The sequence below is a fragment of the Oryx dammah genome, unplaced genomic scaffold, assembly GCF_014754425.2.
Source record: "Oryx dammah isolate SB20612 unplaced genomic scaffold, SCBI_Odam_1.1 HiC_scaffold_19, whole genome shotgun sequence".
In the NCBI taxonomy this organism is placed as follows: domain Eukaryota; kingdom Metazoa; phylum Chordata; class Mammalia; order Artiodactyla; family Bovidae; genus Oryx; species Oryx dammah.
This window is the reverse complement of record NW_024070203.1, coordinates 85,520,650-85,592,738: the sequence shown is the minus strand read 5'-3', so window position 1 is coordinate 85,592,738 and position 72,089 is coordinate 85,520,650. Positions and strand designations below refer to the sequence as shown.

The 72,089-nt window shown below is 39.2% G+C and overlaps 1 protein-coding gene across 2 annotated transcripts; it reads left to right on the top strand.

Moving 5' to 3' along the window:
- The first annotated feature begins 17,912 nt into the window (after nucleotides 1–17,912).
- RIPK2 (receptor interacting serine/threonine kinase 2) lies at nucleotides 17,913–54,149 on the top strand. 2 transcript variants are annotated; one of them, XM_040261119.1, is made up of 11 exons: nucleotides 17,913–18,318; nucleotides 29,196–29,349; nucleotides 33,333–33,488; nucleotides 38,504–38,661; nucleotides 39,644–39,693; nucleotides 40,520–40,681; nucleotides 45,197–45,282; nucleotides 48,305–48,388; nucleotides 49,672–49,765; nucleotides 51,690–51,845; nucleotides 52,399–54,149. In XM_040261119.1, exons 1-11 carry the CDS (start codon nucleotides 18,146–18,148, stop codon nucleotides 52,740–52,742), a joined length of 1,617 nt encoding a protein of 538 aa, XP_040117053.1. In that variant the 5' UTR covers nucleotides 17,913–18,145; the 3' UTR covers nucleotides 52,743–54,149. The 2 variants fall into 2 exon arrangements, with proteins under 2 accessions (XP_040117053.1, XP_040117052.1); XM_040261118.1 differs by having other exon boundaries at nucleotides 48,299–48,388.
- Nucleotides 54,150–72,089: the final 17,940 nt, after the last annotated feature.

Sequence of the window (72,089 nt, the reverse complement as noted above, 5' to 3'; positions counted from 1 at the left end):
AAGTGGCAACAGTGACAGATTTTATTTTCTTGAACTCCAAAATCTCCGTGAATGGTGACTGCAGAGATAATATTACAAGATGTTTGCTTCTTGGAAGAAAAGCTATGACCAACTTAGCATATTAAAAAGCAAAAATATCACTTTGTCAACAAAGGTATGATAGTCAGAGCTATGGTTTTTCCAATAGTCATGTGTGGATATGAGAGTTGGAACATCAAGAAGGCTGAATGTCGAAGAATTGAGGTTTTCGCTGGAGAAAACTCTTGAGAGTCTCTTGGACTGCAAGGAGACTGAACCAGGCAATCCTAAAGGAAATCTACTCTAAATATTCACTGGAGCTGAAACTCTAATACTTTGGCCACCTGATGCAAATAGCAAATTCATTGGAAAAGACCCTGATGTTGGGAAAGAGTGAAGGCAGAAGGAGAAGGGGATGACAGAGGATGAAATGGATGAAGAGCATCACTGACTCAATGGACATGAGTTTGAACAAAATCCAGGAGATAGCAAAGGACAGGGAAGCCTGCCATGCTCTAGTTCATGGAGGTGCAAAGAGTCAGACACTGCTTAGTGACTGAACAGCAAACAGCAACTCCTTCACACTCAGCAAACTCCATACTAATAAAGTAGATATATAACTCCTGAGTCAATAAGAATAAATGATTTGGAATTGGATAATATTAATCTTTGAAAGGACACTGCCATCTATACAGAGAAGGAAAAAAAGAGGTTTTCCAGAAGGCTGGAGAACCATCTGGTAAATTGTTCTTCATCACAGAAATGCAGAGCACAACACTGAGAGATGCTCACTCCAAACATTGCCCTAAAACTTACTTCCTGATTGATTTATTTAATTGGAGGATAATGGCTTTACAATACTGTGTAGATTTCTGCTGTAGAACAAAGCAACTCAATCCAAACTGTGTGTGTGTATGTGTATATAAGGAAACACAGTTTTCATCCTCTGGAGAAGGAATGGCAATCCACTTGAGTATTCTTACCTGGGAAATCCCATGGACAGAGAGATATGTCTGACTTTTTGAGACCCCATGGAAAGCAGCATGCCAGGCCTCCCTGTCCTTCACCATCTCCTGGAGTTTGCCAAGTTCATGTCCACTGAATTGGAGATGCTACCCAAACATATCATTTTCTGCTGCCCTCTTCTCCTCCTGCCCTCAATCTTTCCCAGCATCAGGGTCTTTTCCAATGAGTCGGCTCTTCGAATCAGGTGGTCAAAGCATTGAAACTTCAGCTTTAGCATCATTCCTTTCAATGAGTATTCAGTGTTTTTTTTTTTTCCTTTAGGATTGATTGGTTTGATCTTCTTGCTGTCTATGGGACTCTCAAGAGTCTTCTCCAGAACAACAAGTTGAAAGCATCAGTTCTTCAGCATTCAGCCTTCTTTATGGTTCAACTCTCACATCCATACATGACTACTGGAAAAACCATAACTTTGATTATATGGACCTTTGCTGGCAAAGTGATATCTTTGCTTTTTAATACACTGTCTGTTTTTTTCATAGCCTTCCTTCCAAGAAGCAAGACTCTTCTAATTTCATGGCTACAGTCACTATTCACAGTGATTTTGGAACCGAAGAAGAAAAAATCTGCCACTGCTTCCAATTTGCCCCCTTCTATTTGCCATGAAGTGATGGGATCAGATGCCATCATCTTAGCTTTTTAATATTGAGGTTTAAACCAGCTTTTTGACTCTCCTCCTTAACACTCATCACAAGGTTGTTTAGTTCCTCTTCACTATCTGCCATTAGAGTAGTATCATCTGAATATCTGAGGTTGTTGATATTTCTCCCAGCAGTCTTGATTCCAGCTTATGATTCATCTGGTTGGGCATTTCGCATGATGTACACTGCATCTAAGTTAAATAAGCAGGGTGACAATATGCATACAGCTTTGTCATACTCCTTTCCCACTTTTGAACCAGTCAGTTGTTCCATGTAAGGTTCTAACAGTCTTCAGCTTAGGACAACTTAGCAACTAAACAACAACTGGTGGCCCAGTGGTAAAGAATCTGCCTGCCAATGCAGGGGATACAAGAGATGTTAATTCGACTCCTGAATCAGGAAGATCCCTGGGTAGGAAATGGCAACTCACTCCAGTACTCTCACCTGGTCAGAGGAGCCAGGCAGGCCACAGTCCATGGGGTCACAAAGAGTCAGACGGGAGTGCATATGTGTTAATGCTACTTTCTCAATTCTTTCCTTGCTCTCCTTGTTCCACTGTATCCACAAGTTAGTTCTCAAGGTCTGTGTCACCATTCCTCCTCTGCAAATATGTTCGTCAATACCATTTTCCTATGTTCCATATATATCTGTTGGGCTTCCCCGGTGGCTCAGAGGTTAAAGTGTCTGCCTGCAATGGGGGAGACCTGGGTTCGATCCCTGGGTTGGGAAGTTCCCCTGGAGAAGGAAATGGCAACCCACTCCAGTATTCTTGCCTGGAGAATCCCAAGGACGGAGGAACCTAGTGGGCTTCAGTTCACGGGGTCGCAAAGAGTCAGACACGACTGAGCAACTTCACTTTGCTACTTTCTTAATTCTTTCCTTGCTCTCCTTGCTCCACTGTGTCCACAAGTTAGTTCTCAAGGTCTGTGTCACCACTGCTCCTCTGCAAATAGGTTCGTCAATACCATTTTCCTATGTTCCATATATATCTGTTAGTATATGATATTTGTTTTGCTCTTTTTGACTTTCTTCACTCTGTATAACAAATTCTAGGTTCATACACTTCATTACGAATGACTCGAGTTTGTTCCTTTTATGGCTGGGTAATATTCCATCATATATATGTACCACAACTTCTTTATCAGTTTATCTATTGATGAGCATCTAGCTTTGCTTCCATGTCCTGGCTATTATAAACAGTGCTGCAATGAACACTGGGGTACAGGTGTCTTTTCGAATTGTGATTTTCTCAGAGTATGTGACATGTAGTGGGGATTGATGGGTCATATGGCAGTTTTATTTCTAGTTTTTAAAGGACTCTCCACACAGTTCTCCATAGTGGCTGTATAAATGTATATTCCCACTAACAGTGCAAGAGTGTTCCATTTTCTCCATATCCTCTCCAGCATCTGTATTTGTAGGTATTTGATGATGGCCATTCTGATTGGTGTGAGGTGACACCTCACTGCAGTTCTGATTTTCATTTCTCTATTAATAAGTGATGTTGAAAATCTTTTCATGTGTTTACTGGCCATCTGAGTGTCCTCTTTGGACAAATTTCTGTTTTAGGTCTTCTGCCCACTTTTTCTTTGGGTTGTTTATTTTTCTGGTATTGAGCTACATGAGCTACCTGTATATTCTGGAGATTAGTTCTTTGTCCATTGTTTCCTTTGCTATTATTTTCTCCCATTCTGAGGGTTGTCTTCTCACCTTCCTTATAGTTTCCTTCACTGTGCAAAAGCTATCAGCAGATGAGTGGATAAAGAAGTTGTGGTACATACACACAATGGAATATTCAGTTCAGTTCAGTTCAGTCGCTCAGTCGTGTCCAACTCTTTGCGACCCCATGAATCGCAGCACGCCAGGCCTCCCCGTCCATCACCATCTCCCGGAGTTCACTCAGAGTCGCGTCCATCAAGTCAGTGATGCCATCCAGCCATCTCATCCTCTGTCGTCCCCTTCTCCTCCTGCCCCCAATCCCTCTCAGCATCAGAGTCTTTTCCAATGAGTCAACTCTTCACATGAGGTGGCCAAAGTACTGGAGTTTCAGCTTTAGCATCATTCCTTCCAAAGAAATCCCAGGGTTGATCTCCTTCAGAATGGACTGGTTGGATCTCCTTGCAGTCCAAGGGACTCTCAAGAGTCTTCTCCAACGCCACAGTTCAAAAGCATCAATTCTTTGGTGCTCAGCCTTCTTCACAGTCCAACTCTCACATCCATACATGACTACTGGAAACTCAGCCATAAAAAGGAACACATTTGAATCAGTTCTAATGAGGTGGATGAACCCAGAGCTTATTACACATGGTGAAGTAAATCAGAAAGAGAAAGGCAAATATCGTATATTAACACATACATATGGAATCTGTAAAGATAGCCCAGATGATCCTACATGCAGGGCAGCAAAGGAGACCCAGACATAAAGAACAGACTTTTGGACCTGGTGGGAGAAGGAGAGGGTGCGACGATTTGAAAGAGGAGCATTGAAACGTATACATTACCGTATGTAAAGTAGATGACCAGTGAAAGTTTGATACATGACACAGGGCACCCAAAGCCAATGCTTTGCAATAATCTGGAGGGATGGGGTGGGGAGGGAGGTGGGAGGGGGGTTCAGGATGGAGGGGACACATGTGTGCCTATGACTGGTTCATACTGATGTATGGCAGAAACCATCACAATATTGTGAAGTGATTATCCTTCAATTACATAATTTTTTTTTCAAAAGAAAACAATTCCTTAATCATATGGTGACTTTATTAAAACCATAGTGTCTAGCTCTTGTAAACAATTTAGAAGTATCCATGAAGATTACATAAATAAACACAAGTTACAGCAGGCAGAGGAGAGATAATAAATCAAATCTGACTAGCACAGCTAGATCCTAAAAGCCAATTTGGTTACTCCTTGAACATTTTGCCAATTTCCATGTGTGAGATAACATGCTACATTGTGTGAATTTAAGTGTTACATTTAATTACTTGATCTGCCTGTCTTATGTTAGTCAGTGGAGAAATATTTATTGCGCTCCACACAGATGAGCAAGTTTAGAAACCATGTTAGCAGGAAGCCATCCAAGGGTGGAATAAATGCTAAGGCTCTAAAAACTCCTCTCTCTTCTCTTAAGACTCCTGGAAGGCACGAAATAGCTTGTGTTTTTCTGTATGTGCCTTGTCCATTGTTCACCCTCAAATGACACTAAACTAGAATAAAGAAAACCTTAAAAAAGAGCTATCCTTCAAAACTAAAATTAATTAATATGTCGCAGTTCATAGAGCACTTATTCTATGAGTGAGGAAAGCTAGTTTCAGTAAGGATAAGCACTGCAGGTACTAAAATATGGAACCTGACTCTTAAAACGCTTTATTGCCCAGAGTGTAGTTAGGCAGGTCCAGACTTCATTTGCCACTCAATTGCTCTTTTGCAGCATGCAGACCCACCAGTTGTCCTGAAAGATGTGATTCTCATTCTTGGATATTGTAGCCCTCTACAAAATGTACCAAAAAAGTCTCTGAAAGCAACTAAAGTGATTCTTTCCTTTGAACTGACTTTCAGATCATCCTGTCCCATAAATTTTTCCCAGTCATTCACACTTTACAAAATAATAGTGATCCAATTCCTCATTCACTAACTCTCGGGTAACTTCCATATTTCAGCATGAATATAACCGAATCTTTTTATGGTATTTTTGTTAAATATTTGTATGTAAAGTCATATGTACACTCTGCTATATCTCCAATGATAGCTTCTTAATGACTGAAGTATTTCAGGCATTTAATTCAGTGTTATGCACAGCTTGAGTACTCACCAAATATATACAATTCTTTTATTCTAATAAGCTACCTGTTGAGCCAGAAGGGAAGCAATAAGTTCATCACCTCATCACAAAGCAAATATAAAGAAAGCTGCAAATTTATGATATTTGCCTTTGACTTTTATATGTATAAGTCCTAGTTTTAATGTAACTCTAGGATAGTGTATCATGGACCTCATTAACAAGGGTTCCCTGATGTAATAAACCTGAAATAAACTATCTGGTTTACTCCCAGTTCTATCATCACTTGCTACTTTTAATACTTGAGGCTAGTCAATCTACTCTTAGACTCAGTTATCCCATCTTTGAAATGGAAATTGTTGGGGAGAACACTTACCACCATCCACTCATTCCAGATATTATCTTCCAGGAGGAATTCTTTCATTGGAATAATATACCCAGCCAATGGCTGTACCATCCATGCCCCCTCCCTCATCAGGCCTGACCTCCTTCTAGGAGGAAAGGAGTATTTTACCTGACTTGTGAGTTTGGTAACATAGTAGCTCACCCTTTTTTCTTCCCTTTCTCTTTGGAATCTTCCTGCCTTCATATTATTTATTACCCCCATAAAATCTCAATAGGAAAAATATTACAACACAAGCTTGTCTTATGATATTATATTTGGTAAAACATAAAACATTTTTATGTGTGAGGAGTTAGTTTTTGACTTTAACAATTCCATCATTTCATAGTAAGTTTTTAAAGGAAGATTGATTTACTCATTCAATCAGATGACTGCTTTTGCTAAATCTACTAAAGAATAAACTTAAATGAATATTTGTAACTATGCTTGAAATAAAACATCTTCCATCCAACAGATTCAGTTATACATGGTTTATTTAGTAATATTTTAAACTTCTAAATAGCTGAAAGAAAATGCTGGATACAGTCTAAGAGTTTAGAGATAAGGTTTAGATTCAGAGAGTCATCAGAATATTGGCTGCAAAGATTTTTAGAAGTCTGGTACTTTCATCGTAACTTTACCTCTGTGACCTCTAATGATTTTTAAACATGATCTTGTAACTCTGAAAAGACAAAACCTTGAAATGAGCACACCAGATACTCCACATGCTTTTCACCCAAGAACTGAAGTCTTCTACTGGCTGTAAGATCTTTCCACAGCCTAAAGTGACAATAGGTAGATTATTATGACTTTCACTCATTGTCCTAAGTAATATTGAATACCGCATGTTTTCACAGAGCTCACATTTGAAACAAGAGCATGGGTACACAGTTAAGCCACTTTTCAGTAATTCATAAGCCAACCTTGACAATCATCTTATAAAGTTGATCAGTTAACTTCAGTCTCTCAGTCATATCCAACTCTTGCGACCCCATGAATTGCAGCACGCCAGGCCTCCCTGTCCATCAACATCTCCCAGAGTTCACTCAAACTCATGTCCATCAAGTCGGTGATGCCATCCAGCCATCTCATCCTCTGTTGTCCCCTTCTCCTCCTGCCCCCAATCCCTCCCAGTATCAGAGTCTTTTCCAATGAGTCAACTCTTCGCATGAGGTGGCCAAAGTACTGGAGCTTCAGCTTTAGCATCAGTCCTTCCAAAGAACACCCAGGACTGATCTCCTTTAGAATGGACTGGTTGGATCTCCTTGCAGTCCAAGGGACTCTCAAGAGTCTTCTCCAACACCACAGTTCAAAAGCATCAATTCTTTGGTGCTCAGCTTTCTTCACAGTCCAACTCTTACATCCATACATGACCACTGGAAAAACCATAGCCTTGACTAGACAGACCTTTGTTGGCAAAGTAATGTCTCTGCTTTTTAATATTCGGTCTAGGTTGGTCATAACTTTCCTTCCAAGGAGTAAGTGTCTTTTAATTTCATGGGTGCAGTCACCATCTGCAGTGATTTTGGAGCCCCAAAAAATAAAGTCTGACACTGTTTCCCCATCTATTTCCCATGAAATGATGGGACCGGATGCCACAATCTTCGTTTTCTGAATGTTGAGCTTTAAGCCAACTTTTTCACTCTCCTCTTTTATCAAGAAGCTTTTGAGTTCCTCTTCACTTTCTGCCATAAGGGTGGTGTCATCTGCATATCTGAGGTTATTGATATTTCTGGCAATCTTGATTCCAGCTTGTGTTTCTTCCAGTCCAGCGTTTCTCATGATGTACTCTGCATATAAGTTAAATAAGCAGGGTGACAAGATACAGCCTTGATGAACTCCTTTTCCTATTTGGAACCAGTCTGTTGTTCCATGTCCAGTTCTAACTGTTGCTTCCTGACCTGCATACAGGTTTCTCAAGAGGCAGGTCAGGTGGTCTTGTATTCCCATCTCTTTCAGAATTTTCCACAGTTTATTATGATCCACACAGTCAAAGACTTTGGCATAGTCAATAAAGCAGAAATAGATGTTTTTCTGGAACTCTCTTGCTTTTTCCATGATCCAGCAGATGTTGGCAATTTGATCTCTGGTTCCTCTGCCTTTTCTAAAACCAGCTTGAACTTCTGGAAGTTCACGGTTCACGTATTGCTGAAGCCTGGCTTGGAGAATTTTGAGCATTACTTTACTAGCATGTGAGATGAGTGCAATTGTGCAGTAGTTTGAGCATTCCTTGGCATTGCCTTTCTTTGGGATTGGAATGTAAACTGACCTTTTCCAGTCCTGTGGCCACTGCTGAGTTTTCCACATTTGCTGGCATATTGAGTGCAGCACTTTCACAGCATCATCTTTCAGGATTTGAAATAGCACAACTGGAATTCCATCACCTCCACTAGCTTTGTTCGTAATGATGCTTTCTAAGGCCCACTTGACTTCACATTCCAGGATGTCTGGCTCTAAGTAAGTGATCACACCATCATGATTATCTTGGTCATGAAGATCTTTTTTGTACAGTTCTTCTATGTATTCTTGCCACCTCTTCTTAATATCTTCTGCTTCTGTTAGGTCCATACCATTTCTGTCCTTTATCGAGCCATTGGTTAATGAAGAAGGAAACATTTCACTCCATTAGGTATCAAAGCCTCATATATTTCTGCTAGAATCAAATAGGTTAATGCCAATTATATCCCATGGACTTTCCAGGTGGCTCAGTGGTAAAGAATCCATCATCTCAATGCAGGAGCTTCAAGAGATGCTGGTTTGATCTCTGAGTTGGGAAGATCCCCTAGAGGAGGAAATGGCAACCCTCTCCAGTATTCTTGTTGCTGGATAATCCATGAGCAGAGGAGCCTGGCAGGCTACATTCCATGGAGTTGCAAAGAGCTGGACATGACTGAGCACACTCACACACACACATATGCTGGGGTTCAAATTCCTAAAGAGAGATATTCTACAGCATTTGCCTTGATCTGGTCATATCCCAATTCTAAGTTGCTATTACAATAAGGAAGATTTCTAAGGATAAAAATGATGTATATAAAGACTTTAGTCATAGCTTTTGTAGGTAGCAACGTAGAGCTTATTTGTTCTGTGTGTGCCATTCTATGTACCAAAGAGCCATTCACACCATAGACAGTCAATAAATGCCAAATTAAAATGCTAATACATAAAAGATAAAGCAAATGATAGCCTATAGGATTGGTTCCATAAAGTTTAAATTATTCCTAACAGATACCATTATCAAAAAGACATATCAACACTTTAAGATTACTAGACTGAACTTCTTTAAAACATATCCTTGCTCACATATAACATAACTCTTCATATAAAAGTGTGCTGAAAGTGTTAGTCAATCAGTCATGTCTGACTCTTTGTAGCCCTCTGGACTGTAGCCTGCCAGGCTTCCTATCCATGGAATTCTCCAGGCAAATACACTAAATATACAAATTCTCCAGGCCATTTCCTATCCCAGATCTTCCCAACCCCAGTATCGAACCCAGGAATCTGCATCACAGGCAGATTCTTTGCCTTCTGACTTACCAGGGAAGCCCTAAAATTGTGTTGAGTGGGGCCACATCAGTCATGCTCCATCTCTCAGTACTCTGTGAGAACAGTTGAACTGATTCAGAATACAGCAATATAATTTCTTTTGTTCAGTTGCTGGCTGGCTCTGCCTCTTAATAGCTGTGGGACTTTACACAAGTAATGAACGTCTCTGTGCCTTGATTTCTACATCTGCAAAGTGAGAATGATAATAGCATCTACTGTATAGTGTTGTTGTATTAAATTAATTACTCTATGGAAATTCCTTACAAAAGTACCTCACACATAGCAAGCATTATATGTGTTAGTTGTTATTGCTGTTGCTATATTGTTTCCATTTTAGAAATTCAGTACCTCGTGTCCATAACCCCATAATCCACAAAGGGCTTGAAGGATGAGATTATGGTGAGCCAGAATCTCTTCCTCAGGAGTTCTGTGTTGTGAAACAGAATCAACACCATAGACGTGTCCCTACAGAAGTTGGAAGAGCTGAGATGCAGATAGTGAGGGCTCCAGGCTGGGCAATAACAGCTCTATGAGCCTGTCAATGTCCTCTAGTCAAAGACCATCAGCAACACATCTGCAGGTCTATGAACTGGATTTACTGACTCACTGTAAGCAGGAGTTCTGTAACACTAGGAATCACAGGACATTTCAGTAAGAGGATATTAGAAATAATCTGTTATAGGATTTGGGCTTATTTTAGGTGATTTTGAGGAGCATTGAAGAAAAACAGGTATCTTCCTTGCGTTGGATACTATCTGGAAGAGGAGTGATTCTCTGATTGGATATCTTAATTTGTATCTAGACAAGGAGAACAATGAGATCAAGTTAAAGCTAAAATTGTTAAAGAAGCAGTAGGTACTCACTATTAGCCAAGAAAGGAGGATGTTTGTTCATTTTTGTGGTTTGAACAATGCTTTTACCTCTGTCTGTTCAAACGTGATCATGAAGTGGTCTTATTTTTTCTTGCTCTACAGTGGCAAAGGAGTCTTGTCTGAGGTTGGTGTTCTATGAGAGTTACTTATATTGAACAGGAGAATCCCACAGATTCACTGAGAATGCCAGGCCAGCTCCCAACTAATAGCGGCTGCTTTTCTCTTTCTCAGACCAGGTAAGAATGTTTTGCTTTAAGGGCAAAACTTGTAACATATTATTATATTATTTACATAGATTGACAGGTTTATAATTTATAGTTCTTTTATGTTCGTTGTATAACTTGAGTCTCTCAGAACAATTTTGGGAGAGAGGAAAGCCATATTGTGTAACACTAGGGGGCCCGTTTACACTGTGTTGCACACTGGCACCTCCCCAGCAGGAATAGTGTCCCCAGGAGTTGTACAACAGGGTTTCCCTGGCAGGGCAGACATTTCTATTCCTTTTTACAACTGGGAAAATTAAGAAACTTCCTGCGTGTTCCTTAGTTCCCAATAAACTTTAGAGTTCTCTCTAGCAACCTGTTCAGCTGCTGCTGCTGAATCCCTGCTTTGGTCATAGTTTCTGATTACACAAGCCTGTGCTGTTATGACCTAGACTATATTGGCTACTACAATAAGAAACGTTCTGCCTTCTTCCACAATTTTGTCTGTGTCTGCCCAAAAAAAGGACGTTAAAAAGGGAACTAAATTTACAATCTCTTTCATACAGTCACTGCCTAAAGCAAAAAAAAAAAAAATGTGTGTGTGTGCATTGTCTAAAAAATATACCTTAGTATATTTTGCATACAAGATAAGAATGACAGATGGAGAAAATGATTTTGAGTTCTGAAGTCATTTTGAAAAACAAAATATCCTATTACATTCACAGGCTAAAAATTTTTAATGCAGATGGAGCTACTAGTAACATGGCTTTCCACCCTTGGAAACCTGGCAAGTAAAACATCAAAAGCAAATGGAATTTCCCATGAAGTGTCCATTAATAGTTAGTTTTGGTCCATCATTGTCTTTTTGTAGCTGGGAAATTCCCTCTTGCTACTAAATTCCTCTCCTGGGACATCATATAATGTGAAACTGAAAATGGAATACTCTAGCAGTTCCTGGAAAGAATGTGAGCTTTAATTCAAATAGATTTGTGCAGGAATCATGTCCCTGTAATTTAAAAACTCTGTTGACTTTGGGTAGTTGCTTTACCTCTCTTCATTAAATTACCATCCATGCTTCTTTTGCCTAGTATCCAAGTGTGCTCTGGACTTCACTATCATATGCTGGACTTCCCTATCAGAACATGTATCACACTCTACTGTAATTGTATGCTCAGGTTCTATCTCCCTTAGAATACTAAAAGTATTTTAAGGATAGAGAGCACTTGTCTTTGGTTATCCTTGTAGCACCTACATTATGGCACATAACATTTGTTAAATTTATCTGTTGCCTTAGGAAGTTGGATTAGAGATCTGAGGAATCAAGGAAAGCTTACCTCTCATTTACACGTGTGCTTGCTCACTCAGTCGTGTCCAGCTGTTTGTGACTACATGGACTGTAGCCCACCAGGCTCCTCTGTTCATGGGATTCTCCAGGCAAGGATACTGGAGTGGGTTGCCATGGCCTTCTCCAGGGGATCTTCCTGACCCAAGGATTGAACCCAGGGCTCCTGCATTGCAGGCAGATTCTTTCCTGCTGAGCCACCAGGGAAACCCATCTCATTTACATACCTTTCTTATAATTCTTGTGATTCTTTGTTATGGTAGTCCCAGGAAACTAATACATCCAAGTTCAACTTTTTAACACCTTTTATTTGGAGGTGATAATCGACTCACAGGAAGTTGCAAAAATAATACAGAGAGGTCCCTCATATCCTTCACCCTGTTTGCCTCAATGGTTACCAGATGCATTTAGACCAAACAATAGAAAAAAATTAGAATATGAAATGTTTTTAAATCTTTTATTTGTACTTTTAATAAGTGGTTTATTTTTCCACTTTTCTGTCTTGTTTCTAATGTAAGAGACTATGAGAGATTTCAAGCATACCACTTCGAGCAACTATGTCCCTAAAATAGCACATACAGCATAAATAATTTTTATTCTCAGTAAATGGAAAAATGTGTCTAATGATTTTACAGAATTCTGAATAGATGAATTCACCATATACATATGATGCTTCTTTTTAGCCTAATTTCCATAAATATTCTCATTTTTTGTTTCTCGTTTAGTTGATATAGTTTAGCATCAGTATTCTTTAGGTTTTCTGCCTTTAGCCATTCTTTATGGGCATTAATTAAACAGTATACATACCACTAAGACTCATTTGAAAGGACCCTGACACTGAGAAATATTGAAGGCAAAAGGGGAAGGGGACGGCAGAGGATGAGATGGTTAGACAGCATCACCAACTCAGTGGACATGAATTTGAGCAAACTCTAGGAGACAGTGAAGGACAGAGAAGCCTGGTGTGCTGCAGTCCATGGGTCGCAAAGAGTCAGACATGATGGAGCACATGCAGAAACACACACATACACACGAGACATAATATATATATATGTCCATATATTTATTATTTATATATGTATGTCCATTTATTATTTATTTTGTATTTAAATCTATTAACTTTTATTGAAGTGTAACCATACATATTTATATGAAAAGTACACATTGTATAACCTCAAAGAATTTTCATAACTGAGCATACCCACGTAACTGGCACCAAGAGTCTAGGTCCTAGATCAAGAAACAATATTTCTATCACCCCAAAAGCCTCATCATGTCCCTTCTAGTCACTATGACCACCCTAAAGAGTAGCTATTATCCTGATTTCTGAAAGAATAGGCTATTTTGCTTATTTTTGTACTTAACAGAAATTGACTCATAAAATGTATACTTTTCTGTGTTCAGCTTTTTTCATCTGATATTATATTTGTGACTCATCAATATTGTACCCTATTCAATACCATTGCTGTTTCACATTCCATTGTGTTAAACCTGCCACAAATTATCTACCCATGCTACTGTTTATGGATATTTGGGTAATTTCCAGTTTGAAGCTATTATAAATAGCATTATTATGAAGATTCTAGTATAAGCTGTGATTAATCACTCAGACGTGTCTGACTCTTTGCAACCCCATCAACTATAGCCCGGTAGGCTCCTCTGTCCTTGTGGGTTTTCCAAGAGTACTGAAGTGGATTGCCATGCCCTCCTCCAGGAGATCTACCCAACCCAGGGATTGAACACAGGTCTCCTGCATGACAGGCACACAGATTCTTTACTGTCTGAGCCACCAGGGAATATCAGTATACCTAGACAGTAGAATAGGAAAGAGAAGAGATCTCAAAAAAATTAGAGATACCAAGGGAACATTTCATGCAAAGATGGGCTCAAAAAAGAACAGAAGTGGTACGGACTGAACAGAAGCAGAAGATATTAAGAAGAGGTGGCAAGAATACACAGAAGAACTATACAAAAAAGATATTAGTGATCTGGATATCTATGATGGTGTGATCACTCTCCTGGAGAAGACATCCTGGAGTGAGAAGTCAAGTGGGCCTTAGGAAGCATCATTATGAATGAAGCTAGTGCAGGTGATGGAATTCCAACTGAGCTATTTCAAATCCTGAAAAATGATGTTGTTAAAGTGCTACACTATATGGAAAACTCAGCAGTGGCCATAGGCCTGGTAAAGATCAGTCTTCATTGAATGCCAAAGAAGGGCAATGCCAAAGAATGCTTAAACTACAGTATGTGCGTGCGTGCTAAGTCATTTCAGTCGTATCTGACTCTTTGCCACGCCATAAACTGTAGCCCACCAGGCTCCTCTGTCCATGGGATTCTCCCGGCAAGGGCTGCCATTTCCTTCTCAAGCTACTGCACAATTGCAGTCATTTTACATGCTAGTAATCAAAATTCTTCAAGCTAGGCTTCAACAGTATGCGAACCAAGAACTTCCAAAGTTCCAAGAACTTCCAAGCTGGATTTAGAAAAGGCAGAGGAACCGAGTCAAATTGCCAATATCTGTTGGATCATAGAAAAATCTAGAGAATTCCAGAAAGACATCTATTTCTGCTTCATTGACTACGCTAAAGCTTTTGATCGAGCAGACCAAAACAAACTGTGGAGAATTCTTAAAGAAGTGGGAATACCAGATGACCAGACCTGCCTCCTGAGAAACTTGTATTCAGATCAAGAATAGAACCAGACATGGAATAAAAGACTAGTTCAAAATTGGGAAAGGAGTACATCAACGTTGTATATTGTCACCCTGCTTATTTAACTTATATGCAGAGTACATCATGAGAAATGCCAGGCTGGATGAAGCACAAGCTGGAATCAAGGTTGCAGAGAGAAATATCAATAACCTCAGTTATGCAGATGACACCACCCTTATGGCAGAAAGCAAAGAGGAATTAAAGAGACTCTTGATGAGATAAAAGAGGAGAGTGAAAAAGTTGGCTTAAAACTCAACATTCAAAAAACGAAGATCATGGCATCCAGTCCCATCACTTCACAGCAAATAGACAGGGGAAAAGTGGAAACAGTGACAGACTATTTTCTTAGGCTCTGAAATCACTACAGATGGTGATTGCAGCCATAAAATTGAAAGACACTTGTTCCTTGGAAGCAAAGCGATGACAAACCTAGACAGCATATTAAAAAACAGAGACATTACTTTTGCAACAAAGGTCCATATAGTCTATGGTCAAAGCTATGGTTTTTCTAATAGTCATGGCTGTAAGAGTTGGACAGTAAAAAAGACAGAGAGTTGAAGAATTGATGCCTTCAAACTTGGTGCTAGAGAAGACTCTTGAGAATCCCTTGGACAGCAAGGAGATAAAACAAGTCAATCCTAAAGGAAATCAACCCTGAATATTCAGTGGAAGGACTGATGCTGAAGCTGAAACTCCAATACTTTGGCCACCTGATGCGAAGAGCCAACTCAATGGAAAAGTCCCTGATGCTGGGAAAGATTGAAGGCAGGGGAAGAAGGGGATGACAGAGGACGAGATGGTTGGATGGCATCACTGACTCAACGGACATGAGTTTGAGCAAACTCCAAGGAGATGGTGAAGGACAGGAAGCCTGGCTTGTGGCAGTCCATGGGGTCGCAAAGAGTCGGACACAACTGAGTGACTGAACAACATACCTAGACAAGGAATTGCTGAGGATGTGAATATCTGTAACTTTAATAGATTCTACCACAGGGTTTGAATAGTTGATTATACCGAATGACACTCCTATCAGCAATGTACAAGAGTTCCAATTGCTACAAAACCTCATCCACACTTGGTATATTCTGTCTTTTTAATTTCAGTTATTCTTGTATTTGTGTAGTGTTATTTCATTGTGGTTTTAACTTGTAGTTCTCTAATAACTAATGATATAGAATACCTTTTCACATTCATTTGCTATTTACTCTTTAGATATCTCCTTTTGTGAAGTATCTATGTCTTCTTAATTTTCTATTGGATTATTGGTCCTTTTAAATTTTTAAATTTTGAACCATGTGACTATAATACTATTTTTAATTTAAAAGAAATGCAATTAAAATATAAATTTTATAGACTTCTATGCTGCATGTTCTCTCCTTCAAGATTTATAATATAATATACTAGGATTTCAGAAGCGCTAAAAAGTCTTAAACTTTTCACAACCACAGAACAGTTTGGAGAAATGCTGCTTCCATTCTTGCATAATCTTTAGTTTCATGGAATTAATTTCTTTTTTTCACTTTCCTATAGTTTTAAATCTCCTGCTCAAATTTTATCACATATTTCTTTAGATCTATCAAACATCTAGCAATATAACTACACACAAATACTCAAAATTAATCATCTAAATACACAATTTTTATCAGTCTTTCTTCTTGGAATCTGCCATCTTGCTCCAGTGAAAGCAATTGCTCTCTAATCCTGCCACATATCTTTCACCTCGCATTTCCCTTCACATCCTTCTGGTCCTGTTTTCTCGGTCCCATGTCTTTCTTGTTTTGCTGTCATATTCTATTGGAGTACATCCTCTAGTAGTTTTCTTTTTTTTTAAAGTAGATAGATGGAAAATAAATGTTTTTGCATCCTTATATATGTGAAATGTTTTTATTCTACTCTTATACTTTATGAATAGTTTGACTACAGAATTCTAGATTGGAAGCTATTGTAATACAAAATTTGAAATTTCACTGCAGTGTTTTAGCATAAAAGCATTATCACTGAGAAATCAGATGCCATTCTAATATCCACCCGTTTGTTCTTGTTTCTTCCCTCTGAATTCTTAGAATCTTCTATTTGCTCTTAGTGTCTTGATCTTTTTAATGATGTACTTCAATATGGATCTTATTCAGTGTGTGTGTGTGTGTGTGTGTGTGTGTGTGTGCGTGCGTGCGTGCGCGCTCAGCTGTGTTGGACTCTTTGTGACCCCATGGACTGTAGCCTGCCAGGCTCCTCAGTCCATGGGATTTCCCAGGCAACAATACTCCAGTGGACTGCCATTTCCTCCTCCTCTTCCCACCCCAGGCATCAAACCGACATCTCTTGAGTCTCCTGCACTGGCAGGTGGATTCTTTACCACTGCAGCCACCGTAGCTGGTAGACCCTTTCAATATGAAGACCTTTGACCTTTGATCCTGGCAAAAGTTCTTGAGTTATTATTTTGATAATTTCCTCCCTACTCTTTGTTCTTTCTCCAGAGCTCTTAGTTTGTAAACTGGATGAATGAGTGAATGAATGAATACGAAAAGTTTTCTAAGCACTTTTTGTAGCAAAAAGCTTATTTAGAAATAAACCACAGATTATCAGACCATAGCTTTAAAGCTAAGGAATTTAAGTTACCAGATTTCAAAACAATCTTTATTACAGTTTCCATTAATTGCAAAATGTAGCATTGCTACTCACGTTTCGGGCAATAAAGAAATACAGGAAGCGTTGAATTTCCCTAGGCAGAAATCCCTGATTCAACTCAAGCATTTCCTATTAATTACGTTTCAGAACTCATTAAATGCCTAGCACGAACTTGCTATTGTGAACAATATCTGCAACACACGTTGCGAAACAGCCATTTCAGGTGCAGACCGGTGGATAAGGTAAAAAAAAAGACGCCTCCATCGTTTTTTGGTTGGCATTAAATACTGCGTTCTTCCCAGATCTATGAGAAAGAAATGTTTGCACTCTCATGTGAAATCAGAGGGAAGGACTCTCTCAAGGTTATTTTTCAATCTCTGGCTGTAATTATGGGCGTCAGGAGACAACACGGGTGACGGGAAGAAAACTAAGTTGCTAATAGACGGGACCAGAGGAGAGGCTTCCAGGCGGGAGGGCCTGCGGACCAAGTGTGAGGCGGCTGAGGGGAAATTTCCTCACAGGAAACCCTTCCAAACCCTGGCTGGTCGGGGACGCGGAGAGAAGACGCACTGAGCGCCCCGGGAGCCTTCTCCACTCGCAGGCCGTCGCCGGTGCTCCGCCGGCCCGGGACACGCGCTCGGAGATCCCCGCAGCGGCAACCTCCGGCGGACGCGCGGGAAAGCCCCCGGCTCGGCGTCCGCCCGCTGACGTCACTGGAGCGTCAGAGGAGGCGGAGCTCCGAGCGGCGGGCAGCAGCGGCTGCCTCGCCCTGGAGGGCCAGATCGGCGAGAGGCATCCCGTCACCGGCGCGTCTCGTCGCCTCGGCGTTAACCTGTCTCCAGAGAGAGTTCGCTCAGGCCCTGGATAAGGAGCGTGGCGCGGGCCGCCTCGGGGATGAACGGCCTCGCGACCTAGTGTGCGGCCCCGCGCCGGGGCGGAGCTGCGGGCGCGGCGGGCACTTCCGGGAGCGGCCGGCGGCCGGAGGGCCGGAACGGCCCGCCGCCATGAGTGCGGAGGCCGTCTGCAGCGTCTTGCCCGCCATCCCGTACCACAAGCTCGCCGACCTGTGCTACCTGAGCCGCGGCGCGTCCGGCACCGTGTCGTCCGCCCGCCACGCCGACTGGCGCGTTCAGGTGGCCGTGAAGCACCTGCACATCCACAGCCCGCTGCTCGACAGGTAGGGCCGCGGCGCTGCCCCCTCTCACTGGCTCTCACCCCGGGGACCCGGGCTCTGGAGCCCCGACGACGGTGACCGCCTCCCCTCGAAGCGGCCCTTCAAGGCTTAGGCTCACCTGGGGGAAACGGCCGGCTTCTCTGGAGATGGCACAATCTCGCTTCTTGTCACTGCTTTGTTATTTTTTTCCTAGGCTTCCTTTCTCCAGACACAAGAGCCAGCAATCACAGCCCAACTCTAAATCTCTTCTCTATTGAAATTCAGTTGTGTTGGCTTCGTTTTTTTCTTTTGAAGTCTTAACTCTAAGGTTGCATCGCCCAATGGGTAGCTTTTAGCCACACATAGCTTTTGAGCGCTGAAAATATGGCTGGCTGAACTGAAATGTGTTCTTAGTGGGAAATACACGCTAGATTTCTAGCACGTACTATAAAAACTTGTAATATCTCATGTATAATTTTATATGATATGCTTAGATGGTATCTTTTGATATGTTGTGATATATTAGTAAAGTTCACTTTTCATATTTCTTTCTACCTTTTTTTTAAAGAGGCTACATGAAAATTTCAAATTGTATATGTGGGTCACATGTTTTTATTGACCAGCACTGCTGTAGAATCTGGGACGTTTTGCTTTGGGCTTTTTGTGGTGGTTTTTGGTTTACTACATGTAGTCAGAGAAGTTTAGACATCAAACTCAACTCAATTTAGTTTCTCCTCACTCTCACGGGAAAGGAAGTCTGTCTCTGGAGGAAACTTGTTTAATTTTTACTAACAATAAACTAGAATCAGAAGACTGTTAAATGACAAAACTTTTGAATGCCTCTCCCATTGAACAATTTTAGTGCACTATCCAGATTTCATGGGAGGGCTAAGCATTAGTTTCTGTTTCCAGAAAAACTTTCACCTTTCTGTATTGGTCAGTGAGTTTAGTCACTAGTCTGTTTTCCTTCCGGTAGAAATCTATCTATGCTCTGCATTCAATTCTTAGCAAGTTAACACCCATGATTGCAAACATTCTCCTCCCCCCCCCCCCCCCCCACCTCCCCACCCCAACCCGGCCCTGTGAAAGTGAAAGTTGCTCGCTCCTGTCTGACTCTTTGCGACCCCCATGGACTATGCAGTCCATGGGATTCTCCGGGGCAGAATACTGGAGTGGGTAGCCGTTTCCTTCTCTAGGGGATCTTCCCAACCCAGGAATCGAACCCAGGTCTTCCCCCTATATCGTATAAGCGAAAATACATCATGCTAGATGCCTGATTTATGGCAGAAAGTGAAGAGGAACTAAAAAGCTTCTTGATGAAAGTGAAAGTGGAGAGTGAAAAAGTTGGCTTAAAGCTCTCAACATTCAGAAAACGAAGATCATGTCATTTGGTCCCATCACTTCATGGGAAATAGATGGGGAAACAGTGTCAGACTTTATTTTTTTGGGCTCCAAAATCACTGCAGATGGTGACTGCAGCCATGAAATTGAAAGATGCTTACTCCTTGGAAGAAAAGTTATGACCAACCTAGACAGCATATTGAAAAGCAGAGACATTACTTTGCCAACAAAGGTCCGTCTAGTCAAGGCTCTGGTTTTTCCAGTGGTCATGTATGGATGTGAGAGTTGGCCTGTGAAGAAAGCTGAGCACCAAAGAATTGATGCTTTTGAACTGTGGTGTTGGAGAAGACTCTTGAGAGTCCCTTGGACTGCAAGGAGATCCAACCAGTCCTTTCTAAAGGAGATCAGCCCTGGGACTTCTTTGGAAGGAATGAGGCTAAAGCTGAAACTCCAGTACTTTGGCCACCTCATGTGAAGAGTTGACTCATTGGAAAAGACTCTGATGCTTGGAGGGATTGGGGGCAGGAGGAGAAGGGGGGACGACCGAGGATGAGATGGCTGGATGGCATCACTGACTCGATGGGCGTGAGTCTGAGTGAACTCTGGGAGATGGTGATGGACAGGGAGGCCTGGCATGCTGTGATTCATGGGGTCACAAAGAGTTGGACACGACTGAGCGACTGGACTGAACTGAGATACCTGACTAGCTGTCAGTATCCAACAGCAGTTAAACTCCTCAGTTTCAGCCCTGCTAATGCTATTGACTTTCATCTGCCTTTGGTATTTTTTTTGTTCTCTTGCTATCAGGCTTGGATGGGCAAGGTCCCACAGTAAGTTTGAGATACCTCTAGGGATTGCTTCCATTTTTTGTGTACCATGATTCAGATTTAGTGATACACAGGGTATGTTTCAAGCTGGTTTTAGAAAAGGCAGAGGAACCAGAGATCAAATTGCCAACATCCGCTAGATCATCAAAGCAAGAGAGTTCCAGAAAAACATCTATTTCTGCTTTATTGACTATGCCAAAGACTTTGACTGTGTGGATCACAATCAACTGTGGAAAATTCTGAAAGAGATGGGAATACCAGACCACCTGACCTGCCTCTTGAGAAACCTGTATGCAGGTCAGGAAGCAACAGTTAGAACTGGACATGGAACAACAGACTGGTTCCAAATAGGAAAAGGAGTACGTCAAGGCTGTATATTGTCACCCTGCTTATTTAACTTCTATGCAGAGTACATCATGAGAAACACTGGACTGGAAGAAGCACAAGCTGGAATCAAGATTGCTGGGAGAAATATCAATAACCTCAGATATGCAGATGACACCACCCTTATGGCAGAAAGTGAAGAGGAGCTAAAAAGCTTCTTGATGAAAGTGAAAGTGGAGAGTGAAAAAGTTGGCTTAAAGCTCAACATTCAGAAAACGAAGATCATGGCATCTGGTCCCATCACTTCATGGGAAATAGATGGGGAAACAGTGGAAACAGTGTCAGGGTTTATTTTGCGGGGGGCTCCAAAATCACTGCAGATGGTGATTGCAGCCGTGAAATTAAAAGACGCTTACTCCTTGGAAGGAAAGTTATGACCAACCTAGATAGCACATTGAAAAGCAGAGACATTACTTTGCTGACTAAGGTCTATCTAGTCAAGGCTATGGTTTTTCCTGTGGTCATGTATGGATGTGAGAGTTGGACTGTGCAGAAGGCTGAGCGCTGAAGAATTGATGCTTTTGAACTGTGGTGTTGGAGAAGACTCTTGAGGGTCCCTTGGACTGCAAGGAGATCCAACCAGTCCATTCTGAAGGAGATCAGCCCTGGGATTTCTTTGGAAGGAATGATGCTAAAGCTGAAGCTCCAGTACTTTGGCCACCTCATGGGAAGAGTTGACTCATTGGAAAAGACTCTGATGCTGGGAGGGATTGGGGGCAGAAGGAGAAGGGGACAACCAAGGATGAGATGGCTGGATGGCATCACGGACTCAATGGACATGAGTCTGAGTGAACTCTGGGAGATGGTGATGGACAGGGAGGCCTGGCGTGCTGTGATTCATGCGGTCGCAAAGAGTCGGACACGACTAAGCAACTGAACTGAACTGAAGGGTATGTTTACCCTAGGTCTTGAATTCTGTGTAGCAAGTATGGGGCAGTTACGTGTATGTGTATGTATATATAGTCAACTTTGAAGGGTGGTAATTGGCTAGAGAGGGTGGATGTATTTTAGAATCAACTTAAAATATATGGAAACCGAGCAGTTATGGACTCATTAGGAATTTTAAAGCAGATTGCTCCTCCCATTTTGGATGCTGCTTTTCAAGATTTTAATTTATCTAAGTTTTGTGCCATTTGGAGCCAAGAAATGAAGGGGGAGTTCACTTTCCATGTTCATTAACAATTTTCATAATCCGAAATTCCTACCAAATTGGGTAGGAAATTAATTCTGCCTTCAAAGAAGCCTTAAGGACCAATGCAACACTCTGGCATTACTGCATCATGTATTTCCTCCTACTTGTTACCTAGAATGTTAACATTAGCTGTGTTTATGATGTCTGAGCATAGGCCTGGATATGCAGTTGACTCACAGAATGTTTGTGTCCTCACTTATGAAGTGGGAATAACAAATACATGTACTTCTTGGGCTCTCGTGTGGATAATGTTTGCATTGTTCTTTGAAAGGAAAGAAAAATAAGTTTATGTGCCATTACATGTTCTTATTTTAGTGATTGGTGAGTCATTCTCCATAACCTGACTTCTGCCCAATGAATGGACCTTCCCCAACAATCTCGCAGCTCCTTATGAGTACATGAGTTTGACTGGTTGTTCAAACACCTTGTGTAAACAGTTTAACTGTTTTGTGACTGAAATTTTCTATTTTGCCAATATGTCTGTAGAAGCTATATTTTATGTTTCTTTTTTCTTTTTTTTTTAATATATTGGGTTGGCCAACAAGTTGGTTCAGATTTTTCTGCAAGATGGCATGGAAAAACCCAAATGAACCTTTTGGCCAACTCAATAAAAACCTATTTTTAAACTGTTGTAGCTTATTCTGTTTTCCCACTCTCTCATTCTTTTCAAAATGTAACTTCAGGAATTTTCCTTCTCTGATTAAGCAGTGATAGGAAAAAACAAAGGTGTTAGAACCCACAATTGCAATTCAAATCTGACTCCAAACCTGCCACTTATTATTAACATGACCATTAGAAAATTATTCATTTATCTAAGCCCAGTGTGGTACCCCACTCCATTACTCTTGTCTGGAAAATCCCATGGACAGAGGAGCCTGGTGGGCTGTAGTCCATGGGGTCACTAAGAGTCGGACACGACTGAGCAGCTTCATTTTCACTTTCACTTTCATTCATTGGAAAAGGAAATGGCAACCTACTCCAGTGTTCTTGCCTGGAGAATCCCAGGGATGGGGGAGCCTGGTGGGCTGCCGTCTATAGGGTCGCACAGAGCAGGACAGGACTGAAGCAACTTAGCAGCAGCAGTGCTCTCATAGGGATAATAAAACCAACTTTAGTAAAGTGACTGATACATAGTAGGATCACAAGAGAAGGAAGAATACCTCATACTCCTAATGGGGGGAGGAATTAGAATGTTAAGTATCATCAAGATTTCCCCTAGCATGCCCTCTCTATAATTCTCAGGGTATCTAGGAACCTTCAGGTCAGTCCTGTGTTTTCCCTGCAAAGGTGCTACTCTGTAACTGTCTTGTTGATCTACCTTTCTTAAGGCAAATACAGACCTGTTTCAATTTAGGAAACAAATTTAATTAAACCTGGTCTCACAGACAGGTATAATTGGTTGCCTCACAGTTTGGGTACTAAGCATCTAAAGAACAGGAAGAAGGATAGAGGCTCTTTATGTATTTTTGTAACTCTTGAATTTAGAAACATGTAAATATATTACCTATTCAAAACATGGGTGGCTAAGATATTTTTGCTTTATTTTGTTTATTGTTTGTTTTTAAAAGGAAGCCTTATAGTCTGGTCTGGAATGTGTTTTTCAGCAGCCATTCATCAAGATCTTGGGTGGTTTAAACAAAAGCATCCAGAAAAATTATACATTATATGCAAGATAACAGTTAAATGAACTTCTTTTAAATAAGCTTTTTAATGGAAGCATAACATCTGTACAGAAAAACACAAATATAATTGTTTAGCATGACATCACAAAGTGAAGATAACTACGGTCACCACCCACATAAATAACTATATCCCTTCTTAGTGATTACTCATCATCCTTCCCAAGGGTAAATACCATCTTGAATTCTAACACCAAAGATTAGGCTTGATAGTGGTTAGCCTTTACATAAATTGAATACATATTGTATCTTTAGTTTCTGGCTTCTCTTATCTAACATTGTAAGATTTATCCATGTTGTTACCTGGAGCAGGTAACATTCATTCATTCATTTTCATTGCTATAAAATGTTGAGTATTCTACTTTGTGTTAGTCGCTCAGTCGTGCCTGACTCTTTGCGACACCATGGACTGCAATCCACCAGGTTCCTCTGTCCATGAGATTTTCCAGGCAAGGATATTGGAGTGGCTTGCCATTTCCTCCTCCAGGGGATCTTCCCAACCCAGGGATCGAACCTGGGTCTCCTGCACTGCAGGCAAATTCTTTACCAACTGAGCTACAAGGGAAGATAACACATTTATTTATCCATTCTATTGTTGATAGAGATGTTTCCATTCTTTGGCTGTTAGGATGAGAGCTTCTATGAACATTGTTGTGTATGTCTTCTGGTGTACACACGTATGCATTTGCATTGTATTCTCTTATTATGCCTAGTAAACAACTTAAGGAATTGTTTGGTCCCTGAAGCTTCAGTCTTAGTGGTTTTGGAAGTTTTAGTACTTAAGGGAGGAGTGTTTCCTAGGAAACTTGGTTTCAGTGAATTAAAAGTGGACATGGCTTGCTGGCAGGATTTTTTCCTGTCATTAACCAATGCAGGTAGGGGGAACATTACTGACGGAGAAGAAAGATTTCTTTTAAGAGGGGGAACTTGGATTGCTGTTGCACAGTGGAGTAAGTCCCTGGAGAAGGAAATGGCAACCCTCTCCAGTATTCTTGCCAAGAAAATCCCATGGATAGAGAAGCTGGTTGGATGAGCCACAGTCCATGGAGTCACAAAAGAGTCGGACACAGCTAAGTGACTAAACAACAGTCATCATCTCTTACCAAATAGCTTCTACTAGAGAGTGAAAGTGAAAGTCGCTCAGTCGTGTTCGATTCTTTGCAACCCCATGGTCTCTACAGTCCATGGATTTCTCCAGGCCAGAATACTAGAGTGGATAGCCTTTAGTGCAGTATGTTATACTTCCTTAATAAGGTATGTTATACTCCCTTAATCAGTAAAGTCAGTCAGTCATCACAGCCTGGGCATTCTGTTCAGCTAATGTTTTTCTTCCCATTTCCACTGCAACCTTTATTGCTTCACATTTTTTGTTGTTGTTTTGCTTTTCTTAATCAATTTTATTGGAGTAATAGTTACTTTACAATGTTGTATTTCTTCTGTACTGCAGACTGAATCATCTCTATATGTATATGTGTGTGTGTGTGTGTGTGTGTGTCTCCCCTCTTTTTTGCATTTCCTTCCCATTTAGGTTAACACAGAGCACTGAGTAGAGTTCCCTAAAGTATACAGCAGGTTCTCATTAGTTATCAACTTTACCCATAGTGTCAATAGTGTATATATGTCAGTCCTTATCTTCCAGTTCATTCCACCACCCCCTTTCCCGCCTTGGTGTCCAGTGTTTGTTGTCTGTGTCTCAATTTCTATTTTGCAAATAAGATCATCTGTACTATTATTCTAGAATCCACATATACGCGTTAATATACGATATTTGTTTTTCTCTTTCTGACTTAACTTCACTCTGTATGACAGTCTCTAGGTCCATCCACGTTTCTGCAAATGATCCAGTTTAGTTCTTTTTCATGACTGAGTAACAATTTTCCATTGTATGTATGTACCACATCTTCCTTATCCTTTCATCTGTAGATGGATATCTGGGTTGCTTCCATGTTTTGGCTCTTGTAAATAGTGCTGCTGTGAACGTTGGGGTGCATTTATCTTCTGGAGTTATAGCCTTTCTCTGGGTATATGCCCAGTAGGGGGATTCCTGGGTCATACAGTAGTTCTATTTTTAATTTTTGAAGGAATCTCCATACTGTTCTCCACAGGGCTTTATCAATTTACATTCCCACCAACAGTGCAAGAGAGTTCCCTTTCTCCACACCCTCTCCAGCATTTGTTGTTCGTAGATTTTTCTTTTAATGATGGTCATTCTGATGGGTGTGAGTGATGTCTCATTATAGTTTTATTTTCACATCTCTAATAATTAATGATGCTGAGCATCTTTTCAGGTGTTTGTTGGCCCTATGTATGCCTTCTTTGGAGAAGTGTCTATTTAGGTATTCCACCCAGTTTTTGATTGGGTTGTTTGTGTTTTGTTTTGTTTTGTTTTACTTGAACTGTTTGTATGTTTTGGAGGTTAATTCCTTGTCAGTTTGCCAGTATTTTTTCCCTTTCTGAGGGAGAAAATATTGGCAGATATTTCCTTGTCTTGTTTATGATGTCCTTTGCTGTGCAAAAACTTTTAAGTTCAATTGTGGCTCAGCAGTAAAGAATTCACCTCCAATACAGGAGATGTAGGTTTGATCCCTGGGTCTGGAAGATCCCCTGGAGGAGGAAATAGCAACCACTCCACTATTCTAGACAGGAAAATTCCATGGACAGAGGAGCCTGGCGGGCTGCAGTCCATAGGGTGGCAAAGAAACAGACACAACTGAGCGAATGAGCTCATGTGCACGTAATAAGCACAGATCCCATTTGTTAATTTTGGTTTTTATTGACATTACTCTAGGAGGTAGGTCAGCAAAGATCCTACTATGATTTATGTCAAAGAATGTTCTGCCTATATTTTCCTCCAAGAATTTTTCAGTGTCTGGCCTTCAGGTCTTTAATTCATTTCGAGTTTATTTTTGTGTATGGCATTAGAGTTCTAATTTCATTCTTTTCCAAGTAGCCGTCCAGTTTTCCCAGCTCTACGTATTGAGGATGTCTTCATTGTATATTCTTGCCTCTTTAGTCATAAATTAGGTGACTGTATGTGCATTGATTTGTTTCTGGGCTTTCTATCCTATCCCATTGGTCTGTATTTCCACTTTTGTACCAGTACCATACTGTCTCGATAACAGTAGTTTTGTACTATAATCGGAGGTCAGAAAGCCTGATTCTTCCAGCTCCATTTTTCTTTCTCAAGGTTGTTTTGGGCTATTTGGGATCTTTTGTATTTTCTACGAATTGTAAAATTTTCTGTTCTAGTTCAATGAAAAATGCCATTGATAATTTGATAAGGATAACATTGAATCTGTAGATTGCTCTGGGTAGTATAGTAATTTTCACAATATTGATGCTTCCAATCCAAGAACATGGTGAATCTCTCCGTATGTTTGTATCTTTGATGTCTTTCCTGAATGTCTTTCAGTTTTCTGTGTACAGATCTTTTGCCTCCTTAGGTAGGTTTATACCTAGGTATTTTATTCTTTTTGTTGCAATAATAAATGAGATTGTTTCTTTAATTTCTCTTTCTGATCTTTCTTTGTTAGTGTATCAGAATGCAAGAAATTTCTGTTTTAATTTTGTATCCTGCAACTTTAGTAAATTCACTGATGAGCTCTAGTAGTTTTCTGGTGGCATCTTTAGGATTTTCTGTGTAAAGTATCATTGTCATCTGCAAACAGTGACAGTTTTACGTCTTCTTTTCCAATTTGGATTCCTTTTGTTTCCTTTCCTTTTCTGATTGCTGTGGCTAGGACTTCTGAAACTATGCTGAATAATAGTGTTGAGAGTGGACACCCTTGTCTTATTCCTGATCTGAGAGGAAATTGTTTCAGTTTTTCACCATTGAGAATATTTGCTGTAGGTTTGTCATATATGGCCTTTATAATGTTGAGGTAGGTTCCCTCTATGCTCACTTTCTGGAGAGTTTATCATAAATAGTGTTGAATTTTGTCCAAAGTTTTTTCTGCATCTATTGAGATGATCATGTGATTTTTATTCAGTTTGTTAATATGGTTTGTCATGTTCACTGATTTGCATATATTGAAGAATCCTTGCATCCCAGGGATATATCCCACTTGATCATGGTGTATGAAACTTTCAGTGTGTTGTATTTGGTTTGCTAATATTTGGTTGAGGATTTTTGCATCTGTGTTCATCAGTAGTACGGGCAAGAATACTGGAGTGGCTTGCCATTTCTTCCTCCAGGGGATCTTCCTGACCCAGGGTTTGAACTGAGTCTCTTATGTCTCCTGCATTGGCAGGCAGGTTGTTTACCGCGAGCACCACCTGGGAAGCCCACTAGTCATTGGAAATGTGCAAGTCAAGATCACGATGAGTATGTATGTTTCTTAAAAAGGTTTCTGGACAGCTTGAGATCACAGACTGTATTTTTTTAATCTAATTTTGTATTTACTTGACATGTACACACTGCTTTATTGATTTATCTTTGGTTGGGGTAGGTCTTTGTTGCTGCACATGGACCTTGTCTATTTGCAGGGAGTGGGGGCTACTCTAGTTGTGGCACATGGGCTTCTCATTGCGGTGGCCTCTCTCCTTGTGGAGCACAGACTCTAGGTGCGCTGGCTTAAGTAGTTGTGGCACAGGGGCTCGTTAGTTGTGTCTGCAGGGCCCTGGAGCACGCAAACTTCAGTCAGTCATTATGGCCCGTGGGCTTCGTTGCTCCATGGCATGTGAAATCATCCCAGACCAGGGACTGAATGCATGTCCCCGGCCTTGGCAGGCAGATTGTTATCCACTGCACCACCAGGGAACTCACCAAACTATGTTTTGTTTTGTTTTGTTTTGTTTTAACTTAGTTGTCTCCATAGGGCTGAGCACTGTGGCTTATTCATAATGAAAGTTCAACACATTTCTTCTATGAATGAATAAGGAAATAAATCTGGAACCCAGAGTTAACCCAGGAATGTTATAAGCATTTGTCTCTTCTCAGTGTTCTTTTTCTGAGTTCCAGCCTATAATTTCTGAGTAACCCTTATGCAACTAATTATCATCGAGTCATTAAAATCTACAACATTTAAGTGTTTTAATATTCAGGATATTTAGAAAATTTTTACATGGTATGCAACAGTAAAATTTAATGTAACAGTCTAATAAAATTTTATCATTTTAATAAAACAGAAACTTAAGTAATTAGTTCAAGCACCTATTGTTTTAATACAAATAGACTTTATAAACAAACACTGTGTTCTTTCCCTTTCCTAGGAAAAGTACAGTTTTAATCTATGTGTAGCACTTCTTTCTGTCAGTGGTTTATATATATTATTTTGGTCTCTAAACAGACCTATGGGATATGTAGGGTAGATATTATCCCTCCTTTAAATATGAAAAAACTAAGAAAAGTTGCCTAATTTACATGAGGTCATAAGCTAATGAATGAATGAAAAAATCCAGAATTAATTAATATTATGGACATGATAATTGTGTATTTTTCATTATTTTGAAATAATTATGCTTTTTTTTTTTCTTTAGTGAAAGAAATGATGTCTTAAGAGAAGCTGAAATTTTACACAAAGCTCGATTTAGTTACATTCTTCCAATTTTGGGAATTTGCAATGAGCCTGAATTTTTGGGAATAGTTACCGAATACATGCCAAATGGATCATTAAATGAGCTCCTACATAGAGTAAGTACTATACATTTTCAGTGGCTAGAATTCTATTAGTTAACCTATAAAGTGCTTTGGTTTTACATGTGAGCCAAAATAAGAATAATGACAAACAGTTGCAGTGGTAAAATTTCACTATTTCTGGCTGCTTCTGTGTTAAAAGTACTGTGCGGCCAGACCCTGCCTTCTGGTCACCTCGATTATGCTGCTTAGGTTCCTGAGGCTTACACTGAATTCCAGTACCCGCAGGTTAGGGTATGTGGGAGAGGAGCAAGAGAGAGAAAAGACAGACTGCACACTGCACAGTGTAGTGTTGGCTGAAGCCAGCTTTTATTTTATGTTAAAGACAATTTAGTATTCTAATTAAATGTTAGTAGTATCAGTTCACAAAGTTCTGAATTAATAGGCCAAATTATCTCTCTCTGAGTATCAAATACCTGAGTTTTTCCAATAATAGGCAATGGCATGAGCTGTATTACCTTTTTCTCAAGGTACCAATTACTCTGTCTTCAACTATGAAAGCCATTAGTAAACAACTTTGAGGAGGTGAGGTCCTCATTCTCAAAATGTGTGTATTCATCTACTCTTGTGTGCTTGACCTTATTAAGATTATCTCTAGCCCACAGTTTCCCTCAAGAAATATTTTTAAATACCTGGGTCTGTCTTGTGAAGGTTGCTTTAGTTAAAACTGAGTAGTAACATAATCTGTAAAATCCAGTCCCTGAACACTCTTAAATTCTGGTGCATCACAATGTTCTATAAGCACATGAGGGAGCGTGGGTGCCTCTGTCACCACTCATGGAGTGACTTCCTCTTTATTTTAGGATGCAGCACATTCTGTTTGTGATGGCACGATCTAAAACAAGGGCAGAGTAAAGTGACTAGTGTCAGTGCATAAGATTTGTGTAACCAACACAGCAATTAAGATACAAAACACAATTTCCTTTTTTTGAATGAATGTAAGCATAGATCCTAATGTTTTCCTCCCATACCCCAGCACCCCAGCAGATACTCTGGTACCCAAATTTGCAGTCCATTAGAAATTCTAGAGCCTCCTAAGGGGCATTGCTAATTTCTGGAAGGAATCATAAAATACAGGTTGAGCACTCATCTACCTTCTTCCCCAATGATTATCTACTTCTTCTGAGTATGTTCATCTTCCTGGGAAGCTGTATTAATATTTAAGTTAGGAAAGCATTTAAGAAAATTCAGATGACTATTACTTGTAAGTACCAGGAAATAAAGGCATTACATTTGTAATGTTTCTATATTATACATGGAATGCCAAAGTAGGAAGTCAAGAGATACCCAGAATAATAGGCAAGGTTGGCCTTGGAATACAAAATGGAGCAGGGCAAAGGCTAAGAGAGTTTTGTCAAAAGAACACGTTGGTCATAGCAAACAGCCTTTTCCAACAACCCAAGAGACGACTCTACACATGGACATCACCGGATGGTCAATATCAAAAAAAAGATTATGTTGTTTGTGGCCAAGGATGGAGAAGCTCTATACAGTCAGCCAAACAAGACCTGGAGCTGACTGTGGCACAGATCACGAGCTTCTTATGGCAAGATTCAGACTTAAATTGAAGAAAGTAGGGAAAACCACTAGGCCATTCAGATATAACCTAAATCAAATCCGTTATGTTTATACCATGGAGGTGATGAACAGATTCAAGGGATTAGGTCTGGTAGACAGAGTGCCTGAAGAACTATAGACAGAGGTTCATTACATTGTACAGGAGGCAATAACAAAGCCAGATCAAAAAGGATGCAGGAAGGCAAAGTGGTTGTCCAAGGAGGCTTTACAAATAGCTGAGGAAGAAGAGAAGTGAAAGGCAAGGAAGAAAGGGAAAGATACACCCAACTGAATGTAGAGTTCCAGAGAATAGCAAGGAGAGATAAGAATGCCTTCTTAAATGAACAGTAGAATGGGAAAGACTAGAAATCTCTTCAAGAAAATTGGAGATGTCAAGGGAAACATTTCATGCAAGGATGGGCACAATAAAGGACAGAAATGGCAAGGAGCTAACAGAAGCAGAAAAGATTAAAAAGAGGTGGCCAGAGTATACAGAAGAACTACACAAAAAAGGTCTTAAAGACCTGGATAACCATGATGGTGTGGTCACTCACCTAGAGCCAGGCATCTTGGAGTATGAAGTCAAGTGGGCCTTAAGAAGCGTTACTGTGAACACACTTAGTGGAGGTGATGGAATACCAACTGAGCTATTTAGAATCCTAAAAGATGATGCTGTTAAAGTGCTGCACTCAATATATCAGCAAATTTGGAAAATGCGTAGTGTCCACAAGACTGGAAAAGGTCAGTTTTCATTCCAGTGTTAAAGACAGGCAATGCCAAAGAATGTTCAAACTACCATACAATTGTGCTCATTTCACATGCTAGCAAGGATATGCTCAAAATCCTTCAAGGTTTTTGCAAACTGCTAGGTTTTAGCAGTATGTGAACCAAGAGCTTATAAGTGTACAAGCTGTATTTAGTAAAGGAAGAAGAACCAGAGATCAAATTACCAACATTCATTGGATCATGCAGAAAGCAAGGGAATTCCAGAAAAACATCTCTGTTTCATTGACTATGCTAAAGCCTTTCAATGTGTGGATCACAACAAACTGGAAAATTCTTAAAGATGATGGGAGTCATCAGACCACCTTACCTGTTTCCTAAGAAACCTGTATGTGGGTCAAGAGGCAACATTTGGAACCAATCATGGAGGAACTGACTGGTTCCAAATTGGGAAAGGAGTACAACGGAGCTGTATATTGTCACCCTGCTTATTTAACTTCTGTGCAGAGTACATCATGTGAAGTGCTGAGCTGGATGAATCACAAGCTGGAATCAGGATTGCTGGGAGAAAAGTCAACAACCTCAGACGTGCAAATGATATCACCCTAATGGCAGAAAATGAAGAGGAACTAAAAAGCCTCTTGATGAGAGTTGAAAAGGTGAGTGAAAAAGCTAGCTTGGAACTCAATATTGTAAAAACTAAGATCATGGCATCTGGTCCAATCACTTCATAGCAAATAAAAGGGGAAAAAGTCAAAGCAGTGATGGATTTTATTTTCTTGGACTCCAAAACTCACTGTGGACTGTAACTGCAACCAGGAAATTGAAAGACACTTACTCCTTGAAAGGAAGGCTATGACAAACTTACCATATTAAAAGGCAGAGACATCACTTTGCTACAAAGGTCCGTGTAATCAAAGCTATAGTTTTTCCAGTAGTCACATAGGGATGTGAGAGTTGGACTATAAGAAGAGTGGGTGCGAAGAATTGATGCTTTCGAACTGTGGTGCTGGAGAAGACTCTTGAGAGTCCCTCGGACAGCAAGAAGATCAATTCAGTAAATCCTAAAAGAAATCAACCCTAAGTACTCATTGGAAGGACCAGTGCTGAAGCTGAAGCTCAAATACTTTGACCATCTGTGGGAAGAGCCGACTCATAGGCAAAGACCCTGCTGCCAGGAAAGATTGAAGGCAAAAGAAGGGGGTGGCAGAAGATGAGATGATTAGATAATATCAACAACTCAGTGGCCATGAATTTGAACGCAAACTCCAGGAGATAATAGAAAACAGAGGCACCTGGCATGCTGCAGTCCATGGAATCACAAGTAGTGGGACATGACTTAGCAACTGAACAACAACCTGGAATGAGAAGTCGAGTATAAATATATGTGTCTGGGTATTACAGATAAAAATAAACTATCTCAACTGGAGAGAGACCCCATACCATGTAGGACATTGCCAGTATATACTCAAAGGAAATATTAGTACTGTAAAGTCATTATTTTCTCTATAAGGAAAAGAAGATCCAAGGATAGTAAAGAATGTCAAATAGATACTATATAATAAAGTAAGTATATTTTGCCCTATACTTAGTTATACTAGATATTTAGTTTATACTATTCCTCATGGAATATTTCATTTTCAAAGTGGAAATAAATTTGGCCACTGATTTTGGTTTTATTTATTTTCATATATATGAAGAAAATCGAATACCCTGATGTTCCTTGGCCATTGAGATTTCGTATTCTGCATGAGATTGCTCTAGGTGTAAACTACCTGCACAATATGAATCCTCCTCTGCTTCACCATGACCTGAAGACTCAAAACATCTTACTGGATAATGAATTTCATGTTAAGGTAATCACTGTTTTTCAAAAAAGCTTATCTGCATCCTTGTGTTTAATAGTTTTAAAGACTTCTTAGTTAATTTTTGTACCTTGCCAGTTTAATCTCTCTGCCTTTTCTGTGGCCCCTAATTCAGTGCCACTTCTTCCTGCTGCAGTGGGTTAGTTATTCCTAGACTACAGATATTCATAAAACTATGGTTCAGATACAGAGTCATTATATTCTTAATTTAAATTGTTAAGTATACCTTTATTTGCTTTTTATTTTGAAATTATTAGATATTCTTAGGTGGTTGCAAAGTAAAGAAGTCTCATGTACCCTTAACCCAGTTTCTACCAGTGGTTACATCACATATAATTATGGTACCATTTCAAGGCCAGGAATTTGACATTGGTACAGTACACATGTGTAGTTTGTAGTTCTGTTTCACTTTATGTGGTGTAAATTTCTGTGACTATTGCAGCAGCCAAGATAAAGCACTATTCTATCACAACAAAGTTACCACTCCCACTATCCCTTAATAGGCATGTTCACCTTCCCTCCATCATCCCTAACCGCTGTCACCCAGTAATCTGCTTTTCTTTTCTATAATTTTGTTGTTTTGACAATGGAATCATACAGGGTATGATATTTTGAGATCGGCTTTGTTTATTTAGCATAAGGCCTTTGAGATCCGTTTGAGTCTTTGCTTGTGTTGAGTTGTTTTCTTTTTCATTGGTGAATAATATTCCATGGTGTGGGTGTACTAGAGTTATTTAACCATTCACTTATTGAGAGAAATTTGGTTATTTTTAGCCTTTGGCAGTTAAAATAAAGCTCCATTGAATAGTCCTGTACAACTTTTTGAACAAATGTAAGTTTTTATTCCTCTGAGATAAATGCCCAAGAGTTTTAACTGCATGGTCATATGGTAAAGTATGTTTAGGTTTTTAAGAAGCTGCCTGTTTTGTGCAGTGGCTGCACCATTATACATTTCACCAGCAGTGTATGAAAGACACAGCTTTTCTGCACCCTCACCAGGATTTGGTTTTATCACAGTTTTTTATTCTGGCATTCTAACCATTACAGTGCTCAAATCAGAGCTACACAACATGGTGCTAAAAACCTCCCTTCAGGTCAAGTTCAGGCCTTTTATTAATTAGGACTTTTGGAGAATAAGCATTCATTTTGTTTGGCATACTCCTAAAAGAACTGTTAGCCCATTTTTCTCCTTTTTTTTCATACAAGTGTTACAAAAATCCTTCTTTGACTGCTTTCCCAAGTGTCCTTGTTACCATGTCCAACTTTATACTGCTTACCACACAACAGAGCGAGTAAATCAACAGATGAGGTGTTGGGGCAAGGGATAGCTACCTTATTTGGAAAGCCAGTAGACCAAGAAAATGGTGGATTAGTGTCCCAAAGAACCACCACACCCAAGCTAGAATTCAGGCTTTTTCTTTCATACTAAAAGGTGAGAGGGTGTGGATGGTGGTGGCAAGTTTCTTGGGACCTTTTGTGTTTGCAGCTCTCCTTATGGGTCAGGTCATGACGTTCGTACAGACCGTCAACAAATACTATTTTCTGTTCTGCACCGTGGAGGTATTTGCTAGTATTCTAACTAAACCTGAAATATATGTAAAATGAACTGAGACTTGTACTATATAAAATTTTCAACTTCCTTGGACCTTATTTCCTTCATCTCAGTCCGGAAACCATTCTTGATAGAGAAGACCCAAGCAAAGTAATAGGTGATGACGATCCCTAGTTTCTCTTTTTCATTGATGAGTAGGGTACCCATGGTATTTATTTGACATGAATAGAATTTAAAATAGTTTGGCTTTGTGTGTTTTTTTTTAAATTTTTGTTACTTTTAGCACATACAAAACTGTGACCTTTCTAATACAGTTCTTATAAATTAGTGACACTCTTTTATATGTATCCTGTGTGTCTCTACTTTCTGTTTTATAAATGTCCCTTAAAAGTAAGAGTTTCAGTGACTCATGAATAATTAAGTTATCCTATCTACCTGTCTTCTTGAAAGGGCCATTTAAATGAAATACAAAAATTCTCTTGAAGTACTTAATGAGATTAAATGGAACCTCACACCTTGTTAGGTTTTTGGGTTTTTTTAAGTAAATTTTCTCACTATAATGTTAATCAGAAACATATTAATAGTATCTAAAATAAAAATCTTTACCACTAGTTAAGATCAATCAAGACTCTTCTACTTTAAAAAGAACATGTTCAACTTGTTGGTCTGCTGGTCAGCATCTATTAGTGCACCTTAAATACAAATGAACCCATGACAGGCTTGTGTGAAGGAAGCATGTATATGCACCATGTCCGGTTTCTCTCCTGTTGTCAGTCCTGTGTGGAAACCAGAATGCTTGGAGTTTCTTCCTCATAGCTTCTTACTGATGATAACTTCATAGTTTTAAAGAGACAGACAGTATTATGTAAATGAAAATAACTATTCTGGTAGGGTGGTAAGATTAGTGATGATTTTTATGAGCAAAGTGTTTTAATTTCCTCTGATTTAAAAAAAAATTTTAATTGAAGTATAGTTGATTTACAGTATTATGTTAGTTTTAGTTATACAGCAAAGTGATTCAATTTTATATATTTTTCAGATTATTTTCCTTTATAGGTTATTATAAGATACTGAATATAGTTTTCTGTGCTATGCAATAAATTCTTGTTGCATTATCATCTGTTTTTAACTAAAAAGATCCTTTACCTTTAAAATGTATGTTAAGATCTTGTGTAGAAATGAAAAGCTCCTATTCCCTGTCTTCATTGTTGAATGACAAATATTTCAGGATCCTCAAGAAACCATAGCACTTGTATCCCTCTCATGTTCTTCACTTTCCTCTTCTTTGGGAGACCCAGGTTTAACGAATCACGCCTTGTGTATATGGTGCTTGTGATAGAGAAAGGAAAGAAATGTAGTCCATGGGAAACCAAACTAAATTGACTGAGAAAGGGAACTCTGGTTCATTCTTCTAGATGAGGTTTCAAACACAAATGTGAAGTGAAAGGAGCACATTAGCAAACTAAGAATGCATTTTCTACGCGCTGTATTCACAGCAGTGCTTAGCCCAGTAGTCTGCAGTTTATGGTTCAGGGATAAGAAGAGCCTGTTGCTGTTCAGTCACTAAGTTGTGTTGGACTCTCTGCAACCCCATGGACTGCAGCATGCCAGGCTGCTCTGTCCTCCACTAACTGCCAGAGTTTGCTCAAATTCATGGCCATTGAGTAGGCAATGCTGTCTTATTTCCTTCTCCTTTGGCCTTCAGTCTTTCCCAGCATCAGAGTCTTTTCCAGTGAGTCAGCTCTTCCCATCAGGAGGTCCAAGTTTTTAAGCTTCAGCTTCAGCATCAATCCTTCCAGTGAATATTGAGGGTTGAGTTCTTCTAGGATTGATTGATTTGACTTCCTTGCAATCCAAGGGACTCTCAAGTGTCTTCTCCAGCACCACAATTTGAAAACATCAATTCTTTGGCATTCAGCCTTCTTTGCCTTCTCACAGTAATGTTTATTATCCTAGCCAGTGTTGTAACTGGAGCACTGTTTTTGTTTTTAGAGGATGAGTGAGAGGAATAAGAGTTTGTAGTAGCAAGTAAGAGTAACTGGGATACAGTTGCCCAGAGTCTTAATACCACCTAAAAGTTTAGATTAAAGACCCTCAAACTGCATTCTGTGTTGTTGGTGTTGTATGAATAAGAGTAAGCTTTAGAGGTTTATTCCTGTGTATAAAACATTAATAATACTAACACACATGGTTCACCCATTATGTGTCAAATACGGTTCTGAGTGGGGCTTCCCTGGTGGCTCAGTGGTAAAGAATCTGCCTCTAATGCAGAAGACTTGGGTTCAGTCCCTGGGTTGGGAAGATCCCCTGGAGAAGGAAATGGTAACCCACTCCAGTATTCTTGCTGGGAAGTCCCCTGGACAGAGGAGCCTGGCAGTCCATGGGATTGTAAAAGAGTTGGACAACTTAGTGACTAAATAACATCTTGCATTGCCTTTAGAAATCAGTCCAGTTTAGCTCTTCATGTCATGGCACCATTTTTTCTCTTGGTCTTTTCTAATTTTTTTTCTTAAGTTTACCCTTTCATTATGGTAATATATGAAAGATTTGTATAGTCCTCCACCCTTTTTGGAGTGGGGCTATAATTTTTTAATCTCAAATTCATCTAAACACTAAAGAAATTATTTCTTCTGTTAAAGCTTGTAAGTATTTTAAGAGTTAAACGATTGAAACACAAAAGGTATGATGGATGGAGTTCATTCCACTCTGTCAACTCCTAAATGGCACAGTGTAAGGTCTAAGTAATTTAAATTAAATGTCTTCAAAGCTTTCCTTATACTTTTTTGTTCATTAAATATTGTTTCTGTTCTTACATTTTTGTCTCCGTTTTTAAAAATATTAGAACATTTTAGATAGTTACAAAATATTGTGTAGTATCTGCACAAAATTTTCAAGTGAAGTAAACTATAAAGGACATGTCAAAAGTACAGAATGTCTGTCACTGACAATTCTTTAGGAACCACTTGGCATGGACATGAATATGTTATATTGCTAACCACACTATTGTCAACAGATATTCTTTTCGTGGTAAGCAAAAATCATATAATAATGAGTTATACTTTATGGAATTTTGCTTATTTCAAAATATTAAAGTACTATTTTAAGCACATATAAAGAAGAACATATACACAGTGATGGTCATATTAGATATGAGTAGTTTAGCAGTTTTGTGAGGTATAGGTAAATTTTGAAAGCACATGATGTAAACCTACTTGTCACAAAAAGTAAAGTGGATGTACTCATTCCATTCTTTTATTCTAAATGCAAAAAATATTCCTGTTTAATTTTTCAAATCTTAGTTTCTTTAAAACTTGTGATATTATGCTGCACTCTCAGTCAGTTTATGTTGCTTATATGTGTATATATAGCATTTATTCTGGTCTCATGTTTAAACACAGTAAATATAAAGAAAGGCAAACAATTCCTGGATTTAAATTACTCTTTTCCCTTCCAGATTGCAGATTTCGGTTTATCAAAATGGCGTATGATGTCCCTTTCACAGTCACGAAGTAGTAAGTCTGTACCAGAAGGAGGGACGATTGTCTATATGCCACCTGAAAACTATGAGCCTGGACAGAAAGCAAGGGCTTCTGTCAAGCATGATATATATAGGTACAGTATGTTAACTTTTGCTCAGAGTTCACTTTGCCTAAAGCGAAGCGAATTCGCTCAGTCGTGTCTGACTGTTTGCAACCCCATGGACTGTAGCCCACCAGGCTCCTCTGTGCATGGGATTTTCCAGGCAAGAGTACTGGAGTGGGTTGCCATTTCCTTCTCCACAAGATTAATCAATCAGAGTTTTACAGCTACAGGTTTTTTTTTTTTGAAGCTACAGTTTAAAAGTATGATTCTTATGCTTCTCTCATAGGTGTGGTGAAAATAAATTAGAGGCAGTGGTTAATATTCTTCAAATTAAAAATACCTTGCTTTAAGGAATTCCCTGGCACCTTAGTGATTAAGATTCCAGGCTTTCGCTGCCATGACCCAGGTTTAATCCCTGGTCGGGAAACAGATCTCGCAAGTTGTGCAGAGCAGCCAAAAAAATAAAAATAAAAGCATATAAAAATAAAGGTGCCTCGCTTTAAGCCACTTTTACATCCTTAAAAAAATATTAAAACTTGTCTATTATTTTGTTAATTTGTAATATTCAAGGGCTTTTATCGTATGTGACCTTGAGAGAAGGAGGGAAAAGTGTGAATAACATTTAACTTTACCAAAGGAGACAGTACTCACACCAGAAAAAAGTCAGTAGAATAGGGCTACATGAGACAGTCTTTTTTTAACTCTTTATTTTGTGTGAATAATAAAATCATGTAATTAAAGGACATAGTATTAATGAATCATCCACAAGTTATCCTTGCCTATTACTTTGTTTTTATTATACTAATTTCCTAATTTTTCAAATTGAATTATTTTCCTTTCAAAGTAAAACTGTATATAAATATTCAGCATCTTGGTTCTATATAGTGATTTTTTAAGCAGCATTTCACTACATTATTATTTTCAAAAATGGTATCTCCACTGTCAGTTTTTAAAATCAGTACTATTTAGTTTATTATGCATAGTTACTATATGTATATTTTATCTTAAACAGCTATGCAATTATTACATGGGAAGTCTTATCCAGAAAACAGCCTTTTGAAGGTAAGTGTACTTTGACTTCCTTATTATGACATCATGTTGGTAAATCACACTCAGAACTATCTAAATAAAGATCACCTATTTTAAATCTGTCTACTATTCATTTTGTAGAAAGCACACTAGAAAAACATAACAGTTTATCAATGTGAATCCCATGTATATTGGAAAATACTGAATTAAGGATAAGAAAAATATAGATTTGTTTTGTTCTGATAGTAATTAACTCCATTATTAAGCCGCTGAATCTCTTAAGTCCTCATTTTTTTCATCTGCAAAATAAGAATTTTGAATTCTTCTAAGGTTCATTCCAACTATAAAATTCTTTATATGAAAATTTAATTACTGCTCCTTTAAAGACCAGCAGACATTGAAGAATAATTTTCACATTTTCTGATAATGTTGTCTGTTTCTTTGAGGTTCGTTTAGGTCAGTTTGCTGTGTAACAACCTTAGAATCTCAGTAGCTAACAAGCTAAACATTTATAATATTTCTTATTCACACTAGATGATTAGTTGCTGTGACTTCTCGGCTCTGCTAGTTCTACTCAGCTCTGCTGAGCTCTGCTTTGCTCTGCTGTCTTCATATTCCATTGGCCAAATCAAATCACGTGGCCAAGCCCAGAATTAAAGAGGTGAAGCTATAAACTCCTCCTGTAAGTCTGGGAATAGCTGGGATATAAATATTCCTTTGACAGAAAGGGAGGTAATGAATTATACCTAAGATTTTTAAGATTCTCTGATTTTCGTCTGGTTGAGCTTAGAATATAATTAATATGTTAGATCATAATATATTTCTAATGAATGAAATATATTTTCATTTGTTTTGACAGACGTCACCAATCCTTTGCAGATTATGTATAGTGTGTCACAAGGATATCGACCTGACACTAATGAAGAAAATTTGCCACTTGATATACCTCATCGAGCACTTATGATCTCTCTAATAGAAAGTGGGTGGGCGCAAAATCCAGATGAAAGACCGTCTTTCTTAAGTAAGTGTACAGTTTTAATCTGGACCTTTTGAATTGCAAAAATACTGAATATGCTGTAAATAAAGTATTCTTTGAACAGTCACACAAGTTAGATGATGAAGTCAAAAATTTGTTGGTTTTTTTTTTATTTAGTTGTTAGATGATGAGATTGAAATGGTAAGGAGAGACTGTTGGCTATCATAAAAAGATTAGAAGGTTATTCCAAATACAAGTTTTCAGAGAAAGAACATGATAAATTTAAGTTTAGGAGCTATTTGCTACTGTGTAAAAAAATTGATCAGAGAAGGGCAAGAGTAGAATCTGTAGACCAATCCTGGAAATCAAAAAATCAGATAGAATTAAGATATATTTCAGAGGTAGAATGGATCATCACCTAAATGTAAACATAGAAAATCTTCATGACCTCGGATTGAGCCAAGAGCTCTTATATATAACATCAAAAACAAGATCTATTAAAAAATTTTGATAATTGAATTTCAAAAAAAATTGAAAAATTTTACACTTCAAAAGATGCTACAGAAAATGAAAAGACAAGCTATAGACTGGGAATCTTCTTTCTAATTAGAAAAAAAATTAAATATATTTTGCATTCAAAACATGTCTAGTGCTTATCCACATTGTACTCAAAAAAAATCAAAATTTGCTGTAATAATGGATTAGCATGTTCTCTCCTATTTCCAAGCACCATTTAATAGGAGAGATATATATATATCTGTTTTGTCCCCAGTGCCGTTTTCAAACTGTAATTTCTTCTCCATTCCCTAAGGATTCTAGCTCTTCTGAAGATCATGCCATTAGTCAAAACTTACTTTACTTCTCTCCAGCAAGAATACTGGAGTGGGTAACCTTTCCCTTCTCCAGGGGATCTTCCCCACCCAGGGATCAAACCCTGGTCTCCTGCATTGCAGGATGATTCTTTGGGTCAGGAAGATCCCCTGGAGAAGGGAATGGCTACCCACTGCAGTATTCTGGCCTGGAGAATTCCATGGACACAGGAGCCTGGTGGGCTACAGTCCATAGGGTTGCAAAGAGTTGGACACAGTTGAACAACTAATAGTTTTTTCTCTTCTCTAAGACTAAGACTAATACTCACTTAACTTCTCTACGAACTTTCTAGCTTTTCCCTGTTGTTCATTGAAAACACTGGCTTTGGGCTTAGTGACTTCTACGTCCTGCGTTGGTCAGTGCTGCTGAGTATTTGAGAGCAGTGTTCTGCAGATCTCTGGAGTTCTCTCTACATGTGCTACTCCTCTTTCCTACAGTGTCCCATAAACTCTCTCTGCTTTGGTCTACCCTGACTCTAAGCCCTGTGTCTTCAGCTTTGAGGTTCCACCAGGCCTCATCTTATTTGCCTATCCCTGTAGTATAGCTGGAAACTCTCAAGGCAGGATGCTTGGGCAGTCAGGCTGTGGTAGAGCTCACCTCAGTTATTTCTCTTCACTCAGAGATCACTGTCCCTTTTTGTTGCCTGATGCCTAGTGTCTTAATAACCACTGTTTCATGCATTTTGTCTGACTGTTGGATATTTAAGACAGGAGGATGAATTGGTCCTTGTTGCTTCATCTTGTCCAGAAATGGAATTCATTGGTTTTTCTTTAATAGCTAAAACTGAACTCTAAACACTACTTAGCATTCTGTTATGTTTTCAAATACATTCTCATAGATCACCTATTCTTAAGTTGTGGTACAGGGACCCTGGAGGTGGGGTTGGTCCCTGAGACTTATAAAGGATTCACAAAATCAAAACTTTTTCAAACTAATAAATACTAAGGTATTATTTTCCCTTTTTCCAGAGACTGAATGAGGTGTAATGATGTCATTGGGATAATGTAATGTATTTTCATATACTCTGATGTTTTAAAATGTTCTCAGTTTTAATTTCTAATATAGTAAATGTCAGTAGATATGATCAATATACACAAAAGCTCTTTGGGATAATTTTGAAGTTCTGAGACCCAAAAGTTTGAAAATTACTATCCTAGATAATTATCTTGAACTGCTGTAGGAGATGCATAAGTTCCATACTTTATGTTCCCAAAGTGGAGATGAGATCCTGTTTCAGTCTCCCAAGAAGAGGAGCGTGGGAAGAACATTTCCAGCTTCTGCCTGCCCCTTGGCACTCCTGCTCATCCATTAATTTTGGAGAAAAACTAAGCATACTTAGCTAATCCATTCTCAGTTTTCTCCTACTTTTGAAGTAAGGTTGTCTAAAAGATGCATACATTTTTCTGCTTCCCCGTATGGAAGCAGGTGAGGCCTGCAGCTGAGTGAGTAAAACTCAGTTGAAGGGGCAAAACATTACTAGTAAGCCTGTATGCTACAGATCTGAAAAGGGATATAATTCCATTTAGTTTTATCTGTAATAAGGGTGTTATTTTGATCACCACCTGTCAAATTGTGTAGCTTTTCTTAATAGATTCTGAACTCAGGAAGAGAAGACAGAGGTAATCCATATTGTACCTTATCTTCCCTTCTTAAGCTTCCTACACCTCATGTTCCATGTTTCTTTTCAGCACTGAGAAAACAGAAACCATGAGAGAGAACTCCCTCGTAGTTCCACTACCAGATCCATCAATTTAGTTGTACTTGACCTGTCTTACTGCTTCTCTCTTTTACAGTGGAAAGAAAAGTGTTCTTATACAACTCTCAGCGGTGTTTCGTCGTCGCTGGATGTCATTCTCTTCCTCTCTGCAGCATTCTGTTCCTTAACATTCTCTCTCTGCTCTTGCATTGCCAGTCTCTGCCTGTGTACTGGATCCTTTGTCTGTCATACAGATCTATTATACTATTAGATCTTACCTTTATATAGGACAAAAATTCTTGACCCCATATCATCCTTCAGCTACCACCTAATTTTTCCACTTGCATTTGGATCTAAACACTTGGTAGGAATTGTCCATACTTGTTGTCTCTACTTCTTCCCTTCTAATTTATTTATTAACAGACTTACAGCAGTCTTCTGTTTCATATTGCCACTAAAGCTGTGTTTGTTCAAGTTACCAAGGAAAGCAGTGTTGAAATACTGATTATCTCAGCCTCTCAGCAGAAGTTTTGGCTGACTCCTTCCCTCCTTGAAACTTTCCCCGATAGCTTCCAAGGCACAAGAGACCATGCTTCCCTCCCTGTTATCATCTCTTCCTCTCTCTTTTTTTCTTCCTCTGCTCAGTTTCTAACTGTTGAAAATGGCTTAGAGCTAAATATGGGTTCTTTACTGCACTTTCTCCCTTAGACAATGCAGTCCAAACCGTGGCTTTTATACCATCTCTACCTTCTTGATGCTCAGTTTTATTTCTGGAGCCCTGATCTCTCACTTGAGCAGCATGTCTATATATTACTGTAGTAATAGCAGAATTATGATGTTTCTCCTTGTTGGCTATTATTAATCATACTGCTATGACTGTTCACATGCATGTGTGTGTGAACATATGTTTTCATTTCTGTGACCTATGAGTGCAATTGCTTGATTGTGTGGTAAATTTATCCTTCATTTTAAAGAAATCACCAAGCTGTTTTCCAAAGCAACTGCATCGTAATACATTCCTACCAGCAATATGGGAGGTTTTCCTTTTCTCTGCATCATTGTCAGTACTTGTTATTTTGTCTTTTTAATTACATCTATTTTAGTGAGTATGGAGTGATACCTCACTGTAGTTTTAATTTGCATCTCCTAATGTCTGATGGTGTTTAAGCATATTTTCGTGTGCTTTTTAGCTATTTGTATGTCTCCTTTGCTGAAATTCAATCCTTTTCTCATTTTTAAATTGGGTTATTTGTCTTAAGTTGTTAGAGTTCTTTTTCTATTCTAGATATAAGTTCTTTACCAGATCCATGATAGGTAAAAGTGTTCTCCTAGTCTGGGGCTTGTCTTTTCATTTTTCTTAATTGCATTGTTTTCTTAATGCATCATTTTTCTTAAGGTAAATGTTTCAACATTTTTGAAGTCCAGTTATCAAAGATATTTTATGGATCCTGTTTCTGATACCATATCCTAAGAATCATTTGCCTAACTCAAGGCAGTGAAGATCTCCACTTGTATTTATGTTTAGGCGCATAGTCCGTGCATGCATGCTAAGTCACTTCAGTCACACCCCAGTCTGCAACCGCATGGCATGTAGCCCACCAGGCTCCTCTGTCCATGCTGCATAGTCTATTTCAAGTTAATTCTATGTATGTTGTGAGGTAAGAGTCTAAAATCTGTTTTCATGTGGGTATCCAACATTTGTTGAAAAGACTGTCCTTTCCTCGTTGAATTATCTTAGCAACTTTGTCAAAAAATAATTGACCATACTTGCAAAGGCTTATTTTTAGACTCTCAATTATATTCCGTTGATCTGTCTTTATTTAGATATATCTGTCTTTATGCCTATAATAAACATTTTGGCAGTAAACATTCTAATGATTTTGAATGTCGTCAGTTTGGGAAAAAATTGACGTAAGGCCTTATCACTTAATATTAGCATTTATGTTTTTCATTTTAATGTTATAAGCAACCTGAGCTCTTTTTTTCTTATTTAGAATGTTTAATAGAACTTGAACCAGTTTTGAGAACATTTGAAGAGATAACTTTTCTTGAAGCTGTTATTCAGCTGAAGAAAACAAAGGTAAATTGTCATATGAAATGTTAGAAATGTAAAACTTTAAATCGTGGAGACTTTTAGTTTAGTTCTTTTTTCTTTTTTCCTTTAGTTTTATACCTTCCAAAGATATAGGTTACAGTACTGAGGCAGTAGAATTTATTAGAGAGTATGAATGTGGTCTTAAATCTGTCACCAAAGAACTCCATTTTATTCAAACAGCCACCTCCAGATTTCCAAGACATTTTCAGACCTCCCATATATCACATGTAAATTTGAAATGTGCAATGAGTGCCTGAATTGTGTATAATTATTACCCTAAATTACCACAGTTGTTGTTGTTTAATCTATGTTTATTTCCCAAAAGTTTTGATACATACACAGTAAAAGATGGCTGGATTATTGTACTTATCTTTATTCAGGTTTCTTGGGTTTTTCAGAGGTTTATTGCCAAATTAAGCTATAGAATTTTTATTAATAATTGAGACCAAAATGTGAATGTTTTATTGCTTATTTGTGTGGGGTTTTTTTGTTTTCCCACTCAGACACTCCATTGCGCATGGACCAAAGTAGCAGTTGATATGACTTACCTAGAATGGTTGTCTCATTTACTCATTCTGGCTCTTGTAAATCAGAAGAACCACTGAAGGGACCTATTACTGCAGGGTTTTCTTGCTGTTATTAAAAATTGTTTAAAAAGCAACTACAGTTATTTGGGGACAAAGTCAGCTTAGTTTAACACTTGCTGGGTTTCACGAAATAGCATTTAGGATATGATAATAAAAACTGTCATTTATTAGCTGAATTCTTTGGCTGTGACAGGCATAATCTACCATTGATTTATCACTAAATGACATTGCTTGCCTCTTGCAGTTTGTGAATCTGTTAACATAATTTTGGTTTAAAAGGGAAGTCATAAAGGATAACCATAAAATTTTGGTTTAAAAGGAAAGTACATAAAGGAAACAACTGCCCTCACTCAAACTTAAAAAAATGTTGGCAGTGTTAGTGCCTGAATGTTTTGAGGAACTATGTTTTAATATTTTGATAAATTTTAATTGACTTCCCTGCTTCTGAATAGATGGTCTTTTCCAGAACATTCCAGTCTTTCCACTTCTCAGTAGAAACAAACTTCTGATAATATTTCTTTTTGCTTTGTCTTTTCAGTTCCCTTTTCTCTCCTTACAACTTGCTGCTCTTCTGCCAAGCAAAGGTGGATAGAAGGATCTGTTTTCTTGTACCTTTCCTACAACCTTGATTATAAGAAACTGAACTGGAAGAGAAGCAGTTCAGTTCCTTTTTTGTCCCCAACCAACTTAAATACTAGGATCTGTGTTTAAAACTGTTAATTTGGGGGGAGAAATTTTTGCTTTTTAAATAAAGTAATTTAAAGTGTATATTTTCAAATACTTGAATATCATTTAATAATAGCATTACTGTCTTTAGTCAGTGTTTTAAAGTTGCGGTATTGTTTTCACTCAGTTGTTTTAGTTACACTTTTCTTTTTTTGGAATCTTTGTATCAATTCTGTAAAACTCTTAGGGAAAGAATATCATCTCCATTTTATAGACGAAATAACTGAGGTATAGGGAAGTAAGTCACATAACACTTACACAGCTAGCTAATGGCAGGGCCAAGAATAGAATACAAATTTAATAAGATAATAAGATTTTTCATAAAGAAATTTCTGAAAATATCACCATTTGGGGTGAGTTGTTTTGTTTGAATTTCGTACATTTTTTTCATTTTTTCTTTGAACTGGCTCCTATAATACATGTTTTCATGGATAGTGTCTCTTATATCTTCAATAGTAAAAATTGAATCAAAGTTTTTTCTTCATATTTCATTGTATTTCTTTCTAGGGTCTGACTCATAAATAATTTGAATTAACTGATCATTTATGAAAAATGATGTTTATAATTAATGATATTGCATAATCAGAAATATTTTAATAAATTTAAAAGCACAGAAAAGATTTATATAACAGAAATGGATCTAAAGATGAATTTAAACCGTTCATATAAAAATCTGTTTAACAAATGTTCATTGGACTGCTATGTGCAAAATACTGTCAGATAGATTATGTACACAGATGAATAGTAGTTTTTTTCTCTTAAAAGTTCTTAGACATGTTACAGAGCAGACAATTGTTAAGTGTGAATAATGAAGGGCTGGGTATGGATCCCACCAATTTCTAAAGTTCTGTAGAGCAGCTGATATTATGTTGGTTTGGGGAAGAAAAACAGGCTGATGGGTTTGTTTTTAAATCACTCAATAGTGATGGCAGCTAATCCAAACCTGGCTTAAAGAGACAGGAGTGAATCACTAAATGATTTTAGTACAAAGCTGTAGCATTTAAACAAATCATCTGCTTATTAATGGATATCATTTATCGAATGCTTACAAAGTAATCTTAGGGCCTCTGCATACATTACTTCTAATCCTTGCAGTAATCCACAAAAATAGATATTCTTATCTCTGGTTTACAGATAAGTAAACCAAGATTAAATCTCACAGAGTTCCTGGCATTCTGATCAGATCTGATTGGCCCCCATCTTTCTGTTAGGTCACTATGCCTCCTTTACTTAGTCCAGCCCTCAACTTCTTATCATCAAAATAGAAATAATAATAGTACTTAGAATCATGGTGCCTAAAATATAGTAAATGCTTAATAATTATGGATAGATAGATATACACACAAATTGAAATATATAAAGTACTTAGATTGAACTAGGTACTTTATTATCTCAATCTCTGGAAGGATCCTACATGTAAATATCATTCCATTTTAAAGGATGAATTTGTTCAAGGTAACCAGTTAATATGAGACAGAATTCAAAGCATATATCTCTAAAGTTATTTCCCCTATTCTACACTATCTCTACCTTTATGTTAGATATTATATTCTCAACTGATTGAACATTTCTTTCCATTGATTTTGCATAAAGATATAAAATATGTTAGGTAGATTGTATTTTACTCATAACTTTCTAATCACCTCTAATTCAAACACATGTATGATGTATGTATGTATGTATTTTGGTTACAGAATGCTTCAAGAACTGTTCACTTAAGTGACAAGAAGAAAAGGGAGTTATCTCCAAACATACCTGTAAATTCTGGTCCACAGGAGGTAAAAAAAATATATATATATGCTAATTAAACTCAAAATGTGAGAAGAATATGAAAAATCATTTAGTCTGTCTCGGTCTTTTATAGATGAGAAGCTCAAATCCAGGGAGGTTTTAGGATTTTAAGATGGCAATCTCCAGTTTGGTTCATCTCATCAAATCCCAGTCCTCACTTCTTTCTGAGGCATTGAATTCTGTCCCTGTCATCATTTTATGTGAAGACTGGTTTCCCAGGGTCGTACATCGCAAATCACTGATACACTTCTGCCACTATAAGCTGTACTACCTGCCTTGTTCTTAACTTCTTACAATGACTGGATAAAGGGAAAATGCTATTTATGTGGCTATTCAAATAGAAGGATTTCTTTAGTAGCATTTATTCAGAATTATTTCATATTAATTATTTCTTTTAGGAATATATAAAATACGTTCTCTTTACAGATTCAGAAAAGTAATAATACCTTCAAAATGAACCATAAAACAGTATGTAGTCTTTACATATGCTGTCTCTTAGATCTTTGAGCCCATATATGCACGCTTTTAGATAGGTATACAGGAAGAACCGGAGAACCAGATCATTTAAATGCCTTGTCAAAGGTTAGGCAGTAATTCCATGACACAGCTAGGATTGGAGCCAAGTTCAGTATTACTTCTTCCATGAATTTCTGCTCCTACATGTTGAAGGAACCTGAGGCTTGAGAATAGGCATTTGATCTGAATCAGTATTAGGTAATCAGAGTTACAGATCTCTAGTTGTTCATCAGTTGGACAGTCTGTGAGATTATATACAAAATATTGAAAAAATAATGATTTCTAATATATTTAACTATTGCCCCACCCACTCAATTGACCTGATAAATCAAGTTCACTTTGCTTTTTGTTATTTCATATATGTGTTTAATTTTGTAAGTATAATTTGTGTTAGTCTTGAGTCTTTGTTTATAATAAGCCAAAAGCAAGACCTGTTTAGAAATTAAAGCTGTATAACTTTTAAAATAAGTTTGCATTAACATAAATAATTTTTTTTTAATTTATTTATTTATTTTTAATTTTTACTTTACAATTCTGTATTGGTTTTGGCATAGATTGACATGAATCCACCACAGGTGTACATGCGTTCCCAAACATGAGCCCCCCTCCCACCCCCCTCCCCACAACATCTCTCTGGGTCATCTCCGCGCGTCAGCCCCAAGCGTGTCATATCCTGCATCAGACATAGACTGGCATTTCGATTCTTACATGATATTATACATAACATAAATAATTTATTTTCTATTTATTTTAGGAATCATGTGGATCCTCTCAGCTCCATAAAACTAGTGGTTCTCCTGGAACCTCAATGTCCCTGTCAACTCCTCAAGACAATGACTTTTTATCTGGTGTGTATATTTTTCAGTCAGTTATTACTTACAAGTTTTCAGTTTTCTTTCAAGATCATATTCTTGCAGGTAGTCATGGTTCGTATGGAACATGTCTTTCGTTTGCATTTGTAACTTATTTTTTAAAAGTGACAGTCTGAAGATGTAAAAATAGTAATGGGATGTTAAATACATTTAAGTATAAAAAGCATTCTGTTAGACACTATAGAAAGATATTTTTTTTAATATCTTGTAAAAAAGAAAAATATTTCTAAGTCACCATAGTATTAGATAAAAAGCAATATACTGTATGAGATATAGGGATGTAGAGCTATGGTAGTATAGTGGAAAAGTAACATTTTTTACAAAGTACTTTCACAACAACCTTGTGAGGGAGATATTCCTCATTTTACAGATTCTTAAGATCAAGACTGCTGGATCACATAGTTAGTAACTGGCAAATCCAAGATTTGAACCCAGGTCTTTTTGATAAATATTTTCATGTCACTCTACTACACCATGTTGTCATCATGAAGAAATTATTTCTGGCTGAAAGTTGGATCTATAGTTATAAAGGATGGGCATTCCAGGCAAAAGGAGCTACATAGAGGCAAAGAAGCAAGAAAACCCAGAGAACAGTGAGTAGTTGGGTCTAGCTGGCGAAGACGGTGAATGAAAGGTCATCAAAGATGAGGAGGGTGGAGTAATCAGGACGAATTCTAATACTAGGCTAAGCCATTTGGACTCATTTGCTTGGGTAGGATACAACTATTGCAAATTTTTGAACAAGGGTGTGTGTGACATGATAACCTTTTTTGCTTTAGAAAGATTCATCCTGGCTGGAATATGTAGGATATTTTGGAAGGGAAAGGAGATTCAAGGTGGGGAGCCCAGTTAGGAGACTGCTGCTGCTGCTGCTGTTGCATCGCTTCAGTTGTGTCCAACTCTGTGCCACCCTGTAGACAGCAGCCCACTAGGCTCCCCTATCCCTGGGATTCTCCAGGCAAGAACACTGGAGTGGGCTGCCATTTCCTTCAATGCAGAAAAGTGAAAGTGAAGTCGCTCAGTTGTGCCCAACTCTTGGCGACCCCATGGACTTCAGCCTACCAGGCTCCTCCGTCCATGGGATTTTCCAGGCAAGAGTACTGGAGTGGGGTGCCATCACCTTCTCTGAGTTAGGAGTCTATTGGTCTATTAATGTACTCCATGAGAAATTATGAAACCTTCTCCAGAGTATAAGAAGCGGAGAACAGTGTGAGAAACGTTACAGAGGACACACTGATAGGACTACAACTTTTCACTTGTAGGAGGAAATAGAAAAAAAAAAGATGAACATAAAGATAAAGCTTTGAACAAGTTTAGTTGGAAGAACATTGGTGCTATTAACAGAAATAGGAGTTGAAATGGGTTTTAGAGCTAAGATGAATAATTTTTTTTAACTTTTTACAGTTTGAGGTGAACATGTAAACACAGGCGCATATGAGGGTTATATCCTGTTGAAAATCCAAGACTTAAGGTTCAGTGAAGACAGAAAATTCAGTTACATGGATTTGGGAAGGGAGGTGACCATTGAGACGTTGATGTTTAATAAGATTGCCAAAGGAAACTGTGGCAAGACATATATATAAATTCACCGGACACATTTGAACAAAGTATGGAAGGGGGAAGATGACACAGAAGGAAAAATATGATACAATATAAAGAAGTAAAATCCTATGATTTATAATTTATATAGGACAGACAAGCACAGACAGAAATATGGTTTAAAAAAATTCATCATAAACCTTTTTGATCTAAAAACTATTTACTTGTAAGTTAGGTTTATGGACGAGCTTATGCAATGAAAATGAAAAGACAATTAAATACCACCCTCTGTGTGATCCAGACATTCATATTTTAGCTAGTAGGAATATTCTACCCCTAATGGAGATGTTGTGTTTTATAGGAAAAACTGAAGATTTCTCTGCGCTGCGTCTATGTTCAGTGAATCACAGTCGGGACAGAGACATCTGTGTGGACCATCGGGCAGCATTCTGTAACCACAGGACTGTCCCATGCTCTTCAGCAATAGTGAATCCTCTCTCAGCTGAGGGAAACTCAGGTAAATCCATGGTGTGAAACGCTTCGTAAATGATGCCGTTTACCTCACAACTGTGATATGCTATTTAATGTTTTGTATTCTTCAGTATGGTATATACATACTATAAGTAGGAAAGCACTCCCAATCCCTGAAGACAAGAATGTTAACATGTAAACACAGGTCTAAATGGTATTCCATGAACATCTATCTAGGGAGGGAGTGCTCAGAGGAGGTGTGACTTAATATGTCACTAAAGTTAATATATTTTTATTTATCAAATATTCAAGTATCCTTTATGTTTTTAAAAAAAAATCTGAAAAAAAGTGACATTTGCCTCCATGATTTACAAAGAGTAAAAATGCAGTGCATTTTCTTGGAGGGGAAGGACGGAGATAACCCAAATATCAGATTTTTTCCTGAAAATTAATAGCATCCTTCAAAATAGTGCTGTTCCATATTAGCATAATTACAGAAAAAAGTTAGATTTTATGTCTTATTATTTTGTTTTTCATCTGATTTTACTCATAGCTATGTATCTGTCCCCACTTTTTTACCTGTCATTGCTTTTCTACAGGGCGATTTCAGCCTGGTATAGCCCAACAGTGGATCCAGAGTAAAAGGGAAGACATTGTGAGCCAGATGACTGAAGCCTGCCTTAACCAATCTCTAGACGCCCTCCTGTCCAGAGATTTGATAATGAAGGAGGACTATGAACTCATTAGTACCAAACCTACAAGGACCTCAAAAGTCAGACAGTTATTGGATATCACTGACATTCAAGGAGAAGAATTTGCCAGAGTTATAGTACAAAAGTTGAAAGATAATAAGCAAATGGGTCTTCAGCCTTACCCAGAAATACTTGTGCTTTCTCAATCACCATCTTTAAATTTCTTTCACAATAAAAGCCATAAAAAGTAACTCCTTCCAAGAAAAGAAGTCAGTATATAAAAGAGTAATTTATATTTCTTTTGCCTTGATAATGTTGTTTTCATGAGAATCATATGAGTATTTAAAACTTTAATGCAGTTTCTTCTTCAGATAAATATTAGTTTCCTTCCATGATATTATAGTATTTTTTTTAATTAATACAGTAGAAAGTTTGTGTTTTGCTGCACAGTTCAATTTTTATCTTCTTTGGTTAATTAAAACTATTTTTTCAATTAATAATTATATGTTTCTTATACAAAGCAATATTTTCAGGTTCCACGTGTTTCTCATGGAAACCATTTTCACATACGCTTTCTTTGTGGATTATTTATTGTTTGAGATGCTTGGCTTTTTGAAGTGTACCCCTTAGACTTAAATCAGAGGTAGTATAGCATTCCTTCCCTACAGTCTTGGGTTCCAGTCCTCTTCAGAGTTGTTCATTAAGCTCTGTTATCCACATTACACATTTAAATGTTATTTATTGACCTCTTTAAAAGATTGTTTCAAAGATAGAGGAGTACAGCGTATAAAGAAAAACAATCCTTCAACATGTGCTTGTACTCCTGTTTCTAGCCTGAACTAACAACCAAGATAACAACCAAAATTAACAGATTGATATGTATCATTCTATCGCTTTCTTCCTGTTCATATTTAAAATATATGCTCATTTGGGGAAGGATTGTTTCTTAATATTATCATTGTTATAACACATCATACTTCAACCTGGTTTTTGCACTTAGTATATCATGTGAAGCCTTCCAGATCACATTCAAGCTTAATTAATAAGTTTTGATTGCTGTATATTATTATTAGAGCTATTCTTTTTTTCATTTTTTTGTTCAAACCAATGATATATACAGTGTGAGGTGTTTTGCTTTTTTTTTTTTTTTTTGGTTAATGGGTTATGTCACTAAGGTGAAAACTAATAAGGAATAATAGCCCTTTTCTGAAAATGTTTATTAGCCATGTCAGCAAAAAGTGTGATATAAGATAAATTTGAAAGGACAAACTTTGAAGTTGGGCTATACAGTATGACCCACGGTTTGAAAAAAGTAAAATCAATAGATGTCATTGAGGCAGTTAAATGTTTTATTAAAATAGGTATTTTAGTCTCCATTTTGGAGCTGGGCCTCTGGTGCCTCATTACTATGTCTCTGAGAAATATGGCAGTTACTAGGGAAAGGCAGAAACCAAGTATATGAGCTGTCTTTTATTATATCTTATTTTTAAAGTGGATAAAGATTTAATTTGGGAAATGAGGGAGAAAATCATTTGGAGGTTTTCCCCTTTATACAGTTTTTTTTTTATTATTATTTTGAATCTTGATGGTTTCAAATTAACTTTTATATCAGTTTAATGATGTGGTATCTGGATTGATAAAGTGAACTTTGCTCTGGGTTTTTCTTTTTGTTTTTTGTTTTTCATTTTCTGCCCAGATCTAAAAACTCAAGGTTTCCAGTCTGTATGCTTATGACTACGTGCATATCAGCCACTTTCTTCCCTAACTTAATATATGGGAAGCACAGATGTAGTTGTCCATTTCAGCTCTGCAGACTTTTTCTGCATGAATAACAACAACATATTGAAGCTGATGATGACAAGGATCACGATGAATCTACAGTGAGCTCTCAGTCCCTAGTAGAATTGTTGCAGTCTCAGCAGCCAGTTTGCATTATACTAATACCTGATAATGCAGTGATGTTTAGGGAAAGGTGCCACAGAGTATTCTGAGTCTGACCTGTCAGTATAGCACAGGGCCTGGCAGAGACACTGTCTGAATATCTCCTTAATGAATGTCACTGGAATGAAAGCTGGAGAAGAGAGAAGGAAGAGGTTTCCTTGAAATCACACTTCCAAGATGTAAGGCAAATACAGCTGGTAGTGGATGAGATTGTTTTAGGTAGTATGCAAACAGCACTAAAGTAACATTTTAGTCACGTAGGAAGTTCTTTTTAGTCAAATCTTCTAGTTAAGTAAAGGAGAATGTTAAAATTGTGCTATCATCCTTTATCCCCTTTATTAAAAGGAGAGGACTTCAGGAACAGTGTTTAGCAGGAATTTTGTAACTTTGAATTGTTTTCTAACTTTGAATTCATTTGAAGATGACCTACATGTCACCATTTTTCTATTTATAATGTATACTATGTAGTGTTTCATAATATTCAAATAATTTGAAGTACTAAATTATAGGTAGTATATGTGAATGTGAACAATAGAATGAAATGACATTGATTCAATCTAAGGAGGGACCTAAAATTTTATAATAATCTATTTTTTAAATAGGTAGTAATAGGTAATGGTCACGCACTCTGCACTATATGTTAAGGCAGTGCTACCCAGAAGATTGGTCTGCAGAGCAGCTGCATGAAAATCAGCCAGAACTTCTGAAACGTACAAACTCATGGTCCCTAACTCACTCAGATCTTTCCTATCACTCAGACTCAAATCTCTGATGTTTGAGACCTTTTGTTTTAAGAAACAGAGAGAAGGGGATCAAGATGACAGAGGGGTATGGAACTCACTTCCTTTTTTATTAATGCATAAAAAATACATCTACCTGTGAAGCAATCCTTGCAGAAGACGTACTGAAAGTCTGCAGGAAATCTCATACAACCTAGGCTACAACTGAGACCCCCAGATAACCAGGTAAGATAAAGGGGAGAGGGAGGAGAGGAATCTGGACAGGATCTGCCTGGGGGAGAACTGGGGAAATGTTTCCTCATCCTGGAAACTTCCTTCACTGGCTGGGAGGTCTGCCAGGACAGAGGAGCTTCAGAGTTAAGTGCAGAAGCTGCCCTATACACCAAAGGATGAAAAGAGCCCAGCACTGTCGGTCTGACGCCTCTCCACACTTACCTACCCCAGAGACACACCTGTTGGCGTGCCCAGCTACTCAGCGCTGAGACCTGGGCTTCGGCAGACAGACCAGGGGAGGGGACTTGGTCTGGCTGCACAGCCAGCCTGAGGGCCTGGGGTGTGCACGGAACCGTGTGGGTCTGCTACAGGAGCCATGCTGTCGACAGAAGGCAGGGACGGGGTGTGGGTCCAGTGGAACAGCGCCATTATCAGCTTGCTCACGGTGGGGTAGGAGCCAGGTGCAGCAAGTTTTGCAAACAATGGGTGGGAACACTTGGAGGCGGGGCTGGTCCAAATTACTAGCATTCCCAAGTGGGCACAGGAACCAGCTTCTGCAGGTTTTCATGCCAGTGCCTTTGTGAGGACACACGCACGTCCAAGCCAATGACGGCACCCCCCCACCCCACCCCCACCCCCACTCACCCCACCTCCACCCCACCCCCTGCCATGGAAGCGGGCACAGAGGTCAGGCCAGCAATGGTGGTCTTGGTTGGCATGCACACCTGGTGGCAGGTGGCATCACAGAACCGCATTTACTAGCAAAACAACTCTTGGGGAGAAAATCCAGTCGCTTCTTTCCCAGAAGGAACCCTCCCGTCCTGTCCATCTCACAGCTCAGCTTAAAACTGTGCTTGAAACTTGTGCAACAACTGGGCAAAAGATCCTTTCCCCAGCAGGGCGGTGACAACCACAAAGAAGAGCTCCTGCCCAACGTTTGTTGCAAGCACCGGCCACCATGACCCTGGCCACACCCGCGAGCAAGGGAATAAGGGCCAGCGCACCCTGAGGAGTACGTGGCAAGCATCCACACTGAAAACTGCTTGCACCAAAAGTCTGGGCTCATACAGTCTCAGTTCAGTTCAGTTGCTCAGTCATGTCCGACTCTGCGACCCCAGGGATCGCAGCACGCCAGGCCTCCCTGTACATCACCAACTCCTGGAGTTCACTCAGACTCACGTCCATCGAGTCAGTGATGCCATCCAGCCATCTCATCCGCTGTCGTCCCCTTCTCCTGCCTCCAATCCCTCCCAGCATCAGAGTCTTTTCCAATGAGTCAACTCTTGGCATGAGGTGGCCAGAGTACTAGAGTTTCAGCTTTAGCATCATTCCCTCCAAAGAAATCCCAGGGCTGATCTCCTTCAAAATGGACTGGTTGGATCTGCTTGCAGTCCAAGGGACTCTCAAGAGTCTTCTCCAACACCACAGTTCAGAAGCATCAATTCTTCGGTGCTCAGCCTTCTTCACAGTCCAAATCTCACATCCATACATGACCACTGGAAAAACCATAGCCTTGACTAGACGGAGCTTTGTTGGCAAAGTAATGTCTTTGCTTTTGAATATGCTATCTAGGTTGGTCATAACTTTCCTTCCAAGGAGTAAGCGTCTTTTAATTTCATGGCTGCAGTCACCGTCTGCAGTGATTCTACACAGGGCCAAAAACAAAAAGCCTTTCCTCACAGAGAATTGAAACACAAAGGAAGTCAAGAGATTCCCAGAATAACAGGCAAGTTTGGCCTTGGAGAACAAAATGAAGCAGGGCAAAGGCTAAGGAATTTGTCAAGAGAATACACTGGTCATAGCAAACAGCCTTTCCCAACAACACAAGAGATAACTGTACAAGTGGACGTCACCAGATAGTCAATACTGAAATCAGACCGATTATGTTATTTGTAGCCACAGATGGAGAAGCTCTATACACCCAGTGAAAACAAGACCAGGAGCTGACTGTGGCTATACCACGCAAGAAGGCAAAGTAGTTGTCTGAGGAGGCCTTACAAATAGTGGAGAAAAGAAGAGAAGGGAAAGGCAAGAAACAAAGGGAAATATATGATCAACTGAATACAGAGTTCCAGAGAGTAACCAGGAAAGATGAGAAAGTCTTCATAAGTGAACAGTCCAAAGAAATAGAGGAAAACTATAGAATGAGAAAGAACAGTGATCTCATCAAGAAAACTGGAGATACCAAGGGAATACTTCATGCAAGTATGGGCACGATAAAGGATAGAAATGGCAAGGATCTAAGAGAAGCAGAAGAAATTAAGAAGTGGAAAAAATACAGAGCAGAACTGTGCAAAAAAAGCTCTTAATGTCCAGATAACCACAATGGTGTGATCACTCACCTAGAGCCAGACATGCTGGAGTGTGAAGTGAAGTGGACCTTAGGAAGTATTGCTATGAATAAAGCTAGTGGAGGTGATGGAATTCCAGGATAGAAGGAAATTTTCTGATTTCCTTTAGGATTGACTGGTTTGATTTCCAGGGACTCTCAAGAGTCTTGTCCAACATCACAATTCAAAAGCATCAGTTCTTCGGTGCTCAGCCTTCTTTATGGTCCAACTCTCACATCCATATATGACTTCTGGAAAAACCATAGCTTTGACTAGACAGACTTTTGTCAGTAAAGTAATGTCTCTGCTTTTTAATATGCTATCTAGATTTGTCAAAGCTTTTCTTCCAAGGAGAAAGCATCTATTTGCCATGACTTGATGGGACTGGATACCATGCCTGTGACTTTTACCTCTAAACAAACTCAAGCTTAATGACCACATCAGGGAAAAATAATTAATAACTTCTATATGCCTATTCATAGGGCTTAGTTGGTGTTCAGTCACTAAATTATGTCCATCTCTTTGTGACTCCATGGACTGCAGCACTCCAGGCTCCTCTGTCCTTCACTATCTCCTGGAATTTGCTCAAATTCATGGCCATTGAGTCAGTGATACTATTTAACTATCTCATCCTCTGTTCCCCCAGCTTCTTCTTTTGGCATCAGCCTTTCCCAGCATCAGGATCTTTTCCAATGAGTAGGATCTTTGCATCAGGTGGCCAAAGAGTGGGAGCTTCACCTTCAGCATAAGTCCTTTCAACAAATATTCAGGGTTGAGTTCCTTTGGGATTGACTGGTTGGGTCTCCTTACAGTCCAAGAGACTCTCAGAGTCTTCTCCAACACCACAGTTCAAAGGCATCAATTCTTTGGCTCTCAGCCTTGTTTATGGTTTGATCCGTACATGAGAACTGGAAAAACCATGTGCATGCTTGCTAAGTCACTTCAGTTGTATCCAACTCCTTGCAACATCATGGACTATACCTCCCTAGGCTCCTCTGTCCATGGGAATCTCCAGGCAAAGATACCGGAGTGGGTTGCCATTTCCTCTTCCAGCAGATCTTCCTGACCCAGGAATCAAACCTGCGTCTCTTATGTCTCTGCCATAGCTTTGACTATATGGAACTTTGTTGACGAAATGATGTCTCTGCTTTTTAATACATTGTCCAGGTTTGTCATAGCTTTCCTTCCAAGGAGCAAGTGTCTTTTAATTTCATGGCTGCAGTTACCACCTCAGGTGATTCTGGAGCTTAAGAAAATAAAATCCGTCACTGCTTCCAATTTTTCCCCTTCTATTTGCCATGAAGTGACAAAAATGGACATTATGATTCTAGTTTTCATGGGACTAACCATTTATTATTTTGCTATCTACTGTTGGTCTTATTTTGAATGTCGATATTAATTCAATATAGGGAAGGAAGAGATAAATCTTACATTCAGAGTGAAAATGTGACACTCCTGTGTATTTCAAATGATAAACCATAGTTTATTACTTAAAATAAGAAAATAGTTTAATGTAAGAAAATTACAGGGCAGATGGTTGTCTTGAACTATGGCTCAGGAATGTGTTGTCTTCCTTGTTCTTCCTTTAAAGATAATCTTAAATGTTTATAAAAGGTGATACCCTGATTCTTTCTACTTCCAAACTAAAGGGAAAAAATTCTGCCATATAAGACGGGAGATGGAAGAACTTTTGTACAATGAGGCTTCTATGATAATGGATTTTTTTCCCCAAAGGGAAATAATGAAATTTTTTCCTTGGAATTTTTAATAAGAGGTCTGCCATATCCTAAAGTATGCTGGGGGAAAACCGCTATTGAAATGCCTCTAGGAGTCATACTTAGCAATATTTAGAGTAAATATTTCCCCAAATTGTGTTTCACTAGTGTGATTTCCAATGTTTTGTTTCTCTGTGTATGATGTAGCTCCAATAACAAAATAACATTCAGTTACTGTGGTAGTGTTACCTGAGGAATTTGGATGGTGAACAAGAGAAAAAGAGAAGAAAAATCTAAGTACAACTCATTGGATGTTTACAATCATGTGTCATTTTCTAAAATGACTTGAACCTGTCTGTAGCCTAGTTTCTTTATCAGTTTCTTTATACGTGTGTATATACATTTATATACTGTGAATACCCCTTCTCTGCTGGAGAGAGCTTATTTTACTGGTGGAATTTTAAAAATACTTGACTACATAGTTATACTTCTTTTTCTTTATTTTTCCACAAAAATTCACCCAATATCTATAATTTGGGCAGGAGGGTATCCTATATCAAGGGCATATATTTATGATCTTAGTTCATTAACAAAAAGTTAAGTTGTATTACAATCATAAAAGTGAATAGTGAATAAAGCTACAGCTCTAAACTCTTAAGTAGTTATTGCTCTTATTAGCTCACAGTAAACCAACAATCAGTTTCTTCTGCTAATGTTTTCCTAATACTAACAATAATGACATTGTGCCATTAGTCTTTCACTTCACTGATCTAGTCATGATTTATACTAACTGTGACCCTTTTCCACTTAGGTTATCTATTTCAGTAGAGCTTGTTTCTGTACAGACAGTAGGAAGTGAAGAATTTGCATGTATATATATAGGCAGAAAGAGAAAGATGAGGAAATAAAAGCCTTTCCGGAAAGTGGAAATTTTTATGAAAATCCCTAGGGCAGTTAAAAAAAATATATTGTAAACAACCTTTGTGAATCATCCAACTTCAGTGTTAGCTGTTTTTCAAGAAATATTTTAAGATGAGGGTCCTGAACATTTAGACAGAATCAAATGACACATGCTTTATCATTTTTCCTCACTCCTCTGAGTAAACCAAGAGTATTTCAAGGCTATTGCTTTTCAATTAGGCTTCACACCCACGGCATTATGATTCAGAGGCATGAGCACTATAATTGGAGTTTGGATTCTAGCCCTGACTTGGTCCAGCAGTGTGACCTTGGACATTTCCTTAATTCATATACTTTATGTAACTCTCTGAAGTTGCCTAAAATTTCTACCACTAGGGATTACAGAATATTGCATTTAACATGAATTCATAAGTCCAAACTTATCATCTAGAAGGAAAAGGAAAAAAAAACTTGCCTGCTCTGGGCTCTTATGTGTCACTTTGGGTCGCCTTATTGGATGAGAAATTGAAATATCAATAACATCAGATACACAGATGACACCATCCTAATGGCAGAAAGCAAAGAGGAACTAAAGAGCCTCTTGATGAAGGTGAAAGAGGAGAGTGAAAAAGCTGGCTTAAAACTCAACATTCAAAAACAAAAATCATGGCATCTGGTCCTATCACTTCATGGCAAATAGATGGGGAAAGAGTGGAAACAGCGAGAGACTTTATTTTCTTGGGCTCCAAAATCACTGTAGATGATGACTACAGCCATGAAATTAAAAGACGCTTGCTCCTTAGAAGAAAAGCCATGATGAACGTAGACAGTATTAAAAAGCAGAGACATTACTTTGTCACCAAAGTTTGTCTCATCAAAGCAATGATTTGTCCAGTAGTCAGGTATGGATGTGAGAGTCAGACTATAAAGAAAGCTGAGCATGGAAGAATTGATGCTTTTGAACTGTGGTGTTGGAGAAGACCCTTGAGAGTCCCTTGGACAGCATGGAGATCAAGCCAGTCCATCCTAAACGAAATCAGTCTTGAATGTTCACTGGAAGGACTGATACTGAAGCTGAAACTCCAGTACTTTGGCCACCTGATGTGAAGAGCTGACTCATTTGAAAACATTCTGACTGGGAAAGATTGAAGGCAGGAGAAGAAGGGGACAACAGAGGATGAGGTGGTTGGGTGGCATCACTGACTTTAAGTAAGCGCCAGGAGTTGGTGATGGACAGGGAGGCTGGCATGCTGCAGTCCATGGGGTCACACAGTTAGACACGACTGAGCAACTGAACAACAACAAATTGGGTGAGAAAACATAGAAAGCTCCACTGTGAGGTATGAAAATAAAGACACAGTTGATTGAGGTTGAGTGTATCAATGAAAGGAGAAATGGCACAGTTTATCCTGGGGTTCCATGCTTGCCTCTTTTCCCCAAGGCCAGAGTTGACTGAGAAAACTGGGAGCAACATGACTTGAGGACAGGTGATTGAGGGATGGAAAAGAACAATTGTTCAAAAGTGTCACCAAGAAACTAGGAGAAAGACGCCACCCTGATACTACCAATAATGTTCTGGAGTGAGTATTACATCTGAGGTTGCATAGGAAAAAAAGGAAGATTAAATATGAAAGTATGCAAAACGTAAGAATTACACCTTTTTTTTTTTTTGGTAACACATTTTGTAACACATTGACATTGTGGAAAAAATGCAGATGACTGCTCACTATAGATAAGCATATCATTTGAGGTTGAATGATTTTAAACTTTTAAAATCTGGTTTAGGCAAAAGTCCCATTAACATTTAAAATCTGTAGAAATTGCATTATGTTTTTGAAAGTTTCATTTGTTTCTCAAGATGTATACCAATGGTGTTTAAATTTGGGAATTTCTGTGTGATTCAAATGTGTACTTCTGCAGTTGTGAAAAGTATCAAGTTTTACAATCTGTGGGTTGTACTTGCTAGATAAATCTTAAATTGCGTATTTTTAAAATCAGTGTTGCATTGCAGACAGATTCTTTCCCATCTGAGCCACCAGGGAAGCCCCAAGAATATTGGAGTGGGTAGCTATTCCTTTCTGCATGGAATCTTCCCAACCCAGGGATCGAGCCTGGGTCTCCCACATTGTAGGATTCTTTCCCATCTGAGCCACCAGGAAAGCTCCAGAATACTGGAGTGGGTGGGTAGCCTATCCCTTCTCCAGGGCAACTTCCCAACCAAGGAATCAACCCGGGGTTTCCAGCATTGCAGGCAGATGCTTTACCCGCTGAGCTACCAGGAAAGCCCCTGCTAATGGTTGTTCAACAGCTAATTGTGATTTTCGTGCTCTCACAGGAAGAGACGAGCACACGACCTTCTATTCCACTATCTTGAACCAGAAGTCTGTTTCATTCTGTTGTGAATAGCTGAGTAATGCTCCATTTTATATATATTCACCACTTCTTCATCCGTTAATCTGTCAGTGGACATTTATGTTGTCCCCATGTCTTGGCTACTGTAAACAGTGCTGCAATGAATATTGGGGTGCATGTATATTTTCGGGCCATGTTTTTTCCTGGATATATGCCCAGGAGTGGGATTGCAGGGTCATGTGGTAGCTCTATTTTTAGTTTAAGGAACCTCTGTACTGTTTTCCAGAGTGGAAATGCCCAACAACAGTGTAGGAGGGTTCCCTTCTCTCCACACCCTCTCCAGCATTTGTTGTTTGTGGATTTTTTGATGATAGCCATTCTGACCGGTATGAGATGATATCTCATTGTAGTTTTAATTTGCATTTCTCTAATAACTAGCGGTTTTGAACATTTTCTCATGTGCCTATTGGCCATCTGTTTGTCCTCTTTAGAGAAATATCTACTCAGGTCTTCTGCTCAGTTTTTGAGTGGGTTGTTTGTTTTGATGCTGTTATGTGTCATAAGCTGTTTGTAAATTTTGGAGTCTAATCCCTTATCAGTCACATCATTTGCAAATGTTTTCTCCCAGTCTGTAGGTTGTCTTTTTGTTTTATTTATTGTTCCTTTGCTGTGCAAAAGCTTTTGAGTTTAAGTGGGTCTCATTTGTGCATGTGAGTGTGTGTGTGTGTGTGTGTCTGTGTGTTTGTTTTTGCTTTTATTTGCATTATTCTGGGAGATGGATTATAAAAGGTGTTGCTGTGATTGGTTTTTCTAGGTGTTTTTTCTTCCCTTCCTATTTTCTTCTCTTCTCTTTTGATAACTATCTTTAGAGTTGTGTTTGGTTTGCTGTGCGTGTGTGAGGGTATCTATTGTGGATTTTTGGTTTGCAGTTATCATGAGGTTTTGATATAGTAGTATATAAGCAAGATTGCATTATAATTTGTTGGTCTCAGTTTCAAATAATTTCTAATAACCTGCAATTTCTAATACTCTCCTTTTCTAATGATTTCTGGGTTTGATATCATATTTGTGTGGGGGTGATTTTCTACATATACTGTATCCTTGCCTTTACCAGTGAGCTTTCCCACTCATTTCTTCATCCAGTTGTGGCCTTTTCTTTTCTACTTAGATAAATTCCCTTTTTGTAAAGCTTTAGTTTTTGTAAAGCTTTGGTTTAGTGGTGCTGAATTCTCTTAGCTTTTGCTTATCTGTAAAACCTTTGGTTTTTCCATTGAATCTGAATGAGAGCCTTGCTGGGCAATGTTTGTTGTAGATTTTCCCTTTAATCACTTTAAATATATTGTGTCACTCCCTTCAGGCCTGCAGAGTTTTGCTGAAAAAGCAACTGATAATCTTATGGGGATTCCCTCATTTGCTATTTGTTGCTTTTCCCTTGTTGGTTTTAATATTTTTATTTTTGAGTCTAATTTTTATTGATGTGATTAATATGTGTCTGGGCACGTTCCTCTGTGGATTTACCCTATAGGGAACTCTGTGCACTTTCTGAACTTGAGTGAGCATTTCCATGCTCATTTTGGCAAGTTACTGGCTATTATCTCTTCAAATATTAACGGTTTCCCGGGTCCTTTATCTCTCTTTTCCTTCTGAGACACCTATAATGTGGATGTTGGTACATTTAATGTTGTCCCAGAGTCTCATAACTGTCCCTATTTCTCTTCATTCTTTCTCTTTACCCTGTTCTGCAATAGTGATTTCTACCATCCTGTTTTCCTGGTCACCTTCGTTTTCTGCCTCAGTTATTCTGCTATTGACTCCTTCTAGTGTGTTTCTTCAGAGAAGGCAATGGCACCCCACTCCAGTACTCTTGCCTGGAAAATCTCATGGACGGAGGAGCCTGGTGGGCTGCAGTTCATGGGGTCGTGAAGAGTCAGACACGACTGAGCAACTTCACTTTCCCTTTTCACTTTCATGCATTGGAGAAGGAAATGGCAATCCACTCCAGTGTTCTTGCCTGGAGAATCCCAGGGATGGGGGAGCCTGGTGGGCTGCCATCTATGGGGTTGCACTGAGTCGGACACGACTGACGCGACTTAGCAGCAGCAGCAGCAGCAGTGTGTTTCTTATTGATTGTGCTGTTCATCGCTGTTGTTCTTTAAATCTTTCAGTTCTTGTTAAACAGTTTTTGTATCTACGTGGTCTATGTTTCCATTTGTTTCCTGAGACCTTGTATCATCTGTATTATCATTACTCTGAGTTCATTTCCAGGTAGACTGCCTATCTCCACTTCACTTAGCTTTTCTTCAGGGGTTTTATCTTTTTCCTTCATCTGGAACGTATTTCTCTATTATCTTGCTTTGTCTAACTTTCTGGGTCTGTGGTCTCCATTTCTAAGGCTGCAGGCTTACGACTCTCGCTCTGGTGTCTGTCTCCTGGTGGGTTAGGCTGGTCTAGGGGCTTTGGGGGGCTTCCTGGTGGGAGAGACTGATGCCTGCCCCCTGGTGGGTGGAGCTACGTGTGTCCCTCTGTGGGCATGGCCATGTCAGTGGGTGGCCTCTTTGGACAGCCTCTTGCTGAGAGGTGGTGGGTCTGTGTTGGTTGTCTGGCCTGAGGCACCCCAGCACTGGAGGCTGCAGGCTCCTGGGTAGGGTCAGATCTCAGTGCCACAATGGTGGCCTCTGAGAGAGCTCACACTGGTGAATATTCCCCAGAGCCTCTGCCACTTCTGTCCTTGCCCCCACAGTGAGCAGCAGCTGACCCTGCCTCCCCAGGAGACCCTCCACAACCCACAGATATGTCTAGCCCAGATTCCCGTGGAGTCATTGCTTTGCCTGGGTCCCAGCGCACGTGAAACCTCACAAGCACTCTCCAAGAGTGGTCTTCCCCTAGTCCTTGCAGCTCCTGCACTCGAGCCCCACTGGCCTTCAAAGCCGAAAGCTCCGGAGCCTCCTCGTCTCAACGTCAGACCCCCAGGCTGGAGAGCCTGCCATGGGACTCAGCACTCAGTCCTACGAGAGAAACTCTATGATATAGTATTTTCCAGTTTGTGGGTTGCCCACCCAGCAGGTATAGGATTTGACTATATCACAAAACTTCCTCTCCTACCACCTCGTTGTGGGTTCTTCTTCATCTGTGGATATAGACCTCTTTGGTAGATTCCAGTGTTTTCTGTCACTGCCTGTTCAGCAGGCACTTGTGATATCAGTGTTTTGGTTGTAGGAGGTAAGCCCCAGTCATTCTCCTCTGCCATCTAGTTGCCTGTCGGCACATTTTCAATGAATGAGTCAAAGTGACAGAGTATTTCTGCCATTGGTAAAGAAACCACCTTTATTTTCAAGCTAAGGACTGTCTCAGAACATTTTTTAACCCTTCCAGACTTTTGGTTGCTTTTGTTTCCTTTCCAGTTCAAGTTCCTTTTGAATAATCTGCAAGTAATTCTCACATGGCAAAAATAGTATTCTGAGTTAAGTTTCATTTAAAACATGACATTTTGGCTATATCAAAAGCATTTTGCCTTTTCAAAAGGATTTCCATTTGTGATGGATTAAAAAAAAAGGAGTCAGCAAAGAGGACTGCAGTGGGCCTGAAAGGCAAAAGGAAAATCAAGAGAGTATACTACTGATGAAGCCAAGGACAGAGTTTCAAAGAGTAGAGAGAGTAGTTACAGACAGCAAAGAACTGAGAAGGAGGTCACTTGCAGCCCATTCTCACCGGACTACTTCACCTCCCCTCTCTCATCTCTTCTTCTGGGCCTGAAAATACAGTCCATTCTCCCCTAGCTACTAGTCCCCTCTTTGCTTTCAAAGGAGTGTTATCAAAATAGAAAGGAAACTGAACTGCAATAGCATACACAACAGAGCTTTGGACTCTCTAAAACACAGTGTACATAGTGACGTCTCTTGGTCTAGATGACTCATTCACTTCAGTAGAACAGAGTTATTACGACACAGGTCGGAGGAGACAGAAGGGACCCAGCACCTCAGCAGGGGAGTTATTACATACGTGATATTTTATCAGTAAATTCTTCAGAATTTATTACTCACACTGCCTGTATTTCGTCACCAGTGATTTACTCCTACTTCTTACTTTCTGGCCTTTAGTTTCTCCTTCTACATTTACTGCCCTTGAGCTGCTAAGATGGTACAAGGAGTCATTTCAAGCACTCAGACTTTAAAAGAACAGGTACACAAGATGGCAGCAGAGGTGAAAATCAAGAACAAATTTAGAAAAAATAATAAAAAAATAAAAATAAAACAAATTTAGAGTCCTGGCCGGGCCTCTATGACTAATGCCAGCAGTGCCACAGCTTGAAATGAGTTTATCCCTGAGAAAAAATTAAAGGTCAGAGATAATAAGGACAAAAGGGCTTCCTTATTATTAGTGGTGAGGGTGTAATATTTAATAGGCAGGGGGAAATGTAGAACGATACAACTTCAGTCTGGCCACCTTCTTTCTAGTCAATAAAAAGATCTGCGGTGAACAGTTCCAACACCTAAAAAGTTAAAGCGAGCACATCTAAGAGAACTGAAGGTCATTTGAATAGGTGAGGAATGTTAAGATCATTTAGCTATTTTCAATGTCCCCAGAGCACTTTCCAGAGCACTAAAAGGGATTGTCAGTGTCAGCAAAGGACCGCTGGCAATCTTTGAAAACCTACAGAGAATGGGAGAGATGCAAGATACATGGATACACGCGTGCCCTAATTTAAGAACGAAGGAAACAGTGTCTTCTAGAAACACGTTGGGGAGGTTGCTGTGATTCCCAGTAGCACTCTCTGCTGGTCACCAAAGAAGGAAATCAGCGGCTTCCCACCAGAGCTGGTTGAATACATGCATTTACCTCTGTTCCCAAAACCCATAGAAATATTTTTAAAAGGGTAAATATTTAGAAAATTTTTTAGAAAATTCAGAAGGGAGTTATTGATAGTCAACCCAAATAGTGAGAAATTTCTGGGATATATTGATGCTAAAATACAATGGAATAAGCAATCCGCAAGTCCCGACTCATGAAAAAGAACTTCAAAAATACAAGCTGTGCCAGCAGAATTCTGCAAAAGCCTTGTAATCAAAATAAGCAGAAGCTGGCAGGAAGAAGAGAGTCCTGGCCGGGGCCAGGTAACTAGCAAAGACAGAGCTCTGTTGCCCTAGGCTGTGAATTGTGAGTTGTTTTTTTTGTTTGTTTTTTTTTTACACAAGAGGTTTTCAAAATGGACAACATATCCAGAGACTCAGGACTTTGTCACAGACAAAAGAGAGCTTCATAGCCTTGAGACAAGCCATATCCACATCTTAAATGAAAGCCCACCTTCCTGCCACACGTGCCCACTTAAGTCAAAGCTGATTTAATCCAAACTTGAGCTTCCAGTCAAGCCAATAAGAATTCTTACTCCCCAGCCACAAAGTTAGGGTTTTGTCTACAAATGCAATAAACCAACCGTCACTTAAGAAGATGGAAATAAAAGCACCAAACTCAGTGAATAAATCTAACCCCAGAGGATACACAGTATAGGAGTATACAGCAAAAAAAAAAAAAAAAAAAAGCTAAAATAAGCATGTTAGTATCTTCGGAGAGATTCTAAGGGGTTCTGAACCTTTTAAAAAATGAAATATGGATGACTACTAAACACATGAGAAGGTTATTTAAGATTATCCAAATTAGAATGAGATCTGTAAAAAGAAGGGAAAGGGGAAGCAGTGATCACTCCAAGCCAGCATGAACTCACAAAGCACAAGTCATGCTTGAGTTAGCTCACTTCCTTTTCTGAGAGGTCATCAGACTGCTGGGACTGGGGAACGCTGGCACACACCTGTCTGGAGTCTAGCAAGCTACTAAACACAATTTTTCTAGACACAATACCCTGAAAACAAATCATATCCTACCTCTCCTTGTTGATGAGAAGGGCATGGCAACCCACTCCAGTATTCCTGCCTGGAGAATCCCATGGACAGAGGAGCCTGGTGGGCAGAGTCCATGGGGTCACAAAGAGTCGGACACGACTGAAGCGACTTAGCACACAAGCACGCATCCTTGTAGATAGCTGCTGCTGCTGCTAAGTCACTTCAGTCGTGTCTGACTCTGTGCGACCCCATAGACTGTGCCCACCAGACTCCTCCTCCCCTGGGATTTTCCAGGCAAGAGTACTGGACTGGGGTGCCATTGCCTTTTCTGCTTGTTGATGGAGGAGCAAGCTAATAGAAGTTTGTGTTCACCTACTATGAAAGTGAAAGTGAAGTCGTGTCCGACTCTTTGCAACCCCATCGACTGTAGCCTACCAGGCCCCTCTGTCCATGGGATTTTCCAGGCAATAGTACTGGAGTGGATTGCCATTTCCTTCTCCAGGGGATCTTCCCAACCCAGGGCTTGAACCCGGGTCTCCCACATTGTAGACAGACGCTTTACCGTCTGAGCAACCAGGAAGTCCACGTCTACTATGGAAACCTCTAGTTATTTTTTTCCTCTAGATTGTAAACTTCTTGAGAGAAGGAACCACTTTTCTATATTGTATTCAATCTATCCCAATTGCCTAGAGTATATTTAGAAAAATGGCAGATTCTCAATAAATGTGTATTGAATGATAATTGAGTTTAATGGGAACCAACTCAAAACTTAAGTGTAAAATTATGCATCAGATGAAAGGAATAGCTAGCTTCTCAGTTCACTGGGGAACTGAAGGAAAGTTACACGGCTCAAAATAGCCTGGAGTTAAAATTCCCCTCTGGGTCCTCCCCACCATTCTATGCAAAACAAAGAACTCTCTCACCCAAAGAAAAAAAAAATGGACATTAAGGTTGATTACACCCAGCTCCCAGCCTGTCCAGCCTCTGGCCGATCTCCAGAATTCCTTGCCCCAGCCGTTTAAGAGATAAGTACTCAGAACAACCTTGGAGAAGAGCAGGCCCCCTTAAGACAGCAGACTTCCACATATATGCCTAAATATACTTACTGTTTCCTTGGGTTAGTTCGGCAGGTCACTAATCTGACTGCTGCCCCTTCTTGCCTCATTAAAGGTGATCTGTTCCTATAAAGTGCCGGTCTGTTTTTTTTTTTTTCCCCGAACCTCGCCTTCTCTAACTCCCTTAACCTACAGGAACAATATGGGGGTCTTAGCTAATTACCTACTTAGTGTTGTTGACACTGTGACATGATTGACCAGAAAGCTAAGAAAGGGCTATAGTAATGAACAAATAGTGAGGAACACAGGAGAGTTGTGGCAGATTGCATTTTCCAAAGATGACTGTAACAATAGCTCTAATCCCACAAGCTCTTTTCACAGCGTGACTTTGACTCTGGGTGCTCCTCCCACTGAGGAATAGGATCTATGTGCCCTCTCCTGGAAACCGAGTCAGTTTGTGCTGTGCCAGCAGTGCCGTCTTGTGACTTCATAGGCTAGGTCGTAAAAGGCAATACAGTTTCTGCCTGGCTCTCTCAGGACACTCACTCTTGAAACCCAAGATGCTACATGAGGCCTCAGTTAACAGCCAGAGTAAACTGCCAAACGAGTGAGCAAGCTTAGAGGTCAGTCCAGCCTTCACATCTTCCCAGCTGAGGTCCAAAAATTTGTGGAGAATACACAAACCTCCTTTTGTGCCTTTTTCAAATCCTTGACCCACAGAATCTGTGTGCATAACAAAGTAGTTTCCTATGCCACTAAATTTGGGGTGGGTTTTCCTGGTAGCTCAGATGGTAAAGTGTCTGCCTGCAACGCAGAAGACCCGGGTTCGATCCCTGGGTCGGGAAGATCCCCTGGAGAAGAAAATGGCAACTCACTCCAGTACTCTTGCCTGGAAAATTCTATGGATGGAGGAGCCTCGTGGGCTACCGTCCATGGGGTCACAAAGAGTCGGACACAACTGAGTGACTTCACTTCACTTTTATACAGCTATCAGTAACTGGAAAAATAAGAAAATGGATATGCAAGTTGTAATATATTTACTCAGTGGAACATTATGCTGCCACAATAAGAAGCTTCCCTATTGAAACAGAAAAAATGTTTATTATTATTTAATTACTCATTCAAGAAACACTTAGCCCCTGCTACATGCTAGGGGCAGTTCTGAGAATATAACACTGAACAAAACAAGGTCCCCACTCAGAGTTTCCTGCCTGGCCTGTGTCAGCTATTGTTCAGTCCTCAGCTCTCTTAGCTTTAACCACTGATGATATGCCCAGAATTCTATCTTCAGTTTTGAATTCTACCGTGAGCTGCAGTCCCATATATTTAAATACTTACGTGCTCTCTTCAACTGAACATCCCACAGGCATTCCAAACAGCTAGTTAATACCTACACATTCCCAGCCAGCAACCTGGGAATCGCTGGCGATTTCTCTTCCTCTCTCTCTTCCTCAGCACCTCCCTCCATTTGACAACTCCACCTCCACAATCGCAGAGCGCACCACACTTACTCCTGTACCATCTGGACTCCTCCCTTTTTCCAGCCCATCGCCATTGCCCAATTCATGTCATCCTCATTTCTGCCCTGGGCTCTTTGGTGTTCCCACCGCCACTGCCTCAAGTTGACACTATACAATACTGTTATGCATTTTTTCATAACTTACAAATATTATTATGATATTTCCTCATTGAAAATCATTAATGCTCTTTAGAATAAAGTCCAAGATTCTCATCATTGACAAAAAAATGGGTGGAATTTGCATAACAATGTGCATAGTATATTTCTACTTGCATGAAATTACATACATAGAAAGAGTATGGAAGGATGCTTAGTAAAGTATCAACGTTGTAATCTCAGATTGAGAAGACTTTCAAGTGATTTTTGCTTGTTTTACTTTTATATATTATTATCATACAATATTTAAATCCTTTTCAAAAATAAAGTTTTCACTTTTGCAGGAAAAAATAAAACATTAAAAACACTAAGTAAAGAGACTTCACTGTCTCCTCTCGGCCTAGTCAGCTTTGCCATTTCTCCTCTTTATTCTCCTAGTCCTTACTGTAGCCCCTGCCTCGTTTATACTGATTACTTGCATTCTCTCAGCAACTATGTTCTTTCAAGCATTCAAACATCCAGCGTCCTCTGCCTGGAAGGTGCTTCCCTCTGTTCTTTGTCTGGCCCCTACTCACCCATCAAGGCTTGGCATCACCTCTTACAGAGGCTTCTCATAACCAACTCTTTCTCCAAAATCCTTTCTCAACAGGTACTTCCACTTCTGACAACTGCTTCATGTCTATCTTTTGGCCTCCATCTTCGCAGTGAATCCTACAGACCAGGAATCCCCAGAACCCAGTACAATGCTGGTACACTAAATGCATTCAATATAATGTCTTCTTTCTTTCTATCAAGGAAGCACTGCTGGGGAGGAAAACAAAGGGCCAGGTCAACGCTGTGATATCCCACTCCCTGAATGCAAATTTCCAGTTCTGTCGCTCGCCAGCTGTGGAACTCTAGAAA

Bases quoted from the DNA above. Each gene is read 5' to 3' on its own strand.
- RIPK2 (XM_040261118.1), top strand. From the start codon at position 18,146: ATGAGTGCGGAGGCCGTCTGCAGCGTCTTGCCCGCCATCCCGTACCAC. The intron at 38,662-39,643 runs GTACAGTATGTT...TATCTTAAACAG, and splicing joins GTCAAGCATGATATATATAG to CTATGCAATTATTACATGGG. The intron at 39,694-40,519 runs GTAAGTGTACTT...TTGTTTTGACAG, and splicing joins CAGAAAACAGCCTTTTGAAG to ACGTCACCAATCCTTTGCAG.